The sequence below is a fragment of the Pinus tabuliformis genome, chromosome 9, assembly GCF_031772625.1.
Source record: "Pinus tabuliformis cultivar Carrire ecotype Pingquan chromosome 9, CPIR1, whole genome shotgun sequence".
In the NCBI taxonomy this organism is placed as follows: domain Eukaryota; kingdom Viridiplantae; phylum Streptophyta; class Pinopsida; order Pinales; family Pinaceae; genus Pinus; species Pinus tabuliformis.
The window spans coordinates 1,790,289,721-1,790,361,809 of record NC_142307.1 but is presented as its reverse complement, the minus strand read 5'-3'; positions in this window follow the sequence as shown (position 1 = coordinate 1,790,361,809).

The window sequence follows — 72,089 nt, the reverse complement described above, 5'->3', positions numbered from 1 at the left end:
TAACAGAGGTGTCATAGGACTTCAGGTCCTCATAACTCCACGCAAAGACATCCTGGAACTCTTTAAAAAGGTCAATGTATTTTGGCTTTTGATCAGGAGGTAAGGATGCAGACAATTTAATTATTTTGGGTTTGTCAATTGTACCTATGTTGTACTCTTCTATGGCATTGTTGATGGGCTGCATTTTTGGCTTGCTGGGAACATCATTTGAATTAAAAATGTCTTCCAAAGGAGCCAAACCAGCGGGTAAAAAGTTGTCTTTCAGCTCTATGATTTCAGCCTCAGCGCCGGTCACCTCTTCACAGTCAATTTGGTGAATTTGCCGAATGTCTTCGTTGTTGAAATTGGTTGGATTCAGTAATTGTTTTGCTGTTCTAGGTGATATTGGATGAACCATTTGTTGAAACAGTATTTGTGATTGACTTGCTCTGTCAAGCATTTGTGATTGGCTTGCTTTGTCATTGTCAATATTTAGTCCTGAAAATTCCTGCTGCAAAGTCAAGAAATTGTTTATTTGCTTGTCATCATCGAACACTTGCCAATCTTTGACATTGTTTGGAATGGAGGGTCTGTACTTGACCTCGGAAGTGAAGCAGTTGTTGGGTTCCAGTGGAAATTTGAAAGTGCTGGCAAATGTTGCCAAGCTGTGTGCATGGAGATTGTGACTCCTTGAAATTTTTGTGATAAGGAACTCAGAGAAAGTGTTCAATATTTCTATTACAGCAGACCTGTAAGACCTCAACCTTTTGTCATTGGTGACAAAGCTTCCTTTCACTTGTTGGAACACTAGATCAGAATCTCCCATGATCGAAACTGTAGGAGCTTGTAATGCCTTTACTAGCTTGAGACCTAGTAATAGAGCTTCATACTCTGCCATGTTATTAGTGCATCTAAAGTTTAATCTTTAAGCTCTGCCTTCTGCATGGGTTTTCTCTTTGTTATGTATCCAAACTCCAGCTCTTGCCCCTAACTTGTTGACAGAGCCATCAAATTCTAGGAACCACAGGATATCTTGCTTGACAGGAGATTTAAAAATCGGTTCATGGGATGGCAATGTAAGCAGGAGTCGGGGTTTTGTCTCAAGCTTGTCTTCTAGGGCAATTTCCTCACTTAATTGGCTATGCTTGGGATTTAAAATAGCAGCAGTATTTAGTGTTTATTTAGCTGCTGTTTCGTGGGTGGTGATACTTTCAGTTGAGTCCTTTTTTTGTATGATTGTCCTGATTTCAACTTCCCCTTGTAAGGGAGTTGTGGTTTCATTGAAAAGGATATATGAGTCTATGTCTGAATGGATAGCATATATGGGGAAATTTTGAGGTTTTTCCTCACTGCTGACCATGTATTTCATCAGTGTTTCTCTATATAGTCTTTTTGGTTGCCCAAAAACAGAGATGGTGGCATATGACATGTCTAATTGTAAGGAACCTTGGAGTTTAGCTCCCCATGATCTTGATAACAGCATCCCATACTTGGGTGGGATGTCAGCGACTACCACATCCATTAGGATTGTCTTGTTTGGGTATTGAACTAAAGACACACATAAATCTTTTATGAGACCTAGACATTTGACTTGGCTGGAGTCAAAGGAAAATAGGTCCTTATATGGTCTTGTTATGTCTAGGTTCAGTCTTTCCATGACAGCTTTTGGCATAAGATTGTGAGATGCACCTGAGTCAAACATTGCGTTGTGTAATACTTTATCATGGATGTGTAAGCTGACATAAAAAGGTAATACTCCTGCAACTGCTATTTTTCCATCCACTTCTGGGCCAAACAGTAATTCAGGAGTGTCATCCAGCACATTGACATCATCTTTGCTGCTAGTGAGTTGTAGTGATTTCTTGATCTGTCATTTATAGATGTCATGCTTAGCTAATTCTGAAAGGGGAATCGCTATCTTTAGTTTGCCAATTTCTGTACCTAAGTCAAAAGGTTTATCAGATTGGGTTTTGAGGTTATGGATAACAGTCCTTTCTTTGTTGATCAAGTCTTCTTGTTGGTTTTCATCTTGACTTTTATGCTTGCCCTTTTCACTCATCTCATGAGGAACAGAGTTTAGATTAGAGCAAGAGGATGAAGCTGCCAAAGGTTGCTGTTGTGGTGGCAATGATTCAATTATCTCTTCAACAATCACTTCTTGTGTATGTGAATTTATTTTGTCACCAGGTTCTGTGCCTGTGATTCTTTCAGGCTGCTGATTATCCTTTTCCTTTTCAGGCTGGTTAATATTTACAGTTCTGCTCCTCAGCTTGTATTGTTTATGGACTTCATAAACTGCAGTGTCATAGCCTTGTTTGAAGTCAAAGTATTCTCCTGATTTAGTTTGGAATAGTTCGATTTCCTCATCCTCTTGATCTTTTTGTGTTAGAAAAACTTGGCTTTTACCATCCAGACCTATTAAATTAATCTCAAGATCTTCATTGGGCTCAATTGATGTTGAAGTTTCTGCATAATTTTCTTGGAAAGGGGGTCTTATGTCTTGGTCAGCATTGGCCTTGCCAATGTTTGGGTTTGGGTTTCTCCTAAAATTTGGATTCCTAGGAGGATTGTTTTGTGGTGCCTCCCATGATGCTTTTCTCTCAACCGATTCTACCCTATCACCCAATCTTTTCATACCATTAAGTATTGCATCAAGTTTTTGATCAAGGGCTGTAGGTTCTTCTTTGTATATGTTTCTCTTTTCTAACCTTGCCCTGTTCCTTTTGGCAATCAGGTTTGCCTCCACTGTGACAACAGCCTTCTGGGCATCTTCAAGGGTTTCAGGTTCTCTTTCCTTCAACTGATATGCCATGTCAGGATCAAATCCATCAGGGAATTTGTATAAGGCTAAATCAGGAGGAGGTCTTAGGTTTTGTGGTATTGCATTGTACACATTGGTGAATCTAGCACAATACTCCAGAACGGTTTCTTGCAGAGCTCTCTTGATTGTTTCATATTCAGCAAGTATGTGCAGGGGATCTTTCTTCTTCTCCCATCTGGTAGTAAAGGCTTGATACAGATCATTGGGAGTCGCAATGGAGTTTGCATTCAGGGATCTAAACCAAGTTCTTACATCCCCGGTAAGGCTTTGAACAAACATCCTCATTCGGACACTGTCATCATCTATTTCATAGGTCTCAAAATGGTCTTGCATCTTCTTGGCATGCTGGACAACTGTTAGAGAGCCATTGGAGTCAAAATATGAGATTTTGCTTTGATAATCTTGAGGTAAAGCTACAGCATTAGCTGGTATCTGCAGAGGTGCATACCTGTTAGCCATATTTATGGGATTTAGAGGGTTGATAGGAACAAGTGGGACAACAGGGATCACTAGTATAACCGGGTTAGTGGGATGAATGGCTAGCGGGAAACTGGTTGAAAGAGTATGTGCAGTGGAAGAAGGTGAGAGAAGAGGACTTTGAGATGTCGATGGTGAACTAGGAGAACTAGGACTGGACCGGAAAAGAACCTTTATTGGAGTAGAAATGGGGTTGGGATGAACTGTACGAGGGGTTAAATCAGCAGGTTGGTCCTGCCTTTGCTGCTTCCTAATGTTTTTTCGGATGGTATTTGGATTATCAACAATGATGGGTGGATTAGGGTCAGGATTTGCCCTAGTGTGCCGAGGATTTTTCTTAGGAGCCAGTTTCTAACTGTTTTTCAGGATTTTTATAGAAAATTTTTTATATATGCAAGGACTGGATAAAGATTTTGAAATGGCTCTATATGCTTCAAAGCTGAGATGAAGATTCCCTATCTAGCTCTTCCCTAAAGCTGTCACTGTGAAACAGAAACAGTTCTAAGGCATCTTGGCTGGTTTTGGGCTTGATGATAGCTTTGGAAACAGATAGTAATTGAAAAACCTAAAGCAGTCCCCAGTGGAGTCGCCAATAATGTTAACACCCAGGTTGTTCCCTATGACTCCCAAGGGAATACGGCCGGGGTAACCACTAACCAATCTTTGGATCACGGCTTCTAGACAAACTGTGATCAGAGAGGGCTCTCTCTTTATAATTTGTCTCTGTTATGATGGTGTTTTAGGCTAGCTATTATGCTCAGGTTTTGGTTTATGTTTTTTGGTTGAGGGATTTCTTTTAGGTCTTATGATATAGTGTTTAGATAGTATAATACCATTGGGCAATGGAGTCTGGAGTTGTGAAATGATCTGATACACTGGATAGGTGGTGTTCAAACAGCAGGGCCTATTTTGTATTTAGACAGACAAAAATTTGAATCCAATGGTGATGTATGTCAACCAACAGAAAGCAATTAAGGATTTTCTATTAAGTTGGTGGGATGAAAGTGAGCGCACTGCACAGGAGCAAAAGTCAAATTCCTGAGACAAAGGCCACTGTGAAAGATGTATTCTGTAAGTGCAGCAATTAAGAATTACACTTATCTAGATTACACCTGAAGAAAACATTTATAAACAACACAGATTGAACTCAGGGTACTCAGTGAATAAATCCTGAAAGCTATTCTTTTTCCTTGTTGCTTAGTATTGAAACTAGATAACGTATATGGATTTTAACAAAACAACTGATTAACAGAGAGAGATACAGATACTTATTGTGTGGTGAAATACACAGGAATCCAGCAGTTACCAACAGACACCAGAACGCATCCTACACCTCAGAAATCCGAGAAATTCCATTGCTTTGCTCTATTAACTTCTGAAAAGAATTACAGCATAAGAACTTCTTTAGGAGAAATCAACAACAACCTCATCTCTAGTGCGAGGGCTCTATAAATACAAAACATCTTTACAAAATATCAAGGCGTCAAGTCATCTGAGAAATAACTCTTTCACCAACTTTGTCATTACAGCGGAGTAAAAGTTAATGCTTCCTTTAATACAACATAAATGCTTTTGCATTTGTCAGAAGATATTTTAGCTTTGGGAATCCAACGAGTCGGTTGGAGTGATCCGCATCAATGCTGAAGAAGGCGTTGTGGAGCTGTTCCGTTGTCTTTCTTGGCTGGGACACCTGTAGCTTTCCCTTTGCTGTGCTGGCTATGGGCTCTGCTGAGTTGGCTCAGCTTTCGTCTTAAATGCCTGCTGACCAAAATAAACTGTCCTGTGCATGACAATTCAGTTTTTTTCTGTAACCGAAATTTAGTGGATGGCCTGCTGTTCATAAAATCATTTGCCTTGGCCCACCAGTCCTGTGGAGGTATTTGATGCCTGAGAATGGCCTCCATTGTTTCCTCTGCCTCTGTATATTTGAAAAAATTTGGGGCTACATCAAACAAGTGATTAATTTCATTCATTATAAAAAATAGATTTTCTATCTTACTATAGAAATCTTGCCCTGTAATAGGTCCTATGTCTTCTGAAGTGCTGGCTTTCTCATTGATCTATGCTGAGGAAAAAATGTTTACTCTTTTAGCATACTGTTCATGGGTGAATAATTTCCCTCCGCTGTTCAGTAAGCTAGGGAGTCCTCTATTCTGCAATACCTGAAATCTCTCCATGAACCTGTTTACCTCAGTGTGCATATCCTGAGTTCTTCTGTCCAGTGTTTGCACCAAATTTCTCAAAGTAAGCACCCTCTTGATCATTTGAATAGTCTCAGTTCTGTTTGTGATTCCAATGGTGGCTAACTGAGAGCTTGTCCTATTATTGAGTACATTGATCATTCTGGTGGCCACTTCAGGCATATTGCTCAATGCAGCTCTTGCCCTATGGACCTCCTTTTGTGCTTTTGGGATGAGATCTAATTGCTCATGGATTGTCTCAATGTATTGCCATTGATTTGTAATAGATTGGCCAATATTGGCCCATATCATTGCTCTGACTTCAGATACAATCTTATCCAATCTGAGCTGCTTTTCCAGCTCTTTGATCCTGTCATTAAGGGCCTTGATCTCCCTGCCCTTTTCTGCCACTTCTCTTTTTGATTTATCATATTTATCATCGATCTTGGCCAGCTTTTCCTTGGTCTCATGCAGCTCTGTCATTTGAGCTTCCAGGATTTGTATCTCATTCCTCAGTTTCTGCATGTCTAGGCTATGTGCCTGTTCTGTACTTGTAGGTGCTGCTGAAGTGGATGTAGCAGTTTGCTCAGTTTGTTGAGGTGGAGGCACAGTGGTAGGAGCAGTGTTCTCAAGATTGATGACCGGGGGAGGCTGAGAGGTCTGACCCTCTTCCCTTTGCTTTAGTGCTGCTTGCAGTGCCACCTGTGCGGCCTCAGACTCTCCTAATTTCTCTTGTGTCTGCAGGAGCTGCTTATATATAGATATTAGTAGATCTGTGGCGTCCTTTTCCATCCTTTGTTGGGCTACCTCATCTGTTTGGGGGTGAATGGTAGCTGGGAGTTTGAATTTCTTCCTTAATGCAGCCATGTCAGCATCTCTTAGTTTCAAGATCTCCTGTATCCCTTTGATGTCCTTGGGGTTATGCCCAATTTCCACAATGATGTCCTCTAGGGATCTTATCCTGTTGTCTTTGGCCTGAGATGAAGCCCTCTCCAATTCTAGTTGGGAGGCTGTAGCATTGAGGCTGCTTGTTAATTTGTAATTCTCCAACGTTTTGTCTGCCAAGGAGGCGTACACCATTTCACCAGTTTGCTTGTGCAGCTCAATTTTATCCATTGGGTGGATGTCCTTGGCCAGGACCTCTAGATTAGTCCTGAGATAATCTGCAGTAGATTGTGGCTGGAGCGCGGTGGGTATGAAGTGACTCATAGTCAACTTGCCTTCATCCACATCAAAGGCAGCCATTAATCTTTGTTGGTTGGAGGGAGCCATTTTCAACAAATGGTTATATAATTTGACTTTCATGGGTTCACTCTTTTTTTTGATGTCTATAAACTGCTGTTTGATGCCTACCTCTCCTTCCCTCTGCTGGCTGGAGGAAGTGACCTCCCCTCCCATGGTTCTGTCTTGTTCTTGGTGGAAGGAACTCACCGAGGCTTCCCTGCTGGGTGGGCCCATACCCATTGCTTGTCTAATTGCCGCATCATCCTCTGAGAAGTCATTTAACCTTTGTCTCTTCTCCTCTTGGTTGATGGATGAAGTCATGGGTGTTTCTCTGTCCCTTTTTCTACTTAGGTCCTCCTTCTGTGGAGTTTGAAGGACCGAGGCATCAGTAATGTTTTCAGGCCTTGAGTGTTCTACATTTTGGGCCTGCTGCTCAGTGGTAGTTGGGGTATCTACCACTCTTTCTTGGTGTAAGGGCTGCTGTGTTTCAGGTTGCCCTTCTCCTTGCTGCTGTTGCTGTTTTTGTTGTTGCTGCTCTGGCTCTATCTCCATCACCTTTTCTTTTCCCTTTTCTGATATATTTCCAGCAACTCTCGTGGCTTGCTGCTGGGCGGTTGAAGAGGATGCTGCTGCTCCAATTTGTATGCTTGGTAGTGAGCTGACCTGTGAATAAAACTCAAGGTCAGCCATTTTCTTTATGTTTCTTTGAGCTCTTTGATTAAGCTCTTCTTGAGTAACAGCTTCCTCTAAAGTCCCTCTCCTCCATTTACTTTGATTGGCATGTTTTTCTATGTGAGGAAGGCTGCAATGATCATAAGCAGACAACTTGTATTTAAGCCTCCTAATGGTAATGAAGTTGTTAGGGTCATAAGGTTTCCATAGGAAGCTGTACTTGAGACCAAGGCCCCCAAGTATTCTATCTGCTTCCTTCCACCCTTCCTCCCTTTCGTTATAGAGGAAATGGCCAAGTTGACTTTTGACCTTTAGCTGTGCCTTCTTACCTTTGCCTAAAAAGTGGACCATATCCACAAAGCCAAACTGCCTGAAGTATTCTAAGGCAAATAGTCTCAGGGGCACAAACCTGGGTAGTCTAAATGGGGGCAACTCACAGCCATATATTCTAATAACGGTGTGGTGTTGGTAGAAGTACCAATCCCCAATGTTGTATGCTTTTGATAAATGCAGGAGTCTTTGCATCTCATCTGTCAATCTGGGAGGAGGTGAGCCCAAAAGTAGAGTCATGGCTGGATGAATGAAGTTATCAATGAACTCATAGTAGGTGTATGGAGAATAGAAATTGAGGTGGAAAGCAGATGTCCAGTACACCACCGATCTCAAATTTCCCTGTGCATCTTCTCTTTTCATTGGGAAGGAGAACTTCTCATGCTGGAAGTATAAAAGCAAATGATATATGTAAGAAGTATATTTAAATACCCTATCTCTTGATAGGTTCATCAACTACTCATGCATCTTGTCTAAGATGTATGTGGCATAGTCATAGCAGACTGGTTTTCTTCCTGGGGAAAACATGAGCATTATGTGCATAACTGTTTCATCCACATACTCCACTGAATCATATCCCAGGATGGGACCGATCATGTCAACAAGGTCCAGGCCCAATTGGTTGAGGTAGACATAGTTGATGGGAGGGACTTGCACAGTGTCAGCTTTGATGAATAACTGGTTAAGTTTTGTAATCTGGGCCTCTGTCATTCTGGCTCCCTCCATAATCAAATCAGCTAGTGATAGAGGGACCAACTTCTTATCTGTTTTGAACTGCAGCATCTCCCTGATGGCTTCAGGGGTAATGAAAAACAAAATTGCGCCTGAAGAATCAAGCACTGCCCTCTGGGATGCATCATAATACTCAGCACACAAGTGGATGAGTTCTGGGAATTGGTTGACCTGTGGTAGCTTGAAGATTGGGAGAGAGGAATCCCAAATTCCCAAGATGTCTGTCCCATTCTGATGTTGGACTTTGATTTCATTTAGTATTTGGAGATGAAACCTGCTCCTGCTTAGCATTTCTTCTGATATCTTATAGTCTAAGTCAGCTAATGCTTTCCAGTCCAATGCTCTGTGAGGGGAATTCAGAGGGGCTACATTGAGGGCTATAGGAGCCACAGGGGGATCCATAGTTTTTCTTAGGATTCTGGTTCTCTTTGAAGACTGCTGTTGCTATGCAGAGTAACACCGACAAAGTTTCTTTTACAGAGAATGATGATTTTATGAGTGAAAGGTGAAGGTGAAAGGCTGCAGCAGTTGAAATACTGCCTTTGAGTGATTAGGTGGGTGGCAGAAATGCTCAGAGTATACTTTTTGTGGTGGATTTGTTTCCTGCAGGTGAAGGGTTCACGATTGCGCGAACCAGCGACAGTTTTCTTTCAAATTACCCACAGTGGTTTGACAGAAGTGTAGTGACGGCTCTGGTTCAGTCTAAATGTCAATTCAGTGGCATTTAATGGTGAATTTCGGGTCTTAAGGTCTGTTACTTATTGATACGCGAAATGTAGTGAAAATGGAGTTTCAGAGCTCAAATGAGGAATACCTGTAGAGTTGGACTGGTTAGAGCTTGCTGGCGCTGAAGAGATGAAGGTTCTGGCGGTCAGGAAACACTTTTCCGCGGCTGGTGCAGGTTTGGTCGTAATTATGCATGCAGGATAAACGACGATGAATGCGCTCAAAATGGCAAAAAACACGAATTTTCGGCTAAAATGGACTTTTTGGTGATTTTGGCGCGAATTCGTGCTGACGTCATTATGATGTCGTGAGTGGGGTCGGGGCCGGATGACGTCAGCACGACGTCATCGGGCCAGGTGGCGGGGTCTGGTTGGTCCACTGGGGCAGTGAGATGGCAGGGCAGGTGGACCAATGGCTGGGCAAGGGAATGACAAGACGGCGTACCTGGGTGACGGAGCGATGACGGGTTGCTGAGGTCACATAGGCGGGAACGGTAAAACCAGAAATCGCGGCGGTTTGAAATCGCACTGCCTACGGTACGATGGCGGTTTGCAGCTGTAGTACCTCCGACGGATTGTGGAGCCGACGCGTGGATACAGTGTGATGTAACCTTTATACAGCCGTCGGGAGGTAACCTTCGAGCATCGGATGAGCTCCGACGCTATGGTGGCCGTCAGATCTGGAGGAGCCAAATCGGACGGTGATCGGAATACTGATGTGACAAGAAGATAGTGTACTTAATTTTCAGACATTAGAAGGACTCCGACGCGATCAGGGCCGTTGGAACGGGAGGTATTTGATCGGACGGTTGTCGGGACAAGTAAAGTGACAACCAAGTACGGGGAAGGGGAGGATTAAAATAATGTTTTTCTGGGAATTTGCGCGATGGCGGAGACTGTGTAAAAGTGGGTTTTCACGTTTTGTTTGGAAATAGCTCCGCCCTTTAGACTTAGCATAAAGATAACATGTTGGTTTTCATGATTTTTGGCCATTTGAAGCGGGTGAGGGTAGAAATTAGGCTTTTTAGGGGTTTTTATGTGCAAAAAGGGGTCAAAATGAAGGAATTAGCTCATGAAGGGGTAGAGGTACTTGGCCTAGGTTCATCAACATGAGCAGGTGTCATTCGATCCCTGACTCAAGACTTATTGTCTATAATACCAAGGGGTGGGTATTTATATAATGCTTGGGGTTTATACACCATGGTGTTAGTAGTAATAGGGTAAAAGGTAATATAGGGGATTTACATAGTAGAATTAGAGTTAATATGGATGAGGGGGTAAGTGGAGGGGAAACCATTTAAGTTTATGTGAAACAAACTTGGTTTTGAGAGTAGATTAAAATGAAAAGATTTTTAGACAAGAAATGTGGCTTCTAAAGATTAAGAACCACCATGAAACCTTAGTCTTTTCCATGAATCTTAGCTGATGGGGGAATGTTAGAAATGAAATTGGAGGGGAATGAGGGAAATTAGTCATGGTCCTTGCTGCAACTTGATGAATATGCACACCTTGTCACTTGATAGATTTTGCCTTGGTAATCATAGTCACCACGCCTGCAATGGTGAAAGTAGCCTTTTCTGCAACCACCACTACCTACCCAACTATTTGCCTAGCATTTTTATTTCTTCTTGGAGGGTGCACTTGGACTTGTAGACCCTTACTTGCCTTTTCTTTTCTTTGGCTTTTTTCTTTTGCTTTTTCTATCTACCTCTACCCTTATCTCTTCCAAGGTCCCAGATTAAGCTGTTGGGAGCCTTTTCTTCTCTACATGAACTAGTTGTCTGCCAAGATTAAGCAGTTTGTACAGACTCCTTTCTCTATTCTATAACTGAAAATTGAAAACATGGCATGAACCAGATTAAACTGTTGGATCATCCACCAAAATTGAAATAAGATCATCAACATTGAAACACTTTACACACCTCTTGTTCTCTAGGAAATATGGGATCTTTGTGATATCAAAGCAGAGCATATTTGGACTTTCCCTTGTCAATCATGAAATATGAAACCTATTGGTATAGGTATCTAACAGAAGGTTTGATGGAAGGTGGGACAAACGTGCTACAAGAAAGGCCTCCTAATGACAAAAAGAATCAAGAAACATCAAAAGAAGAGGATATACACTAGGAACCAACCCTAGAGAAAGAACAAATGAATATGACCATATCATGTATTGCAAAGGTAGGAATTACCACTCCTCAAACTCTCAAGATAGAGGGACATATCAAGAAGAAGAAGGTTGAAGAAGTGAAATATCAGGAACAATAGTATCAAGAAACATCAAAAGAAAAGGATACTCACCAGGAACCAACCCCAGAGAAAGAAGAAATGAATCTGACCATATCTTGTAATGCATTGGTCAGAATTACCACTCTTCAAACTATAAAGATAGAAGGACATATCAAGAAGAAAAAGGTAATAGTGTTGATTGATTCGTGTAGTACACATAATTTTATTCATTGTAAGATAGCCAAGGAATTGAATTGCTTCCTATATCCAGCGCCAGAGTGTCAGGTGATGGTTGTAAGTGGAGGAACCATAAATTTCTCTGGAAAGTGCCATAATATCAAGCTATCCATGGGAGAATATGTATTGAAGAGCTCAATGCTTTCCATTCCAATGGGTTGTGTTGATGTTGTACTGGGAGTCCAATGGCTACAATCCTTGGGTATAATAGCTTTTAATTCTCAAGAACTTTTCATGAAATTTTCTTTGGAAGGAAAGGAAGTTGAATTAAGCGGTATCACAGGGAAGCCAAGAAAGATAATCAACTCTAATGGAATGAAAAATCTTCTAAAGAAATAACAATGAGGCATAATTGCACAATTATGTTCGCTAATGGTTCCCACATCGAAATCATCTCTCTCTCTAGATCTCCAAAAAGTCATCGACAATCATTCTGAGGTATTTGAGACCCCAAAAGGTCTCCCAAGTATTCGTGATCATGATCATGCTATTAATTTGATTCCAGGAAGTTTTCCTCCAAACATCGAGCCTTATAGATATCCATATGCCCAAAGGAGTGAAATTGAACATATGGTTGCAGAAATGGTAGAGCTTGGTATAATTATCCAACCAAATTTGATAAACAAAGCAAGGGATGAATGGAAGAATGGCGAAACAGGGTGGGAACTCATTCAAAAGTTTCTAACAATCCCAGTTCCAACAATATTTCCAGAAATTGACAGGGAAGGAAAAATCATATTGGAACCTAAAGCATTCACATAACCGAGAAGTCAACAACTACAAAATTGATCAATTTCAGAGTATCTCATCAAGTAGAAGAACTTACCTACTGAAGCTTCCACATGGAAGGATGATAATTTTATATGGAAGCATCCAAAACTACTCAAGCATTGAGGACAATGCTTTTTTAAGGATTGGGGTATGTTAGGTCCCTATACTAGTAGTGTAACCCTTTATTATTATTAGTGCAACCCCCTTATTATATTTTTGTGCCCATGTAGTACCCATATTGTTATTATTGTGCCCCATAGAAGCCCACTATTGTTATTGTTGTGCCCTTACATTATTATTGTTATGTTGGATCTGATTATATTATGACCCCTTAAACTCCTATATATAGAAAGGAGGTCTTGTCATTTGTATCATCTAAGAATTGTTCATTTGTGAAATATAAAGGAGGTTGCCCCATTGGAGAGGCTTATTCCTAGGTGTTGATCTATCAATTCTATCTGTTTGTGAGCTAGTTTCATAACAGTGGAGGAGGTAGAGATGTGATTACACTAAAATAAATGCACACTATTAATATAATTACTTTCAAATTAATGTACATCATACCTATTGTTGCATCAAATAAAAAATCAACATCTACACTAAAATAAATTCATCTAGTGCAAATAATTAAATGGGATTAGAAATCAACATCTATACTAGAATCAATGCATCTAGTGCAAGAAATCTAATAGGATAAGAAATTAATATCTACATTGAAACCAATGCATCTAATGCAAGTGATAAAATATGAGTATAAATAAACATCTATGCTAAAATCAATACATCTAGTGTAGGGTATTAAATATGATTAGAAATTGACATCTAAAATCAACTCAACGTAATTAGTGCAAGCGATCAAATAGGATTAGAAATCAATATCTACACTAAAACCAATGCATCCTGTGCAAGAAATAAAATAGGAGTAGAAATAAACATCGACACTAAAATCAATGCATCTAGTGCAAGGTATTAAATAAAATTATAAATCAACATCTGCACTGAAATCAATGCATATAGTGCATGTGAAAAAATAGGATTAGAAATCAACAACCACATTGAAATAAATACATCTATTTTAGTGAAAATATAAAATATTCATGACTTTCCAGATCTAAATTATATGTCTATATTTGTCTTTGTGAGACTCTTTCTTCTTCCATCTCTCTCCACCTTCCATTTTATGTCTATCTACCTCACCCTCTCATTCTCTCTCTTCCCGTCCCTCTCTCCCCCATCTCACTCTATCTGCCTCTCCCTAAATTTCTCTATCTTTCTTTTCTTTCCTCTCTCCCCTTGCTATCTATATCTATATCTCCCTACATCTCTCCTTACTTTTCTCTCTATATCAACCCCCTAAACATATGTAATGCTCTCTCTCTCTCCCCCCATATCTATCTATGTATATATCTATCTCTCCCTCTTCATTTCCCTCTCTATCTCTCTCTATCTCTCTCTCTTTTTCTCTCTCTCTCTATATATAAATATATATATCTACCCCCTCCATATATATCTCTCTCTCCCATCTATCCCTCTTCCTCCATCCCTCTTTTTGCCTTTCTCTTCTACCCCCCCGCCCCATCTATATCTCTATCTCCCATTATCTCTCCTTCTCACCCCCAAAACATACACACACACTCTCTCCCTCTCCATATCTAGTTATCTCTCTATCCCTCCCTCTTCCTCTCCCTCTCTCTCTCTGCCTTCTCTCTCTCTCTCTCTCTACCCCCTCACTAACTCTCCATATCTTCCTTATGACTCCCTCTCCACCTTTCTCTCTCTATGTCTTTCTTCCCCTTCCAACTCCATCTCTATCTCCCCCCTCTCTCTCCTCTCTCTCAAGTCATCTCTCTTTTTCCTTCCTCTCTCTCCCTTTCCCTCCCACCTGCCTCTGTCTCCCCCGATCGTACATACACTCTCTCTCCACCATCCAACTTTATCACTATCTCCCTCTCTCTTCTTCTCTCTTTGCTCCTCTCTCCTCCCTCCATATCTATGTCTCCCTGTCTCTCTCTTCCCCTTCTTTCCCTATCTTTATCCTCTCATTTTCTCTCTCTTCCGTCATTCCATTTTCATCTCTCCCTTGTCACTCCCTCTCCTTCCCCCTCCATATCCATCTTTGTCCCTCCCTCTCTCCCCCTCCCCTCTCTCTTCATTTCTCTCTCTCAATGTGTCTCTCACCTCTATGTCTCTCTCCCACACTCTATTCCCCTTTTCATCTCACTCTCTTTCTTAAATATGATCCCACTGTATTGTATTTAAGAAAAGATCTAAACTAATAAAAAACATAATTGGTTGTAAAATATTAAACCTATATTTTGGATCAACCATGTTAAAGAAAATACAATAATAAAAGAATTGAAAGAATCACGCACTATCTTTCCTATATCATTGTTAATCACTTTTCTTTCTCATCTCTTAGATCCTCGATTTAGATGCATCTATCCTAGTTCTATATAATATTATTTATATTATATAAATTTCACATGTGTATATGCAAAAGTATTCTCATTTTTTAATTTATTAAAACATACATTCAATATCTATGAAAATATTGTTAGTAGTCGTGAGGATGTATGGTTTAGATATACCTCAAAAGTAATTATAACCTTTTTGCTCTTACATTTAATTAAAAAATGCTATAAAATTAAATTAAAATAAAATATTTGTAAAATATCTTTATTTTGAAATATGTTATTATTCTTGGGCATGTGGCATTGATAAACCATGGTAGTAGCCCATGGTATTATAATTTTCTTCCCTCCTATCCCTCTCTATCTTTCTCTTGTGGGTATTGGCCCATATTGTTAAAAAACCTACTTAGAAGATAATAATATCCATTGTAAATATTCATGATTAAAAATCTTGTCATATTGTACATATTAAGTTTCTATCCACTTACTAATTAAATTTATTGATGGAACACATCTATATTAATTGGTAAAACTATATTGATTACATAAAATATAGTATTACAATATTATATGTTATTCAGTATTGATAACCACCCCACCTAATAAATAGTGGCCAGGGGTGGGGATAAATACTAATTAAAATGTAATATTATTAAATTTGACCTAATATTTCAAGTAACACCACACCCTAAATATTACATTATACTCAATATTTCCCCTCACTCCTACTAATTTTATCGAGCAGCTTCCATTATATTGAGTTTACCTTCCTACAACAAAAAAGTTGAACGCAACAAAATATAAATTTACCTGATTATTATAATTACATGAACACCACAAAATTTACCTGGTTATTATTACAAGATATGCCCAACTGAATCCTCCACTTCATCTACCTAATTTTCTTTGTTATTTGATGAATAAGCTAATTGATCTATTTTTAAATTGTATATATATATATATATATATATATATATATATATAGTTTTCAAAATTGAGCTTCTTAATATTACTTGACACAATTTTTTATTTAATTAGTTTTTTTCAAAGTAACATTACACATATCTTTAGCCGACACATATATTTTTTTAATATTTTTTAGTATTTTTTAATGTAACATAGAGTCCCTAGCTCTATCATGTGATATGTGTGGGTAGAGATAAGCATATGATGCGTGTTAACCTAAATTCATAGGGAGTCATCCCTATCTAAGAAACCACTCAAAATTAAAATAGACTTACAAATAAATCTATATTGGATAATTATATTATTTATCATCCATCTCAATGCTTTTAGAGTGGAAAGATTAGAGGAATCATTTTGCAAGGTCATTTTTATTAGTGGTCCTAGTTTGGAAATATTTAGGGTGAAAAAATTTAGGAGCAATTTTCAGGCCCTAAATGACCAATTTTTTGTGTTATTGGACCTACTACACATTTATAACTTTCCAATGGCATAGGAATCACCTCAATTGGAGCTCATATGAAAGTTATGTTTCTCTTAATTTTACGATATCATGATTTACCACCATAATTAGAGAGGATTCCAAATTAACCTCTATTACTCATGGAAGACGGGATAGAAATGTACAAGCTATGAAGAAAACTCTAGAAGGATTGAGTTTGAACTCATGTTATGGGTTGAACCAGTCAAATATAATCCCTATTTGGTTATTGAGATATGTTATAACAAGGCTACTCGGAGGAAATTGGATCCATTCTATTTTCTTTCATTTTGTTCCATAGTAGAGAGGAGTTATTAAGTGTGGATAAAGGGAGTGCATAATAGAGTGGGTTTGTATTTTATAGCAACCCACAAGAAATAGGTACCATACAAAAACATACAGAGTTCCTTGTCCTTTTTACTTACATCATTTCCATTCTAAATAAAAGAGAGCGGAGTAGTGCCCCCCTCCCCACCCCCTCCAATCAAGTTTTCTCTGTCAAGGGTCCCCAAAAGAATATCTTAGTATTCATTGTGGTCAACGAGTGATTTTACTTACTTTTTATCCATTTTTCACATATTATCTATTGCATGCATAAAAATAAATTAGTAACAAAAAATCAAGAATCTGAAAGGAGTTATTTGTTCATAGTATAAATTTTGGTTTATTTTCTCATATCTATTATGAAATTTTGTTGAGTGGAATACCCATTTTATTTGATAGATCTTATTGGTATTATAAAAGGTTTATTTATGTATTTAATGGGAAGTTACAGGGGATCATATCGATTTAAGAATAAATTCATAAAACCCCAACAATGGCCAATGAATTAGTTTATTATAACCCTTGATATCTGGAAAAAGAGAGGTTTATACAACTAGAAAAACAAGTCACAAATGTAAATCATAATTTCAACCTCTTTGAAGCATCCTTGATTAATAATATTGAGGATATCTAAGAATATGGGGTTTCCAAATGAAAGGTCAAATTAGAGGGTAAATCAAGGATTAAGAAGAACTAGAGGAGTCCCAAAATCCCCAAAAAGAGAAGTTAAGCTTGAGCACCATGAAACATTCACCATGTTTCTTTAAGATGGAAGCAAAGTTTGATATCATTTTGTATTAATGTGACATATATTCCTTGAAACTAAATCATTTTTTTATAATAGTTAGAGGTTTATTTTAGTGTTTACCATATATATGAGGAACAAAAATTTCATTTGATTGTTCGAAATTAGAGGGACATGACCTAAATTTGTGGGGAGGTCACACAAAACCCCTTACGTTGGAGCGAGATCCTCTAGTGACCAGGTGGGAGGGTTTTGAAACTCTCATCATGTCCAAATTATGTTGGAAAAAGTAACTATGTTCGATCTAAAATAATGTACTTGGGTCATCATGTAATGTACTTGTCAAAAGAATAAAGAAACGATTTGTTTTTGTTGTTTTTGTGACTTATTAAATCATGGGTTTCATGCTTGGGTCACCATGTTTTACGTCAAAGTCCCCATTGTGGAATTCTAGGATTTCTTCTGAGTCTATAGAAAACCCTTCTTGGGCTTTTGAATCATGTAAATTGGTTTAGTATTGAGTCAAATATCAATTATGGAACCTCCACACCATGTCAGCCTAAGAGAAGATCAAGTCGGCCTAAGGACCTATTCTACCCACTAGAATTCTATAAAAGGAAGGACTATGAATTCATTTGTAGCACCACTTCTCATTCTCTCTCTTCTGGTGAAAAGTGCGAAAATATGTTTGTAGGGCAGAAGTGCGAAATAGGAAGCTGGGAAAGTCCGTTATCGGGAAGTTGAAGTGAATGCATGTTTGGTAGATTCTAGAGTCAAGGAAAATCTAAATTTTGGTGATGATCTCTGTTTCATGTTTTGATTTAGGAGGACAAAGTCTCCCAAGTTGGACTATTGTCGAAAGCTGTGAGCTGCTACATGTTGCTACATTGTCGAAGTTATTGAAAGGAGATAAATCTTCTGGAGGTTGACTTGGTGTGGAGGGAAGGTTTGGTCAAGGTCAAGAGTGAAGAGTCTCAAATAATACTATTTAATGGAGGAATTTCTTTTACTAGGTTTTCCCCTCAAGGGGGGGTTTTCCCTGGCATGTGCCCACATCCTGTGTTCATTGTTTTATGTGTTGCTGATTTTGGAAATTGCTTGATGAACTAAAGAAAGAAGATATAAAGAATCATAATAATAAGAAGAATCACAAGTAAATATCAAGATCGATAAAATATTTATTTCCTTTCTAATTTTCTAGTAGGTTATCAGGCCTTTGGTGAAGAAAAAAGGAAAAGTCAGATCCATTCAGAGGCACTATTTCAGGGAAGCAATCTATCATATACAAATAAGATGTCTAACTGTATCAAGTGTGAGAACAAGCTTGAAGGAGAATCTAACTTCAGATCCTAGAAGAAGAGAATTGACCCAATCCTCGAGAAGAACAAGATATTATATATGGTAAAAGGAAATTTAAAGAAGCCTACCGAAGAAGCCAATGATGCTAACATAATGAAATTCAGAGATCTAGAATTGGTGACTATCAATTTGATGGTAGAAAGTACCTCTATCACTGCCAATACAGAAGAAGTATCAAATTCTTATGCTTCTCATCATAAAGAAAAGAGATTGAAGGGATGAAGGAATAAACTTGACATGTCTTAGATAGAATGCTATCAATTTCATAAGAAATGTCACTACAAGAGTGATTGCGCCGAGAATCCAAGGAATAAGAAGAGAGGAAGAGATCGAGCCAACTTTTCTGAAGAAGGAGACTCAAAGAAAGTCAAGCTTGAATAATTCAACATTAGGGGCTTACACTATTAAATCATTTTATTTAGATAACTTGTTTTATATATAATTTATAGGTTTTCAACATATCTCTAGAAAATACATTATTTTATTTCTTTAATTTTGTAGGTTTCCCTCAGGCTTTGGAGGGATATGCAAACAACCCTCAAAGATAAGTATCTCATGTCTTTTCAGTTTTGGGATCATTACTCATTTATTTTTTATTATATTAAATATTAATCGCCTTTCTCCCTTTGTAGTCTTGATTAGGAAAAACATCTGCAAGAAGGAGGATCTCTCAAGACAAGGTTAGTAAATAAAGAAAGCTATGCTTTGAATTCATTGATTGAAAGGATTATTCATTTGATGATCTATTACTAACATTTTTATGACTAGAAATATTTAATCCTATTGATTCTTCTTTGGGCGATTCATCTCTTGGTAAATCTACCCACCCCACTCTTATATGATTTGGTATAACCCTAGACAAGTTCTGGAGAACCCTAACCGAAGGATATGCTAATGTGAATGCTTGAAATCCTAAGTTGCTTAGGGTGATTGTGAAATTATGGTTGAATTTTTATTGATGATGTCTTTTTTGGAATTTTAGTGTGATCGGGAAATCCTAATATCATTTAAATACTATTGTTCAAAAAATAGTAATATTTGGTTTTCATAAATTAATTTAAATATTATTTTTCAAAAACTAGTTGTTCAATATAACTGTTACCTATTAATATTTTTAATAAATTAATAAACCAATTTCATTATTTAAATATTATTTTTCAAAAACCAGTCATTTAATATAGTTGTTACTTAATAATATTTGTTTTTAATATATTATTTCATAATTTAAATGTTATTGTTCAAATATAGTAATTACATGAAATTATGTCTCTACAATGCTCTCTATTTAAGCCTTTGCCATGGTCTGCCCCTTCATCTAGTCCTGGTGATGAACCACATTTGTTGGTTTGAAACGCATGGGCCAAAAATTTCTCTTATGTGATTTCTACCAAAAGACTTTGCTTAAATCGTAACTTGTTAGGATTGAGTGATAACGTATGAAATCATCGAACCTTTGAAGTTTTAGTGTTATATGATTTGTTGTGTGTTCTACATTAGAACCCTAGCTCATTGGGTTTTGGTTGAATGTGTGAGAAAGACCCTTACATTGTTTTAGAAATGATTTCTTTCATATGTGTGTGGTTATCTCATCAAACCCTAGGATAATCAAGATGTTCATGTGTCTAACTCTTATTTGATATTGTTAAGAAGTTGGGTTTGACTAACACATGATATGAAATGTCTTTTCATGATAATGAAATTGATGCATATATAGATATGTCCTTTTTATTGAATCCCTAGCTTGGTCTAGGTCAGATGTATTAATTTTATTCCAGATATGATATGCTTATATATGGTTATGAATTCCTAGATATGTGTGATGACCTAGTCATTTATGGTCATGCATCTTAGGATTTAATGAAATCCTTGTTTGAGATTCTAGGATGTTGATGTTTGCAAATATAGGATGTTATAGCTAAACCCTAGTGAAGTTAAAAGTTGTTTAGTATGTGTGAAATACAAAAATCCGAGATTTATGCATGAAATTGTTGTTGAGATTGGAAATCTAAGGTTTTGGAATAGAACCTTAGTCGAATTAAAAATCTATCACGAATATTTGAGATCTGTGAAAGAGATTGTTGAATTTGTGAAAGTGGAAATCTAGGGTTTGCAAGTAACCTTAGTAGTAGTTGATCATGTTAATGATTGATTGAAAACCTACGGGGTTGGAACTAACCCTAGTAAAATCTAGTTAGGTTGATGACTAAGTTGTGATTGAATTTGATTAATTATTTTGTATGAAATATAGGATTTGTATGAATTCCTAGTCAGAAGTATAACACATGTATGTTTGGAAGGTTGTTAAATGATTTGTTGATCCAAATTTGTGTGAATAGTTTCTATCGTTTTCTATATGTTGTAGTAAGGTATGTAATAACTTTGGAAGACATATTGAAACCCTAGATGGAACAAATGTTGTTATGAAGTAGTCTAGGGTGTATAAATTCACTAGTAAGATTTTGAAGAGCACATGTCTCTTTTTTGTAAATTCTGGTTATCTGATATGAATAAAAGTTGAAATGCTTCTGTGATTCTAATATGGCTAACATCATGCTTCTATAGATTTGGTTTTACTTTCTATATAAGTTTTCAAGGTACAAAATATTCAACTTGGTGAAGATGTTCATCGTAACAAGCAAGTTGTGCTGGTACATAGTGTTCAACTTCCTGAAGATCTGATGATCATGATGGGGATGATGGTAACTTTGATGGAATGGTTGGAAGCCATGAAATATTTTCCCATGTTGAAAAAGAAGAAGTTGATCTCCCTAAGGAAGCATGAATAGAAGATATCTCCTTAATATTAAAATGGAGTCTGAATATAAAGGTTCCTAATTTTCAGCCGGATAAGTCGTTCTTGCGGACAAGATCGACCTCCCTAGTATCTAATGATATCTAGCGACAAACAAACCAATAAACTTCTATATTTCTCTAAATATGCAGTTTATAAATAAAGGCAAAAAAGTGTTTTAGGCCTACCTTGGGTCCAATGCAAGTTTTTGGAAGCCTTGCTCCGTTGATCCAAATGAGCTCCCTTGTAGAGAATCTACAAACAAAAACAAGCACACAAATTAAATAGCACCTGAAAAGAAAATATAATAAAGCATACTTATCATGATGATCAAGGAATTCATGAAACAAATCACATAAGACAATTTGTTGAGAAAAATGAATCTGATTGTATTAACTTAAATCAAAGAAGAACTTTACAACCTATGCCTTGATGTTGTACAAGCTCCTCCCAGGGTCTAGCAAGAAGTCTCCTCTACTTTGACAAGTTTCATTCTCTTCCTAATGAAGCCAAAAGGTATGTGATCTCTCCTCCCAAGCTTAACTAGGAAGTCTCAATTCCAACAACATTTACCCTAAAAAATGTTCAACTTCCAACTTCCCTAGCAACCAGCCCAATGCCTTAATTTATAGTGTAATGGAGGGCAGTTACTAGGTCCACCTTCAAAGGGATAAAGCCCTCCTTCAAAGGGATAGCTCCTCTCATCAAGGGATTATCTCCTTTACTTTTGGGATGCATGAACCACCTAGGAGCGAACCATCCACGTCAAGATTCCTTCTAGAATCACCTAGAGTTAACCCAAAGTGAGTTTTTAAGAATAAACTTGCGCCTTTTTTACTTTCATAGGGGTCTGCACCCACTCCTTTAGAGACAGAGTGGGAAGGTCCGTAGGTAACATGAACAGGGGGTGCGGGACCATATGCAACAGTGAGAGAAAGTGCGGAACCAGAGCTTTATTGATTTTTAAGGTCTTTCTCTCATTTTCAAAGCTTGACATGAAGAGCTGAGGTTTGAGACTTGCTTAGGAGGACAGTATGAATGATGATAGACCCATACTGACTGCAAATAGTCATGGTGACAATATTTTGTGTAACAGATTGCCCCCTAAAGTGCGAAGTCTGTAGTAGATGAGGATTTCATTTATCATCTAGGAAGAGTGAAGTACTTTATCATTTCGAGGATCATCTTGTGGAGAGCCCAGTTGGAACCTGTAAAAAAATTCAATGCAAAATATATATATGAGATCATATCATCGTTGAGGTAGGCATTCCCATACTCAGATCAATACTAACTAGAAAACTAACTACTGCTCTAATATAGGAATGATCTTGTAATACATCACAAGTATAGACACATGTAAACACAATATGGACGCAGCCATCTGTTTATGAATAGTCCACTATATCATGAATACAAAATTCCTCACAGCCTGGATGGTGGAAACTAGATCCAGGGTCTTGATTTCTACTTCCCAAAATAGTACGATTCTAACCATGCGAATGAACGTGTCGAAGTCGAACATGGTAGAAACCACTTGATTACCAGTCAATTATGTAAACTATTAACAAGTGTGAGAGAAACCACCAGTAATGTTAATGGCTCTAAAAGTACTCAGTACAATCCATGAGATATGAATAGATGTGTTGATGTAGAACATGTCACAAAATCCTTTGATCGAAGGTCAATGATGCAACCTATTGTCGAAGGCGAGAAACCTACCATTGAAGCATGCAGATCCCAAGGTACTGACGATTTGTAGATCATCTTTCTAGATAATGAGCTGAAGTCAATAGAAAGCTATTCATCATAGGGAAGCCCACAACACGAAATCATAGATCAAGTTTGAAGAAATTTAGTTGCAAGGACTGACTCAGGGATGGTCAAAATGCATGACAAATATTTTGCAGATGATTGGCTTATTTTCACTGACCTCTTGAACACATAACGACACAGCAGATGGTTTGGTGACAATTGATCCAAAGTTAATATCCAGAAACTGGCTAAAGACATTCAATATGGCTTGATCAACTGTTAGGCAAAGGATTCCCTAACCCAGGTGAATAAAAGTGTCATGTTCAAGAGTGGTTACAATGTATGACAAACAGGCTCATTTTTCTCTTTTTTCCCCCACCATTTCTGGCAAGTACCTCTTTATTTTTTGACAAGCTTGAGGAGAATAACGTTCGCTTGATTATAATCTCATCCTTCGGATGGGTCCAACTTAGTTTAAATTCGAACCCTAAGAAGGAGTGGTCCATTCCTGTTTGTAATTGAACAGGTCCTTTACTGTTAAATTTTAACGAGTCCAGTATAGGAGAAACTCGGCGTTTTTCAATTTTAGAGAGTCTGAAAAAACTTAAGAAGACTCCATGGTTGTCCTTTTTCGTAAATTTGTGTATCCCAAGCCCAAAAAAGTATAAAATAATACTTGAGAGAACCGCTTTATCATTACGACCAAGGAGTACTTTTCATAATTAGTGTCTCTGATCTGAAAAAGTAAAAAAGCGATCAATGAGATGCCGTTTTATGACCAATATCGAATTTGAAACGACAAAAAACTGGCAATCTTTTCATGTTTTTACGGTCAGAAAAGAGCTGTAAGTAGACCGTCTTTTTAGTTCTGTTTTAACGAGTTTAAAAAGAAAAACTCAGCGGCATTTTCATGTTTTAGGAGTTAGAAAAGAGCTTAAAGGTGACTCTAATGTTTTTCGTCGAAAATGACCGATTTTGCCTGAAAAATCCGTTATCCTGCACAAAAACTCAAACATTACTCATACCTGTTTAAAATAGATAAAAATGCTGCAAAAGTTACCTCTTTGAAGTGAAACATAAACAAATTAAAAACTCATTGATTCAAAAAACTTATAAAAAGGGCTTTTGTAAATTAATTTTTATTGTTTGAGTTCTGGGTGAGAAAATAAAGCTTTTGGTCAGAAATTTCTCGTGAAGATTGCAGAAAATCCATCCGTTGGAATTGAACACCATCTCCTCCAGGTAATCTACATCATCCTACTCTTTAATTTCATCAATTTCAATTTTTTTTTTAGGCTTTGATTTCATTTTTTTAAGGGATATTTGGGTTAGAAACCTGCGTGCGGGGGTCCGTAGGCATAACACAGGTAACCTGCGGACCCCGAATTTTTCGTAAAGGGAAAAAAGTCAGGGGTCTGCACCTGCCGTGAAGGCAAAGTGCGGACCCATGCACTGTCTCTAATAGAGAGGGTGCGGTCCCCATAGCAAGGGTTTTCAAACCTAAATTTCTCAAAATTCAACCAAAAACTTTGCTTTTAGATATTCTAATTCGCCTTTTTGTTGAATGTAGAGTATACATCATGCTTGATTGGCGAGAATGGGAGCATGAGGATGTAGATCTTGCCGCGATAAAGCATCAACCTTCGATTGATGCATTGAAGGCATGCGTCTTATACAAATTCTGGGCCATACCTGGCATGAGGGCCCAGGTGGACTTTTTGCAGTGGCTAGTAGATAGGTGGAGCATACAGGACCAGTGCTTCTTTATTGGTGGTCACTAGCTCGAAATGGAGCCAGAAGACATTTACTTCTTGACTGGTTTTCCTACGAGAGGTGAATACTTGACTCTATTCGGGACTAGGCTAGGTGGTCAGTCTGTCGATAGCCTCCGACTAGAGTTTTGCAACAACCAGACTAGAGACAAAGGGAGAGATATCAAAACCATATCCCTTCCTAAACTGAAAGTGATTATGTTTACTATTACCAGGCTCTATGGAAGTGCAACACTACATATAGCCACTGGATCCCAGATGCGGATGGCAGTAGACTGCTTTCGAGGCACCATCTTCAACTGGTGCGATGCTGTGTTGGCTAATATAAAAGGCAAACTGACTAGAGCAAAGAACGGACAACTAAAGACCTTCGGATATGGTGCTTTAGTCGTGAGCTTTGGTCTGGAGATGGTCCCAATGTTGGTCCCACAGCATCTAACTGTTGGAGCTGGACTTCCCCGAGAGCCCAAACTGATGCGATGGGTTGTAGTTATGGCCTGTCATCTTGAGGAGGGGACAAAAGTCATTCGATTCACTCTTGAGTATTTCCATTGGTTGGAGAGCCAATTTTTTTCTATTCAGGACTTTCCTTACACTGGGGTAGATTTTCGTGGTGACCCAGACATGGCTCTTCCACCAGGAGAGCAATGGGATGATTCAAGTAAAATCATTTTCAACATTTTCTAATTTTTTTTTTTTGGTTTTTATCTCGTCCCAAAATTGATAGTAAAAGTTTCAAATGCAGTTGTGGGTCCACGGCTACCAGCCGCTCTCCGACCCTATGAGAGGAAACAACCAACTATAGTAGCACCAGTCCCACATGACGAATTAGCAGAGACCTTGGCCGAATTGGAGAGTCATCTAGAGCGTTTGATAGCAGACATTCCGGAGACCAGCATAGATGACATTCCTCTTAGGGTACAGTGCTATGTGATTGGAGTCACAGGACCTTTCAGGAGGTTCCTTTGCAGGGTGGCCCATACAGTGGTTTCTTATCGAGATCATCACCAATGATAGGATGATCGCCTGTTGTAGACACATATGACATTTTTTGCTTTTTGTACTATCATTTTTGTCGATCATAAGGTGTCTTTCAACCTATGATCGAAGACGATGTATATTTGACACACTCGTATGTTATACTATATCATTATTACCGGCTTATCTTGTAAAACATGTTATGGAATGTCTTTAAATTTACTTGTATGATTATTGCAAATGTTTACTTAACATTCGAGAAGCAATTGCATCTGCTAATGTATTTAAATATCTTGGAATATGTTGATATTCAATATAGTCAAATTCACGTTCGAAGAGACGAACTCTCAAAAATAATCTTAATAACACTGGATTTCTAATGGCATATACTCTATTAAGTTGTAATACAACGAGTTCAGAATCTAACCTCACTATCAAACTTCGAATCCCAAATGAAATAGATTCAGATAATAACTCAATCACTGCACTATACTCGACAATGTTGTTCATTGTTTGACCGAGGCTTACCCCATGCATAGATACCAACTCATCAGAGGGTGAATAGATAACCTAAGCTGTGAAATAAATGTTCTGTGTATTACGAAAAACACCATCAGCAAAACCAATGTATGTTTGGAGAGGCGTTGACATCTGCAATATCAAGAGTAAAACCAAGATAAGCAGGAATAATGACGAAAAAAACTCTCTAAGCTAAGCACACTTTTTAAACTAAAGCACACCAGCTAGAAAGAAAACTAACCTAACAAAAAAATCTCCACACCCAGATTTAAGCATAATACCTCTTCAGGTAAAGACCATTTCTGGGTTTACCTAAAGAGACCCCGTCAAAGTCTACCAATTCATAGGCCCATTTTTCTAGCTTTCACTTAACAACATAAGGACCATCCCACATGGGTACGAATTTCCCAATGCCTAATTTATCATTTGCTTTATCGTACAATAAGACTAGGTCTCCTTCCGAAAAATTGCGACGGGTAACATTTCGATCATACTCAGCTTTAATACGTTTGGCATGAGTTTCGATTGCTAATGCAGCATCACGTAGATTCTCATCTAGCTGATCAAAGTATAACAAACTTTTTTCCTTTTCGGAAGTGGCTGGAAGTAATTCGATGGCCATTTGCAATGACGGGATTTCGCATTCAATAGGTAACACAGCTTCCAGACCATAAACAAGTTGGAAAGGAGTGAAACCGATTTACGTTTTTACTAAGGTTCGATACGCCCAAAGCACTGAAAATAGCATGTTATGCCAATTCGACCTATCAATCCCAATGATTTGTCGGATCATGATGACTAGAACTTTGTTGATGGCTTCAACCAGACCATTAGCCTATGGATAATATGGAGTTGAACTGTCGTGACACAAGCCAAGTTGGCCTATAAGTTCAGTCATCATAATATTTTGAAAATGACACCTATGATCAGTGATAATCGCTTGTGGAACACCAAGCCTAGCAATTATATGATTAAACACGAAAATCGCAGCAGTTTTTCCGTCTACCTCAAATGTAGGCATTGCCTCAGCCCACTTGGTAAAATAATCTACCGCAAGGATGATATACGCATGCCCCCCGGCTGAGTGAGGGTTACATGTAATAAAATCGATACCCCATTTCGCAAAAGGACCGACGGCAATTATAGGGTGGAGAGGAGCAGGTGTAGCACGCATCTTTCAATCAAAAATTTGGCCATTGTGGCATTTTCGGACCGCATTAATACAATCTTTAAACAAGGATGGCCAGAAATAGCTAGCATGCAATATCTTTTGGTCTGTGGCAAACCCAAACATATGACCACCACACGCTCTAGAGTGACGGTCATTTAGAACCCTTTCAGCTTCCTCATGAGTTAAACAACGTTGAAAAAGAGAGTCTGCCCCACAACGATAAAGTGTATCTCCAATAATTTTGAATTGTTGGGACTGGAATCGTATTTTTTGACATTCTGACCTTGAAATTTCTAGCTGAAAGGATTGGGTCTAGAGATAAATGATGATGTCCCCACACCATGGATCTAAAGTGCTGATTAGAAACAAGGATTCATCCGCAATGGGCTCCTCTGCCACAATTTCTGTGTGAGCACGCAGGAAGTCACACATTAACTCCACAAAAACTAAAGATTTCTTCGACTTAGACTTTTCAAAGTCCAAGTCGAACTCCTGCAGGATTACAATCCATTTGGAGTACTTTCCCCCTAGCAATTGTTTGGTAAAAATATAGATCATAGGGTTGCAATCAGAAATTACTGTAGTTTTACGTAGTAAAATGTAATGACGAAAACGTTGGACAGCTTGCACAGCTGCCAATGCCAATTTCTCCACATGTGAGTATTTTAGATCAGTTGGATTTAAAGTGTAACTAAGGTAATATATCACATGTTCAGTACCAAATTCATCTTCCTGAACTAACACCATTCCGATGGTGGAATGGGAGGCGGCGAGATACAAGAAGTAGTCCTGGTTGTAGTTGGGAGGATGCAATAATGGTGCATGGGTCAGGGCATGTTTTAGTGCATCAAAAGATTTATCAACTATCTCATCGCAAATGAATGGAGTATTCTGTTTCAACAACCGGGTAAAATCCTTTGTGATCTCGGTGCAGTTAGGAATGAATCGACGTAAAAATTTTGCTTTCCCTTGCAAACTTTGGAGTTGGCGAAGACTCGAAGGAGGAGGCAATTTGACAATAGCTTCAACCTTCGAGGGATTGATGCGAATGTCGTCTTTCGAAACAACAAACCCCAGTGACCGACCCATTTCTATACAGAAAACACACTTGTGTGGATTCAACCTAATTCGATAATGCCTACACCTCATAAAGATTGCTCGTAAATGGATGAGATAATCAGCTCGATGTAATGAATGAGCAGGTAAATCATCAAGATAGGGTTGCACAATGTGCTTGATGTCATGAAACGCGTAATACATGGCTCTTTGAAAAGTTTCCCTAGCGTTCTTGAGCCCAAAAGGTAATTTGCAATAAGAAAATGTCCCCCACAGACAAATGAAAGCCATTTTTGGTTGATTAGCAGGTAGAATATTTATTTGATTGTATCCGGAAAAACCATCCATGAAGGAGAATATTTCACTGCTAGCACAATCATCAATGATTTGATCGATATAGGGAGTTGGGTAATTGTCTTTTGGACAGGCTCAATTAATATCCCTAAAATCGATACATATTCTTATTGTCCCTTGCTTTTTGTTAACAGGAACAATATTCGATACCCAATCCGTTAATGGAATCGGATAAATGAAACCTGCTTTGAGTAATTTTTCAACTTCTACTTTAATAGCAGCAACTTTTCGCGGGTGGATCTGACGCAAACATTGCCGGACGAGTTTAGAATCCGGGTAAGTTTTGATTTCATGAACAACAATTGTGGGGTCAATTCCTGGCATTTCCTCATATGACCAGGCAAACACGTCGCGAAATTATTGAAATAGGGCCTTATATGTTTGAATTTAATCTTCTGTACAAGAGGCACATATATGAATGTTTTCAACAATTCCAGGCTTAACCGAAATATCAATAGGAATAGTTCGAGAAATGTTTCCCAAATTTAACTCTAAATCAGGATTTTTCATTGGATTCTGAGGTTCGTTGACATATTCAGTCATAAAAATAGATGAAAAATAATTTTCAAAGCGATCAATCTCAAGTAAAAACGAAGATCTATGATGAAGATCTTCCCATGGTAAATCATCAACACATAGGATTTCACGAATTTGCTCATCAATGTGAACAAGTTCGGAAAATGTTGTTGAATCTGAGTTTGACATTGAAAGTGATTCCTCATGGACCACATTCATTAAGTCAATTTTGGTTGAAGAAGGGTTGGAAAATGACTGCACGGCCTGATATGAAATTTCATATGGACTCAAAGGCATAACATCACCAAATGAGTCTATCTCAAATTCAAAAGGTATGATCCAAGGATCATCATAAACAATAGTGTCTGACGAAATAATATGAATGGTTGTAGTAGAAGACGATGCGTTGATAGGAGGAAAAGGAAAAGTTCTTAGTAAACTAGAATCTTTAACTAGTCCTACTCCAACATCCTTATATGGGATAGTTGTTTTACCGACATGCTGAATACTTTCAGAAGAGGCTAGGTCGGATGAAAAGTAAGTCAGCTGGTCTATAGTTACGATTTCTCCATTATGAGAGAACTTTATAAGCCGAAAGACCGATGAAACGACAACTATCATAGCGTAAGACCAACTACGAGCCAAGAGAAGGCTGTAATCTAGAGGGGCATCAACCACCTCCACATCTAGATTAATAGTTTTGCCTTCAAACCCTATAGGTAAATCCTGTAGAATGCCAAAAGGATGAAACCCATGGCCATCAGAGGCCTTTAGAATCGTAGGGGATTGATTTAGTGTAGGAGAACTAAGCGATCTCCAACACTGTAATGACATAATACATGTTGAGGCTCCCTCATCAATCACAATCCTATAGCAAGGTCTGTTTTTGACTAACACTGGGATCTGGAAATCCATTAGATGAGGTAAGCGCGGTGTACTATTTTCTACATCAAAAATTATAAGGTTCGAGTCGTGAACGTCAACAACTCTTATAGCCTACAATAGAAATTTACGCTGTGCTAGACATGATTGCAGCACTTCCAAAGCCGACATTGTTGAAGGTGAAATAGCCAAATCTTCAACAATGTTATAGTTCTGAGCTGCTCTCGCATGTGGATTGAAAGCTGACTTTCGAAGTATACCCTTGGCGGGCGGTTTGATTACTAAGTCTAGGTTAGGTTTCTCGATCTGTAGTGGATCGGAACTGGGAGTTGAAGTTGATGGGTTCGAATGAGAAGATTCTGCTTCCTTACCATCAACAGGACTTTTACTTCCATAATCATGCGATTGAGTCGCAATCCTAACATTTGACATCATCATTATGGGTTCTTCAGAGGAATTTGAGGAAGAATCTATCATCTTACTGTCTTGACTAGGAAAAGGATCCTTCAAAACAGCAGGTGTTTGGGAACCTTTGACAATTTTCGCAACCTCTGCTCGATGACGGTAGTCTCTTGTAAAATTCTCTTCATCACAAATGAGGCAAGGATATTGAGGTTTGCATTTCTCATCAGTTGATTCCATTTTTTTTGGTTTCTCTTCCTAATTTTTATCTATTTTGTTTTTCTTCTTCCCTTTCCTCTTACCACTGGATTTTGATATGGCTGTAGATGACTCTACAACATGAATATCGGCAGAAATTTCTGAGGAAGAATCTCCTGTCATGGAATCTGGTAAAGTTATGATAGGAGAACAATTCTTGGAATATTTCTTATTACTTTTGGTATTAACCGTACCAATCATACCATCAGCAGCATGAGACCCTGAAGGAGCTGAAGTTATTTGATTTTGTTTAGGAAGGTCAAAGATTTTCTCGTGTGATGTAACTGACTGCGTATAAACTAAGTTAATGTACTGAGCTTGAGCAATTACTTGCTCCTCAGTAACGACTCATGCCTTAGCTACACCCTCAGTGATCTTCGGTAATAAAGATTTTACAAACCATTCAACTAAGATCTGATCCGGAATAAAAACTTTCACTAAACGTCATCGACGTCTCCATTCATGAATGTGATCTGAAATGTAAGTGGACGTTGATTGCTTTAATGAAGTTAATAATTCCGTGCCATTGTCATATCTAACTGGCAACTAAAAATGAGTTAAAAAAGAAGTAGCTAACTGACTAAAGTTATAAAAAGTGGATTTCAGTAACTTAATGTACCACTTGGCCGCAAGACCAATTAGAGTGCACTGGAAAAGCCTTAAACAGATTGAATCATCTGAAATGGAATTAGACACACACCAGAGGTGATAAGTCATCACATGGTTCGACGCGTCCTCTCCTGATTTGCCCTCAAACATAGGAATATCACTAGGCAACTTATTCGACATTGGTGGCCAAAACGGAAGATAGTTAATTGGATCGTTCGTAAGGCATGACAAGTCAGGCAAGTCCAAAGTTGCAATAAATGGTAACTGATGATTAGGGTCCCTGAATCCCTGGGTCATGAGACCAGCCCCAGGAGGAGGATATCCAGGATAACTAGGAATTGGAATTGCATTTGGGACATTATATCCTCCTGGAAAACCAATCGATTTCTATCTTTCTCTAAATATGCAGTTTATAAATAAAGGCAAACAAGTTTTTTAGACCTACCTTGGGTCCAACGCAAGTTTGTGGAAGCCTTGCTCCGTTGATCCAAATGAGCTCCCTTGTAGAGAATCTGCAAACACAAACAAGCACACAAATTAAATAGCACCTGAAAAGCCAATATAATAAAGCATACTTATCATGATGATCAAGGAATTCATCAAACAAATCACATAAGACAATTTGTTGAGAAAAATGAATTTGATTGTATTAACTTAAATCAAAGAAGAACTTTACAACCTTATGCCTTGATGCTGTACAAGCTCCTCCCAAGGTCCGGCAAGAAGTCTCCTCTACTTTGACAAGTTTCACTCTCTTCCCAATGAAGCCAAAAGGTATGTGATCTCTCCTCTCAAGCTTAACTAGGAAGTCTTAATTCCAACAGCAGTTACCCTAAAAAATGTTCAGCTTCTAACCTCCCTACCAACCAGCCCAATGCCTTAATTTATAGTGCAATAGAGGGCAGTTACTAGGTCCACCTTCAAAGGGATAAAGCCCTCCTTCAAAGGGATAGCTCCTCTCATCAAGGGATTAGCTCCTTCACTTTTGGGATGCATGAACCACCTAGGAGCGAACCATCCACATCAAGATTCCTTCTAGAATCATCTAGAATTAACCCAAAGTGATTTTTTAAGAATAAACTTGTGCCTTTTTGACTTTCATAGGGGTCCGCACGCACTCCTTTAGAGACAGAGTGGGCAGGTCCGCAAGTGAGATGAACAGGGGGTGTGGGACCGCAGGCAACAGTGATAGGAAGTGCGGAACCAGAGCTTTATTGATTTTTAAGGTCTTTCTCTCATTTTCAAAGCTTGACATGAAGAGCTGAGGTTTGAGACTTGATTAGGAGGACAATATGAACAATGATGGACCCATACTGACTGCAAATAGTCATGGTGACAATATTCTGTGTAACACTCGTGATTGAGAGGAGTGATATATATGGTTCTCTACTTCATGTGTCATGCACTAGACCAGAACTAACAATTGTAAGTCTGAGCGAAGGCCATAAGTAGGAAAAGGAAATTGGAGAATGCATTCTGAAGTGATTCTAAAAGAAGGAATGCAGGATCCAAATAAAGAAATGCTTCTTGATTTAGAGGGAGGGTATAGCTTAGTATTTCGGAGGATATGTTGTTGCATGAGAAGTAGGAAAGAAAAAATATTTTATTAAGGAATAGTTTTTCAAAGATTCGGTTGATAGTCCTACAATGGAAAGTTGTGAAGAAACATATGTTGCCTAGAAGACCCCGGAGGTTTGTATTTGGTTATGTACATGAAAAAGTATATTATTGATTGGAGTTGTGTTTGTACAAGTGAATCTCTCGAAGGAAGGCGTGATGGTTACCAATCAGTTTGATTGGGATAGATTGACCATTATTGATCTATTGGGCAAGGGGTGTTGAGGCTATGTGAGTAAAGAATTGCCTAAAAGGACATCTCGCCAACACATTATGTTGATGTCTAAAAGTTGGAAAGGTGGTGTTGATCATTGAGCTCTGTTTTGGATACACACCTAGTTTTTTGGGTTGATTGCTATCAAGTAAGCATGATGGTACCTAGAGGGGCTGAAATCTTGAGTCCATCTTAGTCCCAACTGGATAGATTTCCCTAGTCAGGAATATAGTCCATGGAATTATGATTCCTAAACTATTGAGTGACTGGTTGGATAGATTTCCTTGGTCAGGAATATAGTCCATGGCATTGTGGTGCCTAAATTAATTTATTGTTTGGATAGATTTCCCTCGTCAGGAATCTAGTCCATGGAATTTCAGTGCCTAAATTTCTTCATGGTTCATATAGCTTTAGATCTTCCATTGTATATGTACATTATGAATACCTCCCTAGTTAAGAGGGTGTTTTGGAAAAGGTAACCATGTTCGGTCTTCAATAAAGGACTTGGGTCATCATGTAATGTACTTTTCAAAAGAGTGTTTTTTTTTTTTTTTTTAATTGTTGTGACTTATTAAAGCATGGGTTTCATGCTTGGGTCAGTATGTTTTAGGTAAATGTCCCCATTGTGGACTTATAGGATTTATTCTGAGTCTATAGAATTATTTTACATTTAAAGAGACCCTTATTGGGCTTTTGAATCATCTAAATCGATTTAGTATTGAGTCAAATATGAATTATGGAACCTCCACACTATGTCAGCCTAAGGACCCATTCTACCCACTAGCCACCACTATTTTATAAGCCACAACTCATATATCATCTGAGATACTACTCGCTCCAGACCACAACCTATATGAACTTTGTATACCACCACATACAAGAAGCCACCACTGCCTAGGCTTTGCGGGACAACACATGCTGGAAGCCACCTATCCCAATAAGCCTCACCAAGACACCACTAAACTATCCAACCACCACCTGAAGAATGTCGCTACACCCTGAATACACAAGTCGCCACTCAGCACACTAAAGCCCCCAACCTTTAAGCTCTACCAAGGAACACATTTCACAATATTTCAGATTGGATCCATGATCTCTGAAATCAAACACTTATGAGCCTCATTTCATCTATTTTCATATTGGACTTACAATATCAATCTTCTCTTCAACATCAACATAATATGTAGTAATAACTGAATACAAAGTGTGAAACACAATTTCTAGCAATAATTTAATACAAAATTTGTAAATACTCTCCAACATAATCAAACTCTGTCGTACGAGCTCAACCAATATGTCTCCTCAACAAATCAGCAACATACATAAATATGATAAAAAAATCTCTTCCAAAATTTTTTCAATCGAAATAAAACCCTACCGCAGCACATTATAATAAATTCATCTACACATCTAGCCCTAATAAAGCTCATGAAGATATACAAAACTCATAAATTGAAGATACAACAAAAAACTCTCCAATAAAACTCTTGCAACACAAATGCATCAGCAATAAAAAATTTAATCTGAAATGGAAACAACTATAACAATATCTCTCCTCTCCATATTAGCAGCAACTCGGAGCCCCAACCTACAACACAAATAAGTTATACATATAGATCTATTGCAGTTACATCATCCTCTAAAATGTTGTCCAAAATAGAGCCTTGATCTTCTCTCTAACTCTAGAAACATGTAGCCTACAATATTTCATAGGCTCACACTCTCTAACCCCTTCTACTTCACTCTCTAGAACTTTATAATTGATGGAAGATGCAATAAATATGGAACATTAATCCTCATTATCTTAAATTAATCCCAATTCTAGAATGACGGTGTGATGGTGTTGGATACACCAACATGCAAAGGGGTCTCCCTGATGAAAATTCCCAATTAGGCTTTACATTATCTAGTATATGAGCCCTTCCAGAAATAAAACTTTTTTACCATATGTTCTTAGAGATTTTCCTTAGCTACAATTTTCAGCACAAGAGAGTAATACATGTGTACTTTCAGGTGAACAAGTGGGTATGCCTTATGGAATTTTAAGTTGCAGGATGTATCAAAGTTCTTATACTAAAAGGGAGATAAAAGTGATCGTTTAAAAGAAAAGTAATAGTACTAATATAGTAAAGACACACGAGCATATACATATGAATGAATCATTGGTCAACTAGCAAAATAGTTCACTTTTAGGCCCCTATACTACTAGTGTAGCCTCTTATTATTATTATTACAACACACTTATTATATTTGTGTGCCCATGTAGTCCCCATATTGTTATTATTATGCCCCATAGAAGCCCACTATTGTTAATATTGTGCCCTTATATCATTATTGTTATGTCAGCTCTGATTATATTATGACCCCTTAGACTCCTATATATAGAAACGAGGTCTTCTCATTTGTATCATCTAAGAATTGTTCTTTTGTGTAATGTAAAGGAGGTTTTCCCCTCGAAGAGGCTTATTTCTAAGGCATTGATCTATCTTTTCTATCTTTTTGTGAGCTGGTTTCATAACATTTGGTATGAGAGCTTTGGATTCTAGGGTTTCGATGCTCCAAATAGGCTATCGTGGAATATTCACTATAAATATTTTTGTGCGACATTTCAAAAGCTAAGGAAACAACCCATTTGAGACGAAATGTCGCTGAACCTCGGGTCTGAATTTCAGATCTTGTCTCACTACAGTTTTAGAGATATGGTCTAATGAAGTTAGGGTTTGTGAAAGCCCCATAATTTCATCTAAAACAGGTTATCATGGAATTTTCACTATAACTTTGTTGATACAAAGTTTCAAAAGATAAAAAATGAACCCAGTTGAGAAGAAATCAATCTAGAACTCAGGTTCGTATTTCAGATCTTGTCTCACTAAAGTTATAGATATATGATCTGAGGAAATTGAGGTTTTGGAAGACGCCTGAATTACATCCTAAACAGGTGACTTGGGGAATCATCATAACTATCTCTCTGAGCATCAGATTGAAATTTAGTCAAAAATTACAGAAAGAGGATGAACTCTAGTTTTCAATATATATTTTTTAGATCTGAAGGTTAAAACAGTGACACATGGCACTGCATATAATTTCTCTCTTCTGAAAACATATATAATCAGGTCATCTTGGGAGATTGTGCATAACTCTTTCTTGGAGAATCCAATTTTGATAAGACTAGTGGCATTGGAAGGAGGACATATAGGGCTACTAGAGATCATGATTTCAGCATTGGAAGATTTGAAATTATAGAGTTACAGTTGTTTCAATTTCGAGCTCCTAAAATCAAGAAAAAGCGAGATGAGGAAGTTTGATGGCAAGGATCTGATAAATTGGATACTACAGATGGAGAAATATTTTGATCTACATGGTGTACCACTGTTACAAAAGGTATGTATTGCATCTGATTATTTAGAACCAAATCAATTCTTATGGTATAAAGGGCTTTGTTGTCATAAACCACTTGTCACATGGTCAATTTTCACGGAGGAAATGATAGCACATTATGAGGATACAAAGAGAAACACCTTATTTAGCCAATTGATAAATCTCCAACAAAAGTTTTCAATGGAAGAGCACATTTAGGACTTTCAAAAATTGAATATAAGGAAAAATGATATTCTAGAGAAGCAGAGGATTGATTTATCCATAGGGACTTTAAAGGATAACATTAAACATGAGGTTTGTCTTTGGGAACCTGATTCATTGGAGAAGGCATTCAGGTTGGCAAGAAAAGTGGAAAGAAAAATTATGGAAACAAGGAATTCTACCCCTCACAACTATAAAGATGGAAGTGTTGTTTCTCCTAGTCTTCCACAACCTACAAATTTACACCACAACAATTGGAAGAAAAAAGAGCAAAAGGAATTTGTTACAATTGTGATAGCAAATGCACGAAAGGTCATAAGTGTGTTGAGAAGAAATTATTTTACATAGAGTATAAAGAGGAGGGAGAAAATGATCAAGAAACATCAAAGGAAGAGTATATACACTAGGACTTGACCCCAGAGAAAGAACAAATGAATCCGACCATATCTTGTAAAGCATTGGTAGGAATTACCACTCCTCAAACTCTCAAGATAGAAGGACATATGAAGAAGAAAAAGGTTCAAGAAGTGAAAGATCACATCAAGAAAGAAGAAATGAATCCAACCATATCTTGTAATGCATTGGCCGGAATTACCACTCTCAAACTATCAAGATAGAAGGACATATTAAGAAGAAAAGTGTTCAAGAAGTGAAAGATCACATTGAGCATCAAGAAATGAATATGACCATATCTTGTAAAGCATTGGAAGAAATTGCCACTCCTCAAACTCTTAAGATAGAAGGACATATCAAGAAGAAAAAGGTTCAAGCAGTGAAAGATCACATCGAGCATCAACAACAAGTTCTCCAACTTTTAAAGGATAACTCCACTTTGGTGTAGAATCAAGTGGAACAATAGGTAGATCAACATCGCAGTAAAAAAAAAATTGATGTAGGTGATTGGGTATTTTTACGACTACATCTCAAGCAAGCTATTTATGAGAAGGAAATGTTGTCAATATTACATGCACTTAAGAAATGGTGACCTTACCCACTGGGAAGACACTTCAAGGTAAAAATGGATCGTGATAGTCTTAAATACTTTTTAGAACAAATATTATCTTTAGAAGAATAGAAAAAATGGGTCACAAATATGTTGGGTTATGACTTCGACATCATCTACAGAAAATGGAAGAAAAATTTTGTTTTAGATGCACTCTCAAGAAAGGATGAGGATGTAGAAGCATTGTTTTGTGCTATTTTTATTATCCAACTAGATTGAATAAACGAATCAAGGGATGAATGGAACAAGGACAAAGAAGTGTGGCCACTAATTGAAAAGTTGCAGAATATACCAATTCAATCAAGATAGCTAGAACTTGAAGAGGAAGGAAAAATCATATTGGAATTTGGAGCAGTCACAGAAACAAGAACCTCACAGCTACAAAATTGATCAATTGCAGAGTATCTCATCAAGTGGAAGAACTTACCCACTGATATTTCCACATGGGATGACAATAATTTTATACAGAAGCATCAAGAACTACTCAAGTGTTGAGTACAACACATTTTGAAGGAGAGGGGCATGTTAGGCCCCTATACTACTAGTGTAACCCCTTAATGTTATTAGTACAACCCCCTTATTATATTGGTGTGCCCATGTAGCTCCAAAATTGTTATTATTGTGCCCCATAGAAGCTCAATATTGTTATTATTGTGTGCTTACATTATTATTGTTATGTCGGCTCTGATTATATTGTGATCCCTTAGACTCCTATATATATAAAGGAGGTCTTGTAATTTGTATCATCTAAGAATTGTTCATTTGTGTAATGTAAAGGAGGTTTCCCCTCGAAGAGGCTTATTTCTAAGGTGTTGATCTATCTTTTATATCTTTTGTGAGCTGGTTTCATAACATTCACATAGCAGCAACGATTGTTAAAACACATACAATACACCTTCAACAAGATAAGTACCAAAGCCACCAAAGTAGTTCAATTCCCTTAGCACAGATCAAAATAATATACATAACAAACATTCAAAGAATAGTCTTACAATATTTATGACATGCGCATGAAATTTTATTGACTCAATGAGCTTCAAAGTTCAACAAAAGTTCCAAGATACATCAGCATAATGAACACCACTAGCTCCAATAGTGGAGCATTAGAACAACCACTTGCTCCTCCAAAATAAATATTTTCCTCTCTAGTTCCTGGTAGGAGGAGCCAAAGTGAAAAGTCCTTTTCATGGCCTATGATGGTGTATATATAAAAAATGGGGTGTGTTGGAGCCTAAATTTACCTCAGGATGAAAAGGTAAGATTCTAGGTCCACATCAAACCACGCTCAGCCTCGTAGCTAGCCCTACAAGGACAAGAGAGGGCTCTCTCCGGGTCAAACTTAGCAAAATATAATTAGAGGGGGCTTGAGATGACTGATTTAACAACTAATATTAGTCTAGGTATGAAGTGAAAGGATTTAATTTGAGTTTTTTTTGGGGTTTTGTTGGAAAAAGGGAAAGGCAAATTTAGATCCAGGGATGAGGCCAAATTTTTCCAGACTTCCGGCTGGGGCAAGGTAGGTAGTAGTTTTGATGCTTTAGATTAAATTAATGGATGGAAAATACCACTGAGGAGCTGAAGAGGACAATAGGTTGTAAGAATCCTCTCCAAACAGATGAAAACATGTAAAACTCAACAAATTTTAAGGCAGAGCACAACAAGCCAAATGAATTCTACCTTTGTCACTCAATTTGTTTAATTTTAGAAAGAAAGATAAGGGAAATGGCATAATAAAACATAAAGAAACTTAAAATTACATGAAGAAAAACACAATCAAAACAAAGAGCCACAAGGATCCCAACAAGTGCTGCAAAACCCTGGTCTTTCCTTTGCCAAAGATGCAGAAATCAGATGTACAATGGAGTCCAAGCAATCCAAAGTGTCCAACCATGCTAATAATTGAAAAACAACATAATATAAACAAACATAGCTCATTCTTAACTCTAGGGGTTGAGATCATGATTTTAGGAGTTGATCCAACTGATTCTAAACTGAGAACTAGAAACTAGGCAAGATAACAACATGCCTCTAAAAACAAGGGAACTGATTCATTCAGTTTGAAACAACCTTTAAACTGATGAATCTACCTATACAAGCGAAACAAATTTACATCATAATCCATCAATTTTCATCAAATTACATCATAAATTTTCCATTAGGAAAGTGAAAAAGTCAAACTAGGTGAAACTGGGCGAAAAACAGAGCAAAACTTGGTCAAACTGGCAATTTTTCCTCTATGCATAGCACCTGTTTGGACGCACTTTTGGAGGCCTTTCCAATGTCTAAATGAGCTCCAGTTGTGCCTTCTAGAAATTTCTACCTTTCTCCTTTCCAACCCAAGTGGAATTTTTCAATTTGACCTCCATTTGCCCCTCCAAAGGTTAGTTCTCCCAACACTGGTTCCTGTGTGTCAAAATAGGGGCAGTGAGGTCATTTTTGAGTGTTTTTTGACCTTTCGAGGGCCCAAAACCTGCCCAAATTTCTTGGACATAGGTAGACAAGTGTAATTTTTCATGAAAAATCCAAAAATGCAATTTTTTTGTGATTTATAGCCCCCTAGCAAAACTGAGCATCACGTGGCACAGTGCATAGGGAGGAAAACTTTGTTTTTTGTGCCAAAAATATTCAAAAATAAAAAAATTGCTCCAAATTTCTTGAAATTTGGGTTGAGTCATCTTTATCAAGTGTTGTGATGGGACAAGGAAGACTCAGCCAATATTTGAAGTCCTTCATCCTCTTTTTTCCTCTTTGATGCTCTCTTTAGCTTTGCTTTCAAATTCCTAATTCTTGCTTGACACACGAAGTTTCGGGCCAAGTAATGATATGAAAAGTTTCTAAGCATATTCTTCTCATTTATTACCTTCTCCAGCTTCCTCTCCAAGTGGATATTGACTCTCTCGAGCCATGACTCCCTATCAGCATTGATCTCTTGCTCCAAGGAAGTGAATTCCATCCTCCTCCTTCGGGCACTTTGGCAGTTTTGTCGAATGTTTTGTAACTCCATCACCACCTGTTGATCCTCAACCTGCTCGTTCCTCTGCTCCAAATACTATATAGTCCATTGGGCTCTATCCAAGTTGGTGGAAAAGGCATCAATGTCCGCCTGCTGCTCCTGAATGATCTCTCTAAGTTTTTCAATCAGTGGGCCCATGTCAGTAACATCACCCTCAATGAGGATGAAATCAGTCTCTCACTCACCTGATGGTCCTTCATCTTGTAGAGGCCTCTTGCCTCAATCCTGAACCTATTGTGTTGATGGAGGAAGCGAGGCCCCTTCCACCCCGGGTGGAGATAACACTTGCTTTGCTGCTGTAAACAACCGTCTAGTGCCTCTCTGATAAGAGATGAACACCGGCACACTAGCGGTCTCATGGCCCTCATACTGATGAGAAGGTCCACCTGTCTCATGCTTAACCTCTGATGGTCCCTGTGAAGCTCTGAAAAACTCACGTGAGATGAAGTCATCCCAAGTGATGCCCTATAATCCAAGCTGATGAACAACCACAATCTTGATGAGAGCAAAATGATAAACACTGTTAAGCTGCTAATGAGGGGTCTTGTGTTGCACAAGGGTGGTCATCCTTTCTATGTTTCGGCATATGAAATAAGGAATGTTCATCATCCATACTCGAGTGAAATGCATCAGCAGCCTGATGTGATAAGAATACAAGTGGGAGAACCGGCCCTCACAAGTGAAATACTTCATGATGAGTTTCATTAAAGGAGCATACTCATCCTTGAGAAACAGAAAAGGAAACACTCTCCTAAGCTGCCTCAGAAAACCAAGTTTGATGTATGGTTCATAGTGTTGCCAGTCAATCTTCTGTCTCTTATTCCATGGTTCTCCAATGTTTGGTATGCCGGTTGCCAATGAAATGGTTTCTGGTGTTAATGTGAAAGTAACACCAGAAAGAGTGGCTTGATCACCATGAAAATGCAACACAAATAAGCGGGCCAACTCACGATGATACTGAATATGAGCAACCTTCTCGCAAAATTCATAGCATGACTGATGCTGGAAACAAAACATGGCAAGAGGATAGGCCTGCAACTCGGTAAGAGTGGTGGGTTCTTCTCTGATATGTTTGCCACCTCTATGATGCCTCCGGGGTGCATGTCCCTTCATGGGTGAATCACTTTGGGTCTCCTCTTCATAATCACATGAAGGATCTGATGCCATAACTACTGGTGAACAAACTGCCTTGAAGAAATAGGTGCTGATATGTCAAACTGTGTTTGGACTGCGTTTGAAGATTGTTTGACCTCTGCTATGAAGGGAAAACAGTGAGACAAGGGACTGTTAAGAGAGGGAAAAATAATGGGAAATTTGGGATTGTTGGGACAGAGTTAGCTAAGGAAAAAAGGGTTGTTATTGGAGTTTTTGTATAGGATTATGGTTTAGGATTTTATAATAGGAAGTTTGGGAAAGGGAACTTGGGATAGGGTATTAGTGAATTTAGGGGGTAGGGGAACTTAGGGAACCATGAAACAGGGGAAAAATGGGGTAAGGGAATGATGGAGGGAAGATGAATTGGTAGCAAAATAGATTTTCAAAACCCTAGGTAGCAATTTTTGTTTTAGGAATTTGAAATGATAGGGCTTGATTGTTTTTAAACACTCACCGCATCAACCATCATAACATCAACACCAAACATGGATGAACAGCAGAGGTGAAGCTCAACCTAGTTGGAACAAGGTGAACTCGTATGATTTTGGCGATTGGAGGTCGTTCTGGTGATTTTCGGGCCCTTTGACTATATGTGCCGTGCAGCATACCCAGTGTGCTGCGCCCCACTAGTGCGCCGTGCCTGTGCAAAAATACACTGTGTTCTGAGGCCCAGTGTACCGCGCCTCCTGCTCAGTGCACCGCACTGGTCTTCTTACAAAGATTTTCGCCCAATGCTGACACTCACTCACCAAATTTGCTCTATCTTGCTTCTCTTTTGTAAATGAGCTTATCACATGAAGGAATCACTTATAAACAAAGAGCTTTTGAAATCTTGGCTTATGAAACCCCCTTTTATAATGTTTTTTATTTGACTTCATTTTACAAACTCTGTTTTGGACATTTCACTGCTTTTTCACTTTGCGATGAATTTAATGACTTGAGCTTGCTTGTTTTTGCAGGTGTTGTAGCTTCTAGGCTAAGGAAAGAAACCAGGGTGTAGATGAATGACTTTACAATGAGGAAAACAAAAACTTTCATGATTTTGTACAATAATGCTAAATACTCTGTTTTTTTACTCAAAACAGAGTTTTGAGGAAAAACACATTTGCGATGAAATTTATTGGTCTTGAAACATCCTCATGGCCTACTGGCAATTATTGAACACTCTGATACATTTTTTGACGAAACCCTAATAAAACCCTAGACCTAAGTGACCATGAAACCCTAAAGACAACTTTTACAAGTTTCAAGATAAAAGACTGCATATGTTTTTTTTTTAAATGAACACACATGAGCCAACAAGTAGATAACATGAGGGGAAGGAGCGACAAGGCCCTTCCATCAGATTATGGCATGCCCCTAGCGAAATACAGATGTATGAACTATATGAGACACCTAAAAAATGAAATGCAATAAGAGAAATGATCTATGATGGAGGGATGTAAAGACCGACTCTGGGTTTAGGATTTTATATTAGGAAGTTTGTGAAAGGGAACTTGGGATAGGGGATTAGTGAATTTAGCGGGTAGGGGAACTTAGGGAACGATGAAACAAGGAAAGATGGGGTAAGGGAATGATGGAGGGAAGATGAATTGGTAGCAAAATAGATTTTCAAAACCCTAGGCAGCAATTTTTGTTTTAGGAATTTGAAATGATAGGGTTTGATTGTTTTTAAACACTCACCGCATCAACCATCATAACATCAACACCAAACTTGGATAAACAGTAGAAGTGAAGCTCAACCTACTTGGAACAAGGTGAACTCATATGATTTTGGTGATTGGAGGTCGTTTTGGTGATTTTCAGGTCCTCTGACTGTATGTGCCGCACAGCATCCCCAGTGCGCCGTGCCCGTGCAAAAACACATTGTGTTCTGAAGCACAGTGCGGCGTGCCTCACCAATGTGCCATGCCTCCTGCTCAGTGCGCTGCATCGGTCTTCTTACAACGATTTTCACCCAATGCTCACACTCACTCACCCAATTTTCTCTATCTTGCTTCTCTTTTGCCAATGAGCTTATCACATGAAGGAATCACTTATAAGCAAAGAGCTTTTGAAATCTTGGCTTATGGAACCCACTTTTTTAATGTTTTGTATTTGACTTCATTTTACAAACTCTATTTTGGACATTTTTCACTACTTTTTCACTTTGTGATGAATTTAATGACCTAAGCTTGCTTATTTTTGTAGGTGTTGGAGCCTCTATGCTAAGGAAAGAAACTAGGGTGTAGATTAATGAATTTACAACGAGGAAAACAAAAACTTTCATGATTTTGTAAAATAAATGCTAAATACTCTTTTTTTCTCCTCAAAACAGATTTTTGAGGAAAAACACATATGCGAACACTTGGCGATGAACTTTATTGATGTTGAAACATCCTCATGGCCTGCTGGCAATTATTGAACACTCTGACACATTTTTTGACGAAACCCTAATAAAACCCTAGACCTAAGTGACCATGAAACCCTAAAGACAACTTTTTCAATTTTCAAGATAAAAGACTGTATATTTTTTTTTTTAAATGAACACACATGAGCCACCAGGTAGATAACATGAGGGGAATGAGTGACAAGGCCCTTCCGTTAGATTATGGCATGCCCCTAATGAAATGCAAATGAATGAACTGTATGAGACACCTAAAAAATGAAATGCAATAAGAGAAATGATCTTTGACGAAGGGATGTAAAGACTGACTCTAACAGGGTGACCATTCACCTCCTTTGTGACTCTTGGACTACCCTCATAACCATTTGATGTCTCTATGACCTTTCGACTCCCTCATGAATTTTCACATTCTATACATGGATCTGAGACTTCCACTTTACATTACATTTTATATAGATTGAAATTAGATAATCGACAAACGATGTGGTGAACGATGACTCATATACTTCTTCACATGACACCTTGATGGGACATGACATGGACTGCATGATGATATTGCAATGTCAAGCCACTCTTGTTGCTACTATCTTTGAGTCTTCTTGAAAGATGGAACATTTTCTTCTTCTTCATCTTCCATAAGGCTTGAAGGTAGGGATTATTCAATATAATCTTGATCTCTAGTTGTTGTCACAATCTAGTGTCCCTTTGTCTTTTCTTGATTAATTGACTTGTATTTCTAGACACAAAGGTGCCTTCTATCAGGTTCTCCTTATTCATCTCCTTCATCATTATCCTATCATAACATCATATAATACCTACAACTGAAATTCACTCATGAAAAGGTGACATCATTTTAATAATTCCCTAGTATAATGTGTTTCATAACAACCATTAACTATGTTGTAACTCAGTGTTGGGCTGAGAGACTGGTTCAAGGATTGCATATTTCCCTAGCTCAGGAGGTCAAGGGCCAAGACTAAGCCTTAATACTGTGCAGTCTGCAATTCAAGTAGGTTAGGGAAAGAAAATGGTGCATTTGAGGGGATCAAGTAGGTAGGCTTGCGGCTTGAGTCTTGAGGTTACCCACTACACAAACGGAGGCACAAAGGCCTAAGGATTGTGAAGTGTTGTAGTTGAAGGAGTATAGCTAGAGGCTTGATGCTTGATACTGGGGAAAGTGACTACAGGTCAGGGACTACGCAACTCTGGAGCTCAAGGGTCAGGATTAAGCACTAAGACTACACAATGCACAGTCCTGGAAGGAAGGGGCTACTCATTGTACATCTCCAAGAGGAAAGGTTTGATCTTGAGGGCTAAGACTGTGCAAGGCATAGTTCAGGAAGGCTGAGTGAGGTCAAGTTGTTGGGGAAGACACTTTTCTGATTTTGGCTAAGTGTGGGATCAGTAAGGCCAAAGTGATCAAGGAAAAAACTTGAGCATGCCCACACACTTATAATAGCTTATGACACAACATTGATGACCTCAAAGACATGAACGACATAATTCCCTCAATGTGACGACAATGCGACGACTTTCCACAAGTGTGACACTATAAGTATAATCTCTGAAGAAAGTGATGAAACATGTTTGATAGTTCTTAAAACTTTGGGAATGAGTGTAGTACATGCCTAAATGATCATAAAAATGCATTAGAACCAAGATTTCCCCTTGGAAAAAAACCAAAAATATATTTTCATAATGTGTGACGTTTTCGAGGCTGAAATACAACACTTTGATTTTCTTCCAAATGGGTCTATGATACTTAAGAAAAATACATGTAGTGACTATTAATACCTATGACAACAACATCCAAAGTCAAAGTAGGATCTATAATTTGGATGTCGGCCAAATTGTGGAGGTTGTTGTAGCAGAGACAACACTTGTAAAAACATTGGTTGAATTCCAACTTCTTTGCCTTGGTATAATCTTTCGTTCAAGGTCTAGTTCCTTAGGAAGTATTGATTCATTGAGCATATTACTTTGACTTCCCCTCTTACCCTATGTATAAACATAGTCCTCTTCATTGTTTCTCAGTTGAACACAATCATAACTCCAACAATATTGCAATGTTTCAATTCAATAAGAGGGTAATGTATTTCAGGAGCATAAGATATTTTAAATATGAGTTTTCATATCTACTAGTTCTCCACTGCTAGTAAGCCTAGAGAATACCTTGGAAGATTCACTTTAGGAAACCAAGAATTTATCTAGTGCTAGCAAGCCTAGACAGTACCTCGATGAAGTTCCTTGCTTCAGAACTTAATTATTTCATAGGATGGAAGAGGCATCTTGACTTACTGAGAGAAGAAGAGGTTATTCCTTCAGATAAGCATATATAAAATCTATTATATTAGTATGGTCATCAATATTTTCCCCTATCCTTCTCTACTTGATTGGCTCAGTGTGGAAGGCACTAAAACGTAAAGAACTGAGTGTAGGCATGAGGTTTCCCGAATAGATACGAATATCAGGGTTCGAGTATTATGAATAAAATATAAATATAATAATAATAAGGAATAGTTAAACAGTAATTTGTTAATCAAGAGGCATGTCCTTGAGGACATGACCATTCATAAAAGGGTACCTACCTAGGTATATAAAGCAGACCCTCATTTGTAACTCAATCATCTCACTTGTATTCAAATATTCTTATATAATATATTATTGTCCTATTATAGATGTTTATATATTTCATATTTTCTGAAGTAGCATGTTGTGCATACGAACTTTTTTCTCTACATTTAGTATCGGAGCCACATCTGATCCAGATCTTTAGCCATAAACTTTTCCTAGACATTGTTGTTGTCATAATTGAAGAACTTCACTACACAAGCTTGGAATTTATCCATCGCTGATTCGTCAAAAGCCTTTGGGCATTAAAAAAAAAGAGTTGAAAAAAGGGTGAAAAAAAATATTATGTTTTTAATATATATATATATATATATAAAGAAAAAGTTTAAAAAAATTAAAAGAAAACCAACCAAAAGTACTAAACATGACAAACAAGCAAAAATAATGGACTATGTACATAGGATAGGGCATAACCATAGACTATAATTCAAAATATTGTTTCAAATATTGGCCATTTACATGAAGAGAGTCAGTCTTCTCGTCCAAATATTAGACACAATAGTTATGATGGCCAAGATTCTCACAAATTGAAAATGATATGATCCACAAGGATTTGAACTTAGTGTGTTCCCCTTCTCTTTGTGGGCTTTGTCCCACTTCAATATAGGGTCACCTACATTGGATTCCTTTTTCCCTACATACTTCTTATCAAACCATCTCTTGAGACAATTTCGATGAAGAGAAAATGTTTTCTTTGCTTTTTTTCTTTCTTCCTCTAACTTTAAGAGTGTGTCGATCCTGCTTTGAACCAAGAGACAAGGCTTACCCTGAAATTATTGTGAGAGATGAAGGGAAGGAAAGTAGATTTTCAGAGGTAAGATGACATGATTTATATACACCAAGAAGTAAGGAGAAGTCTTTAGAGAAGGTTTAGGCATGAAACAGGGGAAAATGGGGTAAGGGAATGATGGAGGGAAGATGAATTGGTAGCAAAATAGAGTTTTGAGGAAAAACACATTTGCGAACACTTGGCGATGAAATTTATTGATCTTGAAACATCCTCATGGCCTGCTGGAAATTATTGAACACTCTGACACATTTTTTTACGAATCCCTAATAAAACCCTAGACCTAAGTGACCATGAAACCCTAATGACAACTTTTGCAAGTTTCAAGATAAAAGATTGCATATGTTTTTTTTAAAATGAACACACATAAGCCAACAAGTAGATAACATGAGGGGAATGAGTGACAAGGCCCTTCCATCAGATTATGGCATGCCGCTAACGAAATACATATGAATGAACTATATGAGACACCTAAAAAATGAAATGCAATAAGAGAAATGATCTATGACGGAGCGATGTAAAGACCGACTCTGGGTTTAGGATTTTATATTAGGAAGTTTGTGAAAGGGAAGTTGGGATAGGGGATTAGTGAATTTAGGGGGTAGGGGAACTTAGGGAACCATGAAACAAGGAAAAATGGGGTAAGGGAATGATGGAGGGAAGATGAATTGGTAGAAAAATAGATTTTCAAAACCCTAGGCAAAAATTTTTGTTTTAGGAATTTGAAATGATAGGGTTTGATTGTTTTTAAACACTCACCACATCAACCATCATAACATCAACACCAAACTTGGATAAACAGTAGAAGTGAAGCTCAACCTACTTGGAACAAGGTGAACTCGTACAATTTTGGCGATTGGAGGTCGTTTTGGTGATGTTTAGGTCCTCTGACTATATGTGCCGCACAACATACCCAGTGCGCCACACCCCACCAGTGCGCCACGCCCGTGCAAAAATACATTGTGTTTTGAAGCACAGTGCGTCATGCCTCACCAATGTGCCATGCCTCCTGCTCAGTGCGCTGCATCGGTCTTCTTACAAAGATTTTCACCCAATGCTCATACTTACTCACCCAATTTTCTCTATCTTGCTTGTCTTTTGCAAATGAGCTTATCACATGAAGGAATCACTTATAAACATATAGCTTTTGAAATCTTGGCTTATGGAACCCACTTTTTTAATGTTTTGTATTTGACTTCATTTTACAAACTCTGTTTTGGACATTTTTCACTACTTTTTCACTTTGTGATGAATTTAATGACCTAAGCTTGCTTGTTTTTGTAGGTGTTGGAGCCTCTATGCTAAGGAAAGAAACCAGGGTGTAGATTAATGAATTTACAATGAGGACAAAAAAAACTTTCATGATTTTGTAAAATAAATGCTAAATACTCTGTTTTTCTCCTCAAAACAGATTTTTGAGGAAAAACACATATGCGAACACTTGGCGATGAAGTTTATTGATGTTGAAACATCCTCATGGCCTGCTGGCAATTATTGAACACTCTGACACATTTTTTGATGAAACCCTAATAAAACCCTAGACCTAAGTGACCATGAAACCCTGAAGACAACTTTTTCAATTTTCAAGATAAAAGGCTGTATATGTTTTTTTTTTTAAATGAACACACATGAGCCAGCAGGTAGATAACATGAGGGGAATGAGTGACAAGGCCCTTCCGTCAGATTATGGCATGCCCCTAACGAAATGCAAATGAATGAACTGTATGAGACACCTAAAAAATGAAATGCAATAAGAGAAATGATCTTTGACGAAGGGATGTAAAGACCGACTCTAACAGGGTGACCATTCACCTCCTTTGTGACTCTTGGACTATCCTCATAACCATTTGACGTCTCTATGACCTTTCGACTCCCTCATGAATTTTCACATTCTATACATGGATCTGAGACTTCCACTTTACATTACATTTTATATACATTGAAATTAGATAATCGACAAACGATGTGGCCAATGATGACTCATATACATCTTCACATGACACCTTGATGGGACATGACATGGATTGCATGATGATATTGCAATGTCAAGCCACTCTTGTTGCTACTATCTTTGAGTCTTCTTGAAATATGGAACATTTTCTTCTTCTTCATCTTCCATAAGGCTTGAAGGTAGGGATTATTCAATATAATCTTGATCTCTAGTTGTTGTCACAATCTAGTGTCCCTTTGGCTTTTCTTGATTAATTGACTTGTATTTCTAGATACAGAGGTGCCTTCTATCAGGGTCTCCTTATTCATTTCCTTCATCATTATCCTATCATAACATCATATAATACCTACAACTGAAATTCACTCATGAAAAGGCAACATCATTTTAATAATTCCCTAGTATAACGTGTTTCATAACAACCATTAACTATGTTGTAACTCAGTGTTGGGCTGAGAGACTGGTTCAAGGATTGTATATTTTCCTAGCTCAGGAGGTCAAGGGCCAAGACTAAGCCTTAAGACTATGCAGTCTGCAATTCAAGTAGGTTAGGGAAAGAAAATAGTGCATTTGAGGGGATCAAGGAGGTAGGCTTGGGGCTTGAGTCTTGAGGTTACCCACTACACAAATGGAGGCACAAAGGCCTAAGGATTGTGAAGTGTTGCAGTTGAAGGAGTATGGCTAGAGGCTTGATGCTTGATACTGGGGAAGGTGACTACAGGTCAAGGACTGCACAACTTTGGAGCTCAAGGGTCAGGATTAAGCACTAAGACTACACAATGCATAGTCCTGGAAGGAAGGGGCTACTCATTGTACATCTCCAAGAGGAAAGGTTTGATCTTGAGGGCTAAGACTGTGCAAGGCATAGTTCAGGAAGGCTGAGTGAGGTCAAGTTTTTGGGGAAGACACTTTTCCGATTTTGGCTAAGTGTGGGATCAGTAAGGCCAAAGTGATCAAGGAAAAAACTTGAACATGCCCACACACTTATAATAGCTTATGACATAACATTGATGAATTCAAAAACATAAACGACATAATCCCCTCAATGTGACGACTTTCCACCAGTGTGACACTATAAGTATAATCTCCGAAGAAAGTGATGAAACATGTTTGATAGTTCTTAGAACTTTTGGAATGAGTGTAATACATGCCTAAATGATCATAAAAACTCATTAGAACCAAGATTTCCCCTTGGAAAAAAACCAAAACTATATTTTCGTGATGTGTGACGTTTTCGAGGCTGAAATACGACACTTTGATTTTCTTCCAAATGGGACTATGATACTTAAGAAAAATACATGTAGTGACTCTTAATACCTATGACAACAACATCCAAAGTCAAAGTAGGATCTATAATTTGGATGTTGGCCAAATTGTGGAGGTTGTTGTAGCAGAGACAACACTTGTAAAAACATTGGTGGAATTCCAACTTCTTTGCCTTGGTATAATCTTTCGTTCAAGGTCTAGTTCCTTAGGAAGTATTGATTCATTGAGCATATTACTTTGACTTCCCCTCTTACCCTATGTATAAACATAGTCCTCTTCATTGTTTCTCAGTTGAACACAATCATAACTCCAACAATATTGCAATGTTTCAATTCAATAAGAGGGTAATGTATTTCAGGAGCATAAGATATTTTAAATATGAGTTTTCATATCTACTGGTTCTCCACTGCTAGTAGGCCTAGAAAATACCCTGGAAGATTCACTTTAGGAAACCAAGAATTCATCTAGTGCTAGCAAGCCTAGACAGTACCTTGATGAAGTTCCTTGCTTCAGAACTTAATTATTTCATAGGATGGAATAGGCATCTTGACTTATTGAGAGAAGAGGTTATTCCTTCAGATAAGCATATATAAAATCTATTATATTAGTATGGTCATCAATATTTTCCCCTGTCCTTCTCTACTTGATTGGCTCAGTGTGGAAGGCACTAAAACATAAAGAATTGAGTGTAGGCATGAGGTTTCCCGAATAGATACGAATATCAGGGTTCGAGTATTATGAATAAAATATAAATATAATAATAATAAGGAATAGTTAAAGAGTAATTTGTTAATTAAGAGGCATGTCCTTGAGGACATGACCATTCATAAAAGGGTACCTACATAGGTATATAAAGCAGATCCTCATTTGTAACTCAATCATCTCACTTGTTTTCAAATATTCTTATATAATATATTATTGTCCTATTATAGATGTTTATATATTTCATATTTTCTGAAGTAGCATGTTTTGCATACGAACTTTTTTCATTACATTTAGTATTGGAGCCACATCTGATCCAAATCTTTAGCCATAAACTTTTCATAAACATTGTTGTTGTCATAATTGAAGCACTTCGCTACACAAGCTTGGACTTTATCCATCGCTAATTCGTCAAAAGGCTTTGGGCATTAAGAAAAAAGAGAAGCGTAGAAAAAAAGAGTTAAAAAAAAGGGTGAAAAAAAATATTATGTTTTTAATATATATATATAAAGAAAAAGTTAAAAATAAATAAAAGAAAACAAACCAAAAATACTAAACATGACAAACAAGCAAAAACAATGGACTATTTACATAGGATAGGGCATAACCATAGACTATAATTCAAAATATTGTTTCAAATATTGGCCATTTACATGAAGAGAGTCAGTCTTCTCGTCCAAATATTAGACACAATAATTTTGATGGCCAAGATTCTCACAAATAGAAAATGATATGATCCACAAGGATTTGAACTTAGTGTGTTCCCCTTCTCTTTGTGGGCTTTGTCCCACTTCAATATAGGGTCACCTACATTGGATTCCTTTTTCCCTACATACTTCTTATCAAACCATCTCTTGAGACAATTCCGATGAAGAGAAAATGTTTTCTTTTCTTTTTTTCTTTCTTCCTCTAACTTTAAGAGTGTGTCGATCCTACTTTGAACCAAGAGACAAGGCTTACCCTGAAATTCTTGTGAGAGACGAAGGGAAGGCAACCAGATTTTCAGAGGTAAGATGACATAATTTCTATACACCAAGAAGTAAGGAGAAGTATTTAGAGAAGGTTTAGGCATGACATGGTCAGCCTATAGAGCATTCACCAAAGCAGTGTGTCAATTCCTTTGTTTAGATAAGATGATGTTTTTAATCATTGTAGATTAGGTTCTTATTGGTTGACTCAGGAAGATCATTTCCCTGTGTGTAGTAGTTAGCTGAATGTTTCAATAGGATGCCATTTTCCAATGCAAAATAATAAAGCTTAAGTGATGATAAATATGTTGCATTATCAAAAGAAGTGAAGTTGAACTTGGTTATCACAAGATTCTACTTGAGGAAGCTAATGACTTCTCGGTCATCCACTTGCTTGAGAGAAAATGCTTCTATCCACTCCATGAAGTAATATGTACTGGTGGGAATATAGTGGTGATGCTTGAATGAGTGTGGAAAGATCTCACCAATAACATCTAAGCCCCATTGTTGGAATGGTTCTTCTATAGTGATGGGTTGTAATGGGGCAACTAACTTCTTGTCTTTTTGAGTGCATTTTTGACAAACTGGGCACTGGTAAGAATAAGCATGACCATCTTTTAAAAGTGTGGGATAATAGGAGATAGCCTGCATAGATTTGTGTGTCGTAGTGTCACTTGTGAAATATCCTCCGGCTGGTCTTTCATGGAGGTCACACAGTACCATTTCTAAATCTAGTGATTCCAGGTTTCTAAAAAGGACCTTTCTATGGTGCTTCCTAAAAAGCATTATGTGTACCAATTGATCAGATAGAGGTTTCAATATAGTAACCCTCTTCTATCTCACTCATAAATGAGACGACAGAGTACCATTCTCAAGATATTGTCGTACATCTGTGTACCAAGAGGTTGGTATATCAGTGGGGGTAGCGTTTTTTATATTTTACATTTCAATTTCCTACTCCCATCTAGAAGAGTCATCTTCTAGTGAATTTATTTCTTTTGCGATGAGATGGAATAGACAATGGACCTTGATTTTATTAACAAGTTTGAACTCAAGATTATACTCCTATAATCTGGTCATCCAATTCACTCTTCATTTACCCAAACCTTGTTGAACAAATAGTGATCTAATAGTTGGGTGTCGCACAAAGATAATAACATGATTCTACAAAAGATAAGGCCTAAAGTGTTTTACTACCTTGTAGATCATGTAAGCATGTTTATCGATGGTTAGGTAATTAATTTAAGGTCATTGCATGCTAGCACTCATTAATGATATTAGTCTCTCATTATCCTGATCATCCTTTTGTGTATGAACGCCAACAAGAGAAGTGTCAGAAGCGAAGGTGTAAAGTAGGAAATCTTTGTTGAAATTTGGACTGTATAGACTTGTTGTTTTTGTCATCACCTTCTTTATATAGGCAAGTGTGCCATTTTCCATTTCATCCCATGTATAGATTACATCCTTCTTTATCATATCTTGTAGTGTTTTCACTATTTTTGCATAGTCAAAGATGAATTTGTGGAGGAAATTGAATTTCCTGAAGAAGGACTGCATGGCTTTCTTATCCACAAGGAATGGAATATGAGTAATATTTCTGACCCATTCAGGGTCCACCTTAACCCCACTCTTTGTGATGATATGGCCCAAGATATTTCCCTCAAACACTGCCAAAATGATCTTCCTAGGATTAAGAGATATCTCATATCTGCAACATCACTCGAAGTTTTTCTTTAGATGGTGTAAGCAGTTAGATCTTATTTTAGAAAAAAATTACACGTCATCTAGATACACCATTGTGCTCTGTCCAATAAAACTATGAAATGTGATATATATAGCATGCTCAAAAGTTGCACTTACATTAATAAGCCAAAAAGGAATTCTTTTAAAATCAAGCATACCCCACTTGGCTCGAAATGTTGTCTTGTGTCCATTGGGTTCTAACACCAAGACCTAATTGTAGCCAGAAAACTTGCCGACCAATGAAAAAATTTTAGACCCTGATACTGCCTATAAAATTTATTCCATTAATGACACTAGATAATTTCCTTTGTCCAGGGCATGATTCAAATTGTGAAAATCCACGCACAATCGTATTTCCCTAGACTTCTTCCTTACCAGAACCAAACTTGAGACCCATTTTGAATGTCACACTTTAAAAATGATCTGAGTGTCCAAAAACTTCCTCAACTATTTCTAAATCAAGGGTTGAAGAGTTGGATTGAATTTCCATAGCTTCTACTGGAAAGGCTTGGCCCCTTCCTTAATTGGGATCACATGCTAGATTATTCGCTTGTCATACGTCTTCAGATCATTGTATGTCCACCCAAAAACGTCAGAGTATTTCATAAAAAGGAAGATGAAATTTTTTTCTCTTGAGGTGTGTAATAGTTACCAAGATTGACAAACTTCAGATCTTCCTCTGCGCCAAGATTTATTTGTTCATGTGACAGATTTTATCTATGAAACTTCACAATTACTAATTCCTTAATGAAATTTTCAAGTCAAACATATTTTCTAGTGACACCATGCCCTTGGTTTCCTTTGCCTATTTGAGATTCACTCTACAATGCTTTATCGCACTCATCTTCGTCGATGGTTGTATATTTGAACTCATCAATGTTCACCATAAAATCCAGTGTTTGTTGGTCATCATTGAAAGCTCAAAATTTGTTAATATTATATGGAACGGATGTCGTTTAAATAATTTCAATAGAAAATCAATCCATTAGAAATGAAAACCTAGCAACATCATTTTCTAATGTATCAACAGTAGTGCTACTGATTCTAGGGACAGAAATAATATTAAAATCTTGGAATTACAAAATCAAATGTCATACCTCTTGTTGATAACTTTTGAGTTTAGATGACACACATTGTATAGTGTTATGTACCTGGCGTATGACGATTTCAGAGTCACCTATTTCTTTGAGTACGTCAACTTTGAGGTCAATGGCATTCTTTGTACCCAATATGAGTGCTTCATATTAAGCAACGTTACTAGTCCACTCAAATTCTAAGAGGTAAGAGATTAAATTCTTTCTCTATCCTGGGTCTATTAAAATGAAACCAACTCTAGAGCCCTCCTACATTTTTTAACCATTAAAATATAAAATCCAAGTGTTAGAAATAATAAAGCTACATCCTATACTAGTACTATCTACATCTACTATATAAAATTCATTAGCACCAATTGCATTTCTAGGAAGGAGTTCCAACTATGTATCAGGTGGGACGGGTGAAGGTTGTGCTAGATAACATCTGTGATCTACTTCTAAAAAATAATTTCCAAAGATCACCTCTACAAATCCCATTGGTCCATTTGTTTTTTCCTCAAGTTGTGTCATGGTATGATTCATGTAAGGTTCACTTTCAACTCAAATTTGGTTATTTCTTCCCTCATATGGAAGCCATAAGTGATACCAATTCATCACAAAGTATCCTTAGAGTTTGCTGGACCAATATCTACTCAAGAGTAAATCTTAGCCTTCGAGAATGTACACAACTAAAATGTTTATGCACTCGTGAACTCTATGATCATATGAAAAATGGATAAGAACATTTCTAATTTCACCAATGGCCTAGACTGGTGATCTATTCAACTATATGATCCATCCATCAATTTTATCCCATTTTTCATTTATTTTCTTAGCAATAAAAAATGGCATAATATTTACAAACGCACTAGAATCAACAAATAGTTGTGAACATTAGAATTAAAAAATTCAAAATTTAATTGTTATGGAGGGAAAAGAGTGTTAGAACTTAAATTTATAGCATTTACAACAGATTAGATGATATCGCTAGGGTTACCAGACATTAACTAAGAAGTAGAAACTTCTTTACCTATTGGAGTGTGTGATGATAGTACCTAGAGAATTGGTTCATCATGGCATGTTATCTTTGTGAGCTCAAAGAGTGAAATGATAGTGCAAGCTCTCTTCATATATTCAACAATGTTATAATAAATTCTTTCTTCCTTAATGGGTTGTGTCGATGGATCAAGTGGTGTGATTTTATCTTTTGCAGTCGGAGTGGTGGCCTTTTTTATGGTTGCTGGGGGAAGTTTTCATGGAAGGAGCACCTCCAAACTTGTTCTGTGAATTTTCAGTTGGATTGGAAGGTGGTAAATTCTATGCAACAATTTATTATTTATTTCCTTCTCAGAAATGGGTTCTTGGATTCTTAAGTTATAACATTCACTTGACTACTTGGGAGGAGCTTCACTCACTGATGGTTGATCAACACTCTACTTATCAGTGTTATATATGAAACTGAACACATTCATTGAATGCCTAGCACCTCGACTTTATTTGGTCATGAAAGGTCCACACGTGTTTCTTCATTTTTCTCAAGTTATTGTTCTGCTAATAGAGTATCAATGAGATTAGCCATGATATTTTTCATATTGTGGTTCCATTGTGTAAATGTCTTTTCTGAATGTTTTTCTTAATGAAACGTGAAGAAATTATCCATGCCAAGGATTTTGATTTTGAACACCATTAGCACTCTGAGACGATTTGGATGGCTGTGAATTAGTTTTATTTTTAAAGAACGGTGGTTTGGAAGACTTTTTGTTGGTAGTAGATTCCTTGCTCGACCATCTCTTCAATTCTGATATTGCGTTCATGAGTAACTTCAAAGACTTGGTCAATCTTTACATATGGAAAGAGTCTTTATCTTTAGTTATGCTACAAGAGGCTTGGTATTTCTTACCAATGTCTTTGGAGTCTTTGGGATCATCATCATCTATAATGACTCCAATAGATTGCAAATCCTTTTCAACAGAAAGAGCTTCTACAAATTTTAAGGACAAATTGTCCTTCATATCTCTTTTAAGAAATATGGAAATGTTAGTTTGAAAGGAAGATGTATAATAATCCTTATTGATATAATCATGAAGTTACACATTAGTGGGGAACTTATTAAATAAATGCATAAATATTTGATTAAAATCCTTAATTCTTTCTTTGCATGATTATGAGGTAGGATCACAACAATAGAGAGAAAACCAAGAACTATCGCAAACTCACGAGTGATGGGTCGTATTTTCTAGAGTTGGTCATAAGTAAATTCGAAAAGCTTTTCCTTGACTAGATTGAATAGTTTCATCATTTTTAGAAATATGAGTAGGAGTTGATACTTCCTTGCGCGAAAGTCTATTTCTTAATATGTGGTAAATTTTTAGCCATAAAAATGTGGCTTCCCTCCTTCTAGTGCAAAAACGTTGATGGTGTTAGATACTACCAACATGCAATGGGGTCTCCCTGATGAAAAGTCCCAGTTAGACTTCTCACTGTTTGGTGTAGGGGCCCTTCCGAAAATAAGGCTCAAATGCCATATATTCTTAGAGATTTTTCTTGTCTACAATGGTCATCACAAGAGAGTAATGCATCTGTACTTATAGGTGAAAAGGTGGGTATTCCTTATGGAATGTTTAGTTGTAAAATGTATTAAGGTTCTTATACTGAAGGGAGAGAAAATTGAACCTTTAAAATATAAGTAATAGTATGAATCTTGTAAATACATAAAAGCATATACATATGAATGAATCATTGGTCAACTAGAAAAATAGTTCACATAGCAATAATGATTATTAAAACACATACAACACACCTTCAAAAAGATAAGTACCAAAGCCACTAAAGTATTTTAATTTCCTTAGTACATATGAATACAACGTACATTACAAAAATTCAAAGAATAGTCTTACAATATTTAAGACATGCACATGAAAGTGTGTTGGCTTGAGGAGCTTCAAAACTAAGCAAAAGTTCCAAGATACATCAACACAGTGAAAACCACCAGGTCCAATATTAGAGCGATAGAGCAGCCACTTTCTCCTCCAAAAAACTTATTTTCCTCTCTAATACCTGGTAGGAGGATCCAAGGTCAAAAGTCCTTTGCATGAGCTATGAGGGTGTATATATAAAAAATGGGGTGACCATTCACCTCCTTTGTGACTCTTGGACTACCCTTATTATTTTTTGACTTCTCTATGACCTTTTGACTCCTTCATGACTTTTCACATTCTATACATGGCTCTTGGATTTCCACTTTACATTAAAAATTATATAAAATTAAATTACACAATCCACAAATGATGTGGCCAATGATGACTCATATACATATTGACATGACATGACATGGACTGCATGATGATATGGAAATATCAAGCCACACTTGTTGTTGTTATCATTTAGTCTTCTTAAAATATGTAACATGTTCTTCTTCTTCCTCCTCCCCAAGGCCTTAAGGTAGGGAGTCTTCAATATGATCTTGATCTCTAATTGTTATCGCAATTTGGTGTCCCTTTGTCTTTTCTTGATCAATCAACTTGCCTTTGCATCTACAAAGGTGTCTTCTAGAAGGGTATTTGGGCATGGAATGTCCCCATCGCCCAGGTTTTGGTCAAATATGTTGTCAGACTCTGCGAATTGCGGGCGCGAAGTGCGAAATGTAGATTGAGTCATAGGGTTGTCTGCCCTAAGTAATGTAATGTCATGGCAGCCTCCCCATGGTTTGTGGACCATGGGATTGTATAAATAGAGCAAGGCTCTAAGTTGTAAAGGGAAGAAGAAGGAATAGATGGATGTAATGATCTAGTAGGGGATAGAAAAGAAGTTTAAGTGTCTGGGGTCGTACTAGTAGGAAGAGGCTCTATAGCTAAGTGCGTAAAGGCCTAGTAGAGTCCGCAGCTGTGTGCATTGACCCCTGCAGCTGATTGCGCAGTGAAAAGTTGAGTCTGTAACCCAAGGAGAAGAATAATAAACATAATTTCTATTCTAAATACTTTGTATCTATTTTTGTATGATTTTCTGTACATCTACATTGTTTTGTTTATCACGTGCACTTGTATGGATACTGAACACTGTTAAGTATAATTGGGCTCACATAGATAAGATAAGTAATTGGATAAGCTCAAGTTAATAGTAAGGAACTTGGTAATAACATGAATCACACCTTGAACAAGGCTGTAGGAAGGCAGTAATGGAGGTTGCGAGGTACTGATAGGTGCACATAGCAACGTGTGTGTAGGGATAAACCGTGGACCACTGAAAATCATCACACATCTCTAGGGTGCCAAAACTTCATTCTATCACTCTCCCATACTACTTCGGGTGAGACCTCAATCCATGCTCCATGGACTGTTGCCGAAAGGGCTAGTGGTACTGGGATTTGTTGGGCTAAATCATCTCTGAACCTGGGTTAGGCCTATACAATCCAACAAATGGTTCCATTGCTAGGATCAGGATCTGCATAAGGGATGTCTGATGTTGTGCCACTGGAATCCAACAAGAAAGAAATTTAAGGGTGGTTGGAGAAGAAGATTCACGAATTCGCGACACAAGAAAGCAGAAATCTGCGATTATCTAAGGAACAGTGGTTGGAGCACTACTTGTATATGGAAATCCACAAAATTTTCTTTGCATCCTTTCCTTCTGAGCTATATGAGCGGATCGCAAAGCTAGCAGAAGGTCAGGGAAGGTGTAGGCTCCACAAACCAATTGTGTGGACTCTGGAATCAGTGCGCAGACTAGAAGCATGAGGAGATAATATTGCGCGAGCTGTGGAGCATTGGCTTGACTAAATTATAGGAGGATTTATCACTGAGTTCAAGGTAGATATGACCGTCAGCTGCAATGAGGCAGAGCAATGTTTCCTCAAATGACTGTGAGGTAAGTATATGAAATATTTGAATACTTGGATTAAGATTCTATTGTGTGAAAAGTGGGTTATGCAAATAAATTAATGTTTGGGACTATGCAAAGTGGGAAGAGCTACAGAAGTGGAGGTAGTGAAGAATTAGAAGCTAGTCCTTTAATTTCACCCTCGCAGGAAAGCGAGGAAGAACTCGCGAAGGTTTCTACGAGAAGTGCAGTAAGTCTGATAAGGTAGTGGATTCCGCGCTTACCACCTCCACCTACACCATCACCCGTCTCACCCTCCACACCTCCATCTCCACCCACCCCACCTCCGCAACCACCACAGTATAGTATGGCAAGTACGATTAAAATATCGGTATTCAGAGGAGTAGGGAATGAAGATCCGGACTAATTCTGGTTCATGGTAAGGGCGGTACGTGAAGCACAAGGTGTCATGGATGACAATATCAAGAAGGGTGAGTTGGTAAGTGAATTATAGGATTGCACACTAACATGGTACATCAAGCATCCTAATGACCATCCAAATGCAGGAATCATAGAAATCTAGACTGCACTGAACAGGGAATTTAGCAAGCCAAAATTAGAGACACGGTCAATTATGAGGTTTAAGGAGATCGTGATGCTCCTGGGCGAGTCCCCCTGGGATCTGGACCAAAGATTGAAGGGTATGATTCGTGAAGCCAATATGACTTTGATGGATGGATAGCACCGCGCATGGTTTGTAGCATCACTAACATTGCACTTAAGGATGATGTTGTCACAACAAAACCTTTCCACCCAGGCTGAAGCTTTGGAGATGGAAATGAGATTGAATGAGACCCCTATACGAGACCCTGGTCTAGGAGTCCAACAAATCCATGCGCAACTGCAAAATCTATGTCTGGAGATGCAGAGTTTGAAATAGGATAGGACACCGTAGCTAGAGGCACGCGAGGAGGTATGGTGAATAAAATGTAAAGGCCAAGGGCATGACAAGGACCTCTGTCCAGTGTTCTTAAATTACCTGGAAGGAGGAGGGTTGATGCCATTAAGACCTAAGGCACAGGTAGGACCAAGTGTGGCACATATACTACGGTGCGCGATATGTCAGATAGGAGAAAAACACTACGGATAATTGTCATCTATTGCAGAAGTATATGCAGACGACCCAACAATTGTTTTGTAATTTCTGTAGGTGGGTAGGCCATGATGAATGCACTTGTAGAAGCTATGAACTAATGATGGATTGGACTCAGGCTGCAGACTGAAATGCGAGCCCTCGATCCAAATGTAGGAATGGTGCGCGTTGGATTTCAGGGGTGCAGACAAGGTGTAATGGACTAAGAAGGGGTCGCAGACAACTTATTTGTTACAATTGCAAAGGGCCAGGGCACTATTGGGTGCTAAAAGGTGTCTTTTAAAACTCCTAATTGCCTCACATTATTTATCAACTCGAGCAAGTCCTTTTATTCCAAGAGTGTACACAAAATGTGCAAGTTATAAATCCAAAGAATAATGCTTTTTAAAATGAAATATAAACCTTTGATACAAGAGTAAATGGATGCATTTATAAAACTCAAACTACAACTATTAATGGAAATATTACATCTAAGCATCAAGACTTAATCCTCAACTAAAATCGTAATCAAATCTCAAAGAAGAAATTCAATTGACAATATCATCAACTGAGAGCATAGTAGCATTAACCAATCTCTTCTAGCTGATTCTATCTAAATCACACTCAATCTCAATTAAGCAATTCAAATGAAAATGATGTCAACCAAAAGTTCACTAGCATTAACCAATCTCTTTCGGTTGATTCTATAATAACCACACTCTTATCGTAATCCACAAAATTCAATGCCTTAACTGATAATAAATTTAATCTACAGCAAGCATAAATGGAATCAAATGACAAAGCTGTGAAGTACATAAGGTCAGAATAAAGGAAAGTAAACTAAATGAAATACAGGAAATTGGAAAATAGCAAACAAGATAAACTAGTAGAGAACGGAGAAACATCAAACCAATTAAACTTGTGTGAATTAGGAAGATATAACACAAAGGATAGTAGTTTGATCCATAGAGGCCAGGCCCTTAGCCACCAGTGAATACTGCTGAGCTACTTCAGAGAATATGAATGAACAACAATGTAAATTATGTATTCACCATTGAATTTGATCCTCATTACAATATGGTTGTTTTCCTCAAAAGCACGAGACTGTAAATTAAAATTACAATTTGAAATAAACAGATACTGATCCCCTTTCCTCCTACAGTTTTCACTTTTATAGTGAAAAAGGGTGAAAGATAAATGTGATCCATTAGGATCAGAAGATCCTGAGGGATTCACAACTGAATGCTATCTTCTAACATTCTTCTTATTTAGCATTGATCCTCTTGATTTGTCCTTTGGCCTGACCACAACCAACGTGCCTTATTCCTCCTTTGTTAGTTTACATTGTTTCGTCTCTAGGGAACAACAGTTGTTCCTTTCGTCGTTTTTCTGCATAAAAATGAATAAAAGTTAGTTATGGTGGCTAAATCTTAATCAAGAGTACTTCATTCATTTATTATCATAAGCCATCAATATGTTAGCATATCAAGGTATGAAAGAGATAAGAAAAGAGGAAAAAGGCAATGTAATTGAGAGTAAATACATACCCATTGCATAACTCAACAGGAACTATGCCTACAATTGTACAAACTCGAAAACAACATCACATTTGTACTGTACTCATTTTGATCATGAGGTAGAAGACTACCCTACATTGATAGCAAGACTATGCGAAAAGGGGGTACTTCAGCCCCCTCCGACTCAGAATTTGTAGATGATGAGGTCTGAGCCATGCGAAGAAGACCCAAATGTAAACATGATGCTCATGAGTGGTATAACCACTGGCAATGATAAAGTGAAGTAGTTAGAAGAAAGTGCGTGGGTTCACAAGGCTTCTACAAAGGAACCCAAATTTGATTTAGAACGCGCGAAGGAGACATTCGTGGAAGCTAAGAAGAGCTTCACAGAGGCCTCCACTTCAGGTAGTAAGGATCAACTAAAACCAGGGATGGATCCTTCAATGCTCACTACCTCTCTGGAGACATGCATGAAACTGCTACGTGACAACAATGTAGTAAAAGGACTACAGGAACTTATCACTAGGTGCGCAGGGTCAAGAGAACTATGTGTGGTTCGAAAACTTGGAAAGAATGCATTGCGCACAGGAAGGGAAATGAGGTTGACTGTGAAAATCAACGAGTATGAGATGGATCAGCTAATCCTGGATCTTGGATCGCATGCGAATGTAGTGCCGAAGAAAACATGGGAACGCGTGGGAAAACCTGCACTACAATGGTCTCCTATTTAGTTGTGAATGGTGAGCCAACAGAAGATGTTGCCCATGAGAAGATTGCAATGGGTAACAGTGGATATTGAAGCTGCAAGCATGCGGGTGAATTTTGAAGTGATAGATATTGTTGATGACAACAATCCCTATCCCACGCTACTAGGAATAGACTATGCCACTGATATGAATGGATTCATAAATATGAAGAAGTGCAAAATAATTTTTGAGAAAAAGTCACTACGCGTAGTAGTACCATTAGATCCAGCCAAAGGAGCGTGATACACTAAACCGGTGAGCAGCGGTGGTAGTGACGACGATCTCAATTGCATCTACAAGATAATTGTGTGAGAATAGAATTGGGTGAATCTGACTACAGATGGAAGGATTTCGTGGGAGCACGAAAGCTCCTGCACTTCAAATTCAAACAAAGAAGTAGAGCGATGGCAGAATCAACTGCACAATGTAACAAAACTTAATTGCAACATGATGGTTAGATCACTATGCTGCATGACAACGGAGGCATGGGCTCTACCTACATATGATGGGTTGACAACAGTCGATGAATTCTTGAACGAATTTGAAAGCTCAGTACCAGAACAGGAGCAGTTTGATGCTTTGAAATGGGCACTGCATGTGATGCCCGCTGGATGGTGGGGTACACATCAAGGGAGTTTTGAGGACTGGTGTAGATGCAAGAAGATGATCTGCCTATGATTTGGAAAACCCCAACTAAGGATGAGATTCGGTTACCAGGGGTAGGAAAACTTATGTGCCCACCTTTCCTGATGGGTACAGACATATGACATGCAACCTGCAGAAGCACACACCAGTCCTAGAATAGAGAATTGGAACAAAACGCATCAATAGGAAAGGCCAAGCGCACCATGGATTACCCACGGAGAAGAATTCAACAGGGTGTGCGAAGTGCTGAACAAGGCTCACTAGGTTAAACGCACTGACTGGGACCTATGTGTACCAGTGGTTCGATGGGCCTATAGGACCATGTACGAAAACCTGACTGTGAAAATGATTCTAAGGTTTAGGAATAGGATAGGGAACATAATTTTTGAGGGGCATGCAACGATTAATCCACACATAACAACACCTACAAGTTTGACAGTGTGCGAAGCCCGGGACAAAGACATCACACAGTTACGAGAGGTAGAAAACATAAGACTTTAGGAATCCATTTAGCGGGGCAGCTTTAGACATTACGAACTTGAAAAGGACCATTTACGACTAAGGAAGAAAAGCATTTTGATGGACGAGGAAGTCAAGAGGTTGGAAAATGAGATAAAGCAAGCATGTCTCATCGATAAACCAAGGATGACAAGGCAAGGTATGAATTATCATACTCATGTGTTAGGAGACTATCACCGAGAATTACTTAGTCTACTACCATGGCTAGGACCACATATCACCACATGCAGTAACTATGGGAATGCATTGCATATAGTAAAGCGCATGACACCGACTGTTGTGAGGGAAATTGAGGATTTTCTGCAGACTATATGGGAAGGCGAGATGGAGCCTTCTACAGGTGGTATGGCCACCTGACTGGTCATAGGAAGCACAGTCTCAGCACTCTAGGAATTTGAAAGAGAGCGTGGGAGTATAAAATATTATGTTTGGGAGTTGCGTGATAAGAGAGGTGTGTGGTAAGAGAGGTGCGCACAAAGTTAGCATGTCAAAAGGTTCATGCCCACGCACGGGGGGCTGTGCTGCCACACAGGTAGGCTGGGAAGTGACTGTTGGTGTCACTATTCATGATGGGATGTATAGTTTGAGGCCAAATGGAGTAGGTAGCGGACATTGAAGATAGAAATTATGGGCAAGATTTTGGAAAATCTGCTGCCAAGAAAGCATTGATGGCTGAGAATTGGGGGGAACGGTCGAATTTGAATTCATAAGGCACTATAAAACTTGAGGGGATAGCCATGAGACAACACTTGTTCACTTGAGACTTTAGTGGTTGAATAGAGCACAAAGTTTTGAGTGCTGAGCGATATTGGAGCCCTTAAGTTTGCAAAAGACCACATACAGTACAGACAAGATGACAGATACCAAGGTAGGTATGGGCTTTGAAGGAGGAACCACCGATGAGGTCGTGCCAGCCCACATGGTACACGATGTTCCCGAAGATACTGGGATCATGCCAAATATCCCGAAATCCCCTCGGATGCCAAGACTGAAAAGAGATAAGAAGACAATGGAACCAGTCTGCGTGTCCCTGAGGAATCTGCGGTTCAGTAAGCTATCAATGGAGGAAAATGGCAAGGTTGTCACCATTGAGTTAGATGAAGAGGAGGAGGACTCACAGGCTTTGATTGCTGAGGTAAAGGAAGAAGAAGACATGGAGGTGGACATCAAACCAATGCACTCTGCAGCAAAATTTCCTGAGTATGTCTCTGGGTGAAAGGGGAAGCTAGGGTACAAAAGGATATGGATGAAACGAAGAATGCAATCCAGACCCTGCTCCTCCGCAATGGAATTACCTTTTAGGGTCCACTCTTAGGACGTGTGTCTACTCTAAAATTTGAAGACTGGAACCTCGCAGATAGCGAGAAGTTTGCACACTGAGAGATGGAGAACCTAATGAAACAAAATATGGAGGGGACGGTGATCACATTATAATCACGAAAATGGTTGCGTTGTGTGGAGAAGTTCGGGTTTCTTTATCTACTATGGAGACCACACTTTCACCATGTGCCCATCGCCATTTTTGTCATCAGGCAGTTGCTTTTCCTAGTGCATGATGGGTACTTATGGCTAGAGGAGCCTGTTCCCATCATGGCGGATCTCATCCATAGAATTTTTCGGCTTCCCTATAAGGGAAAGGACCCCATGACGATAGAAAGAAAAAGTGGTAATTTGGTTCTCGCAGAAGCCATGAATAAAAAATATAATCTTGAGAAGAAAAAGAGAGGTTACACCATCAATAGTATCAAGGATAAATGGGTGCGCGTAGCCACCCAACTCCTGGCTAGCAAGGTAATGAGAAAATTCCATAGAGATGAAGTACTAGTGCCGGTAGTGGTGTTAGCCGAACAATGCACAGAGGGGGTCTAGTTCAACTAGGTTGAGTTCCTCTCTGAAGAATTTTTGCGCAACTGCAAGGAGGCCAAGGAGCAGGGTAAGACCTTCCACTACACGTGGTTGTTCTTGTCCATCTTGCTGGTAGCAGGAGAACTATCAGAGGAAAGTCAGTTCTCAAGCATTGAGTGTGACTTACTAGAGGCCATGAAGTACATGTCACTTTGGGCTACCAAGGACGTGAAGTGGATTCACAATACAAAGATCTTCTCGGCATTCATGGTGGCAAGCATCCAGATGTGGATTAATAGGAGGCCACGCCTGTCCCCCACAGTGCACAACAGTTTGCAAAGCTTTGTAGAGTTCAAGGCGGACATGCGCAATATTTACATCAGGATGTGAAAGGATCTCGTGCAACAGTGGACAAAGCTTCCATTCATAGCCACTAATGACATGATCTTTACAGTGTTAGAGTCATGGCCTCTCAAGTTGCGCGCCCTAGATTTGGCGGAGTTGGATAAGATAGCAACGTAGAAAAGGAAGGAAGATGCCAAGCGGTGCATCACCCAACTGGCTAAGAAAAGGGGCAATGAAAAACTGGCAGCCAAGGTCAGGGTAGCCCGCGAAGCAGCATAGGCAGTCACAGTGTAATAGAATGCAGCCAAAGTAGTAGTAGCATAGAAAGTAGGGGCTGAAACAGTGTAGGCAAAGGAGGGCCAAGTAGTGTCTACAGGATAGGAGGCAGAGGACATGGACCTTACAGAAGAGAGCACAAACCCAAGAACCACCTCGACCCAACTCAAATTTTCGTGCGTCACAGAACGATCGGGTCTTAGAAAAATGTCAAGGCCTCGATGCTAGCCATCGACCTGATCACCTTAACTGAAGGTGACCTCCATGACACTGGTGAGATAGTTTGCGATGTCACTAGTGAAGTGCTTCAAGACTTCATGACAGAGCAGCAGAATGTGTTGGGGGCCCTCAGGATGTAGCTGTAGGAGTTAAAGGTGTGGCCCCCTAAGGAAGGTGTCATGTCTACTCACGTCATAGCAGGCACTTCAACAGCAGAACAGATGCTACGCGCGAGGATGGCCAACACAATAGTGTTCCCAAAAGGAGCATTGGTATCAGCAGATGCGATGGACCGCATGACGATTAGCATGATGAAAGGCCTTGGCCTTAACCTAGCTGCCCTTCCCCAAGAAATTCTCTATCAGTTATATGATGGAATAATAGCAGAGATGAGCACAAGGGAGATCCGTGTGATCTAGGTTCTAAGCGAGTAGAAGATTAATATAGAACATCTTAGCTTGCATTGCGACAAGCTAGTGTTGCAAAACAAACAGCTGGTGCAGATGGTAGATAATGCTTGCTAATGCATTCTAGAGCTGGCTATCACAGCAGATCTACTGGTAGAAGTGTAGATTCACAGTTTAGTAAGTGGAGTTTGCAATGCTAGAGAAGAGACAACAAAGGTGTAGCAGGAGCTGATTCTCCAGATTGCTAAACTGTGGCTGAAGGCATAGCCTTCCACTCCCCTAAAGGTCAGACAACAACGTGCCGCGTTCTATTGCAACAAGGATGGAAGAGATTGGAGCTGCAGTGCATGACTGTACCACCATGTTGGAGCAGGCGCTTGAGGTCCTCATGACGTTACAAGAGGACCCCAACACTCAGCGGCTGAAAACAAAGGCACACAAAATCTAGCAACAATATGACAACATTAGAGGGACTACGCAGATAGTGGTCCTTACTCAACGACTTGCAAAGATGCAACAAGCCAAGGCATTAAAGGAGCAGGTGGATGCGGTGCACCATAAGGAAGCCATTCTCAAACCACGCATCCAACCATGGATTGACGAAGCCTTCACAATCATAGTAGATATCGAAGGAAAGCTCACACAGATTCAAGGGATGCAGGTACAGATGTAGCACAGCATGCCAAAAATAGACGGCTCAGAAGACAGAATGCCACAGGTGTAGTAGGCAGCAACTTAGTGTGTTGCCAACATTCAGGCAGTTCGGGGCCAGTTAGAGGGACTCCATGCCAAGATTGCCATGCCGACAGAGTGACTCGAGGGTGAGTCACGATGTTTTTGTTGGGGGCCTGTTGAGCATGGAATTCCCCCCACAGCATGTTTAGGGGATCAAAGCCCAGGTTTAGATCAAATATGTTGTAAGACTCTGTGAATTGTGGGCGCAAAGTGCGAAATGTACATTGATTCATAGGGTTGACTGCCCTAAGCAATGTAAGGTAATGTAATGTCATGTCGGCCTACCCATGGTCCACAAACCATGCGATTGTATAAATAGAGTGAGGCTCTAAGTTTTAAAGGGAAGAAGAAGGAATAGATGGATGTAATGATCTAGTAGGGGATAGAAAAGAAGTCTAAGTGTCCGGGGTCATAGTAGTAGGAAGAGGCTCTACAACTGAGTGCAGAGAGGCCTAGTAGAGTCTGTAGTTGTGTGCGTAGACCCTTGAAGCTGATTGCACAAGGTGAAGTTGAGTCTATAACCCAAGGAGAAGAATAATAAAGAGAAGTTTGATTCTAAATACTATGTATTTGTTTCTATACAATTTTCTATGCATTTATACTATTTTGTTTATCACACACACTTATATGAATACTGAACATTGTTAAGTATAATTGGGCTCACACAAATAAGTTAAGTAATCAGATAACCTCAGGTTAATAGTAAGGAACTTGGTAATAACACGAATCGTACCTCGAACAGGGTTGCGCGAAGGCAGTAGTGTAGGCTACAAGGCACTAATAGGTAAGCGTAGCAACGTGCACACAGGGGAAAACCGCAGACCAATGAAAATCATTGAACATCTCTAAGGTGCAGAAACCTAGTTCTAGAACCATCCCATACTACTTCGGGTGAGACCTCAGTCTGCACTCCGAGGACCGTTGCCGAAAGGGCTAGTAGTATTAGGATTTGTTGGGCTAAATCATCTCTGAACCTGGGTCAGGCCCATACAAGCAAACATGTATCCTTCTTCATCTCCTTCATCATCATCCTTTCATAATATGATATGATACTTGCAAGTGAAATCCACTCATGGAAAGACAACATTAGTCTCATAAAACCTATTTTAACACGCTTCATGACAACCATTAACTGAGTTCAAACCTAGTGATGGTTTGAGATACTGGTCCATGGATTACGTAGTTCCATAGCTCAGGAGGTTAGGGCCTAGGACTAAGCCTTTAGGCTATGTAGTGTGTAGTTTAGGTAGTCCAGGGAAATAAACTGTCTAGTTGAGGAGCTCAAGGATGCAGGCTTCGGGATTGAGGCTTCAGGTTTCCCACTACGTATTTCTAGAGGGACAAAGTCCTATGGCTTGTATAGTTCAAGGATTCATGCTAGAGGCTTAAGCTTCAAAGTGTGCAATTCACAGATGAATGTGACTAGAGGGAAGGGACTCTGTAGTTCTTGAGCTCAAGTGTTGGGAATGAGCACGGAGATTGTGAAGTGCATAGATCTGGAACATAGGGACTATGCATTATGCATTTCCAAGAGGCACGGTCTCATATAGAGGGTTGATATTACACAATGCATAGTTCAGGAAGGCTATGTGAAGTCAAGTTGTTGGGAAAGGAATTTTTTGGATTTGGCTAAGTGCACGATCAGTAAGGCCAAAGTGAATCAGGAGAAAAATTGATCATGATCACTCACTTAGAACAACTGACGACACAAAATTGATCACTCAGGACACATGAACAACATAATTCCTTGAATGTGAAAACAATGCAACAACTTTCTTCAAGTGAAACATTAAAGTTACAATTTGCGATGACAGTCATGACACTTGTGCAACAATGCTTAAAAATTTGTGAGTGAGTGTAATACATATCTAGATGATAAGAACAACTCATTAGCACCATGATTACCCCTTGAAATAAACCAAAGCTACATCTGTGTGATGTGTGACACTTATCATGCTAAAAGATGAAATTTTGATTTTATTCCAAACGGGGTTTGGATACTTACAAAAAACAGATGTAATGACTCTTAATACTTGTGACAATAGCATGAAAAGTCAAAGTAGGCTCTAGAATTTTGATGTAGGCCAAAATTTTGGAGGGTGTTGTAACAGCGACAACATATGTTTAACTCAATTCGGCTCTAACCCATCAAAAACCTTGGGAAAATACCATAGGAAAACCCATAAAATAATTTGAGTGCACACAAATTTTAGGAATTTCACCTACAAGATGTTTATGTGACTCTACTAAAGGAAATTAGCATATGTACGTGAATCTTCCACACAAGAGTAGCGTATAGATTGCAAAACTTGGCTTATTGAAGGAACTTTGGAGCTCATCTTTAGGAGAGAGATTAAGACATCATGACAACCTTCCACATTCATTTTGACACCATGAAAACCTTTTGAAACATACATAAGACTCAGTATGAGACATAAGGCTCATGAATACAAGGGATACATCAGGTGACATCAATGGTAACACTAACATTCCAACAAGCTCTCCCTTTGACATCTATGTCACCTTGAGCTTAATATTCCCACCTGAACCTAAATTTTGAAGCTGAGCGCAATATTGTCTCCCCTTTGACATCAATGACAATGGGCTATACATGGAAATAATAATAGAAGGATCAAGACACAATTTAATCAATAACATGCTCCCCTTGAGCTATTTAGCACTCTCCTCCTGTATGAACGGCCATGTTGATAGGTTAATACCAATCATTGTACATATAATCATGGTTGTGATAAACACATATGGTTGATACAAATATACCACTTGTTTGAAGATGACAAAAATCAGTTCCCAACATGTGTAGGATAAGCATTAGAAACAAGATGTCACTTATTGGAAAACTATGTGGAAAGAAGATATGACTAATACCAATTGATAACCAAAGAAAAGTTAATCAACAATTCATGCCACCTGCCAACACTGTGTCAACAAGTCAACATTGGTCAATATTATGCCTCTGTGCCAATACGATGTGTTGTCTTTCTCTACTTGGTTGAACATTCTCTCCCTAACCATGTAATTAGGTTGCACAACACCTCTCCATGTTGTTGTACATGATATCTATT